This window comes from Ambystoma mexicanum, chromosome 8 (genome assembly GCF_040938575.1).
Source record: "Ambystoma mexicanum isolate Mex_15411 chromosome 8, UKY_AmexF1_1, whole genome shotgun sequence".
Classification (NCBI taxonomy): Eukaryota; Metazoa; Chordata; class Amphibia; order Caudata; family Ambystomatidae; genus Ambystoma; species Ambystoma mexicanum.
The window spans coordinates 28,464,223-28,536,311 of record NC_090929.1 but is presented as its reverse complement, the minus strand read 5'-3'; positions in this window follow the sequence as shown (position 1 = coordinate 28,536,311).

The window sequence follows — 72,089 nt, the reverse complement described above, 5'->3', positions numbered from 1 at the left end:
AGTGGCGCCTGCTCTTGTTCTGCCTACAGCTGGCCACTGAACCACCAGTGTCCCCTTCTGCATCTGAGAACAGTCTTGTCTACATAGGGTAGGACTACTAAAGCATAAGGCCCCTGTGATGCCACTGGACCACCAGTGTCCCCTTCTGCATCTGAGAACAGTCTTGTCTACATAGGGTAGGACTACTAAAGCATAAGGCCCCTGTGATGCCACTGGACCACCAGTGTCCCCTTCTGCATCTGAGAACAGTCTTGTCTACGTAGGGTAGGACTACTAAAGCATAAGGCCCCTGTGATGTCTAGATGGGTATTGTGAAATAATCAGTACAGTCCAACGGGTGTGAGACTACACAAGACCTATCTCTTGGTATGAGGTAACCCACCTTTTAATATAGGCCTGCACTACACAAGTTGGTAGTGTGATTGAGCAGCCAGGTTTATCGTAAGAGGGGTAATGTGAGCTGTAGAGGTGTACAATGAAATCAGTAAACGCAAGTATCCAAGTAAACACTTGCACACTTAGTTATAATAAATTATTTATTTATACACAGATATTTAAGCATTCTTTAAAAAGCAGTAATTAGCTGTAACATTAATCCCAAGGTAGGATTTAATTCAAGAAGTGAACAATAAAGCAGGTGAGTAATTCCAGCACCCGGAGGTGATGTCATTTGAGGTCAATATAGCATTTATATAGTATCACCTTTGGAATATTGAGTTTTCAAGGAAGGAAAAGTTGGGGTTAGATCAGAACTGACTGATGGGTTATAAGAACAATTAGATTATCCCAAAGGGATGCAGGCAGTTTATTATCCCAGCATTAAAGTGTTCAGCATTTAAGACATGTAAGGGAACAAGCGCTGCAAACGCCAGTAGGTTCAGAAGGAGGCCTTTTGGGAGCCAGGACAGCCAAAGTCAATGGGCAAAGTCAAAGTTTGGATGCTCTTCTTAGAAATATGTTCTTAAATAGTCAGTGTTCAAAAGAGAAATCCCAGCAACTCAAGAGGATTTGCCTTTTAGAAAGCACACGCTGTAAGGCCAATGTAGGTAAGGTGAGGTCAACTTAGTCTAGGGTTTAATCGCTCTCCCAAAGATTGCAAGTAGCCAAATGGCAAAAGGATATGTACCTCAAGCCCCAGAGTACCTTTGAAATGTAAACGTTCCAGCTGAATGCATTAGCGATGCAATGCATTAAACCCTTGTTCCTGGTCCTTTGTTGTTGTGACGAAAGGGAGGACGTCTGGTGGGCTCCTGTGGCAGCACTCGAGAGGGGGACTTAACAGCAATGGATTTCCGTCGATTCAGCAGGTCTTTGTGGTTTTGGCGCCTTTTTTCTCAGAGCCAAAGAAGAACGAAAAACTCTGGTTAGGATTTCCTTGATCCCTCCGTCCTGGACTCGGGGGAGGGGACTCTGGGTGCAGTTTTCTTGCTTCTGTAGGATCCTCTGGATGCCCATGAAGATCTGTCCGGATTCGGAAGACGATGCACTCGCAATTGGTCGAGGTATCCCGGGTATTGGGCTTATGCAACCTTGGAAAGTGGCAGCAAGTTGGGTGTTGTGCCAAAACAGAGTTTTTTTTTTTTTTTTTTTAAATTTTTTATTAAAGCCAACAAAAACAGTACAAACAAAACAGAGCATTTGTTATCAAAAACCGTTGTACAATCCACATCAATGCACTGCTCCCCCCGCACCCCTGTCTGAGCTCAACCGGCTTCTCATTCCGTATCTGCATCCTGTGGTAGGTGATCCGTCCCCCTGGAGTCATTTGGGTCCGGAATCGACCCAAACAGTTCCGCTATTAGTGATTTCCAGGCCATCAGGGACTCTGTCCCCTCTAGATCCCCGACCCTGCTTGCATCCTGCCAAACCATTGTTTCTGCCTCTGCCCATTTCTGCAGGTCCTTCCACCACACCTCCACCCGTGGACTGTGACATGTCTTCCATGCCATGGCTATTCTTCTCTTTGCCAACACATATGCTAAATCTTTCAGCTTGTTCACATGTTTTAACTTCTTAGATCTCGGAAACACTCCCAACAGACAGGCCCATACCGTGTCTACAACAATCGTGACATCCTTCTGGGCTAGTTTACATTCCACCTCCCTCCAAAAGCGCGCAATGACCGGACATGACCAGAACATGTGTACCATGTCCGCATTCTCTTCGTCACATTTAGGGCATGCCTGTCGGCCCGCACCCGCAAACCTTGATATTTTCCGTGGCGTCATATAAGCTCTGTGCATGACATATAGTTGTATCTGCTGCAACCTGGCATTTCTAGACACTTTCTTATGGTACCCTTGCACCCGTTCCCACACCTCGTCTTCCATCAGGGTCCCCACTTCCGTCTCCCAATCCAATCTCAGTTGGACGACCTCTTGTGCCAAAACAGAGTTTGTCTCCAGGTTAGTTGGTCCTTCCAGCCTAAGGGAGCAAGTCGTCATTTAAGGGTCTTCCCTGTCTATTTGAAAATGGGGTCAGCACTGCTGCAGGGCTTTACTTGGCAATTTGCGGTCCAGGAGTGTGCTTGTTAGGGAGAATTCTCTGTTAAAGCTAATTTACCAAACCTAGTGAGTCCCCCCAGCAGCTTTGCTGGATTTTTGGGGTTTATTTTTTTCTCCTGCTAAGAGTGAGACTGTTTTTTTTCCCCACTCTTAGGCATGATTTGAGAATGTCCTTTGACTGTGAATGTGTTTTATGGGCTATGGGGTCTTTTACTCCATAGGGCTTCATGTGTTTTTGGTATGCGTGTTACACAGCACCCTCAGTGAAGTAACACAGGGGTGTCCTAGTGACCCCCATACATAGACTCCACACCCTGGGACTGGCTACTGTCTCCCAGGGCTTGTAAAGTCACCATTGGCTTTACTAGTCTCAAATTGTGAACAGAACCAGTACAAACCATCATATTGTGGAAGTACTGGTAGGGGTTATTCGATTGTCCCTGGGTCTGTTTTCCAAGGGGGCACTGTCCAGTCCCCCCTTGTCGAGTTTCTGGCTGGTGGCAGTGGATACCACGCGAAATATTCTACCGGAATATTTCTTATGGGATTTTCCCATTGATTTTAAATGCACCACTTTTTGGTGCAATGTTAAAGATACCGCTGGGTTATTTATTTAATATTAATTCCCCGGTTGTTTTTTTTTTTGCCAGGACTCGGTTTTGAAATGGCGTTTGTGTCCGCCTCTGAAACTCTAATCCAAGGCAAACCCTTTATTCCACTTTTTGGCAGGCTTCTCCACAGAAGCCCTCCAAATGGTGCCACTCTGTCTGGGCTCTACAGGATGTGTGGGAGGGGGATTAGGCACCCTGGACTGAGTTGCTTTGGCAACTCAAGTCGCACTCTTGTGTGATTGGCCCAGTGGTGAGCCGCCCAGCTCACCACTTAGCATGTTTGAGTGGCAGCTAGGCTGTTGAATGGGGGTTTTTCTGCATAAAAGCAGGGCTTTGGGGACTGGAACTTCAGAAGTCGCCACAGGACCTAAAGAATCCGAAGAGGGGAGAAGCTGAGCCGACCTGCAATGACGACACCACCGGTGGAGCCCTGCTGTAACAAACTCACCACTTCCCCAACGACAGAGGAGATCTTCTTCCAGGAGAGTCTTCTTCCCTTTGAGCTGGTGGGACCAACTATTTCGCCTTCCAGGACGTCTCGTGGTCGAATCGCCCGTGCAAAGCACCCCGGCGGCCGGATAGCCACGCTTCACCACTGACCGCGAATAAAAGGGACGCACCTTTTAATCGGGAACTCCGTGGCTGGTTTCATCCCTGGCAGTGCAACGACTTCCAGCTTTCTTCCTCGTCGAGATCACCTCTTCCTCTGGTTGAAGCCATGACTTGCACCCGCTGCCAGGAACAACTGCCACCGCTGGAGCTTCCTCACCATTTAAGGTACTGTCCTGCCTGGCCTCCCTTGCAACGGACTGTCCAAGGTGTCCCGTAAATCCTTGACTTTCCAGCTGGGTTGGCCTCTAACATTGCCTTTCTGAACTGGTCCAACCTCTTTATGCAGAAAATGTCAGACTTTGAGTGCATTTCCACTTCCACTGTGTGATCTTGGGCACATCCAGCCTTGCTCTCTCTAAGAGTGAGCCTGGCCTATGAACTTTGGCTCTACAGTAGACCCTGCCTTTCCTGACTTGTTGTGGTTTCTTAAGTGTTGGTACTGTGTTATTTCCATGCTCTGCCTTTTCTCTCCCTTTTTAACGAATTATTGGAGTGCCATCTAGGTTACATGCTCACCTCTGTTTTGCTAACAAGTGGTGTTTTAACCTAGACTTGTCGAATAATTAATTAGGGAGGTGTATATACTTCTAGTGACTGTGTTTGAACTTGCTTGATATATTAGTGCCAGTGTATTTTCATAAAGCGTGTTTTACATAAATAATTATATACTTCTAATACCAAAGCTCTGGTCAGTGTTTGCTTGTCCTACTGTATTGTTAGCCCTATTGTGTATGCTCTATATACTGCCCTACTCTTCTTGAGAGAGGTCTTAATGCTCAGTCACAGCTACCAGGTAAATCTGGGTAGTGCAGACTGCTACCAAGTGGGTTTACTGCTTACTCCTGTAGTCTTAATCTTTTTGCAGTGTTCCCTAAGGGAACTGCACAGGATTCTGCCTAACAGTGCTGCTGGTATCTTCTCTCGTCTTCTGCTTCGGATGTTGTCTTACAGTGTTCGACTCTGCTCTTAGTCCCAAAAACCTCACTTGTTATGCAAGTTCCCATACATTCACAGCCCTAGGCTGTCAATCGCACAGCAGGGTGGCTCTCTTTCCAGGACAGCCAGCCGGCCATTCAGAACTGGTTTCTCTCGGGCACACCTAGGGACCCTCCCTCACTTCTTGCCTTTGCGCACACACTGGAGCCAAAAGCAATTCACACACATGATTCAAACCTGGTGCAAACAGAGTAAAAGCCTAGAAGAAACAAACTAACAAGAAATGGTGAAAAAAGACCAGAGCCATTTTGTGAAAATGGTCACCCTTGGGTGCAGCACTGCAGCAGAGGTATCAGCCTGCAGGTACATGGCATATGGTAGTAAAAAAATAAACCACTGCCACCAGCCATTTAAGTAAGTTGGTGTAACAACATGTTACATGAGGAATGGGTTAAAGGAATTGCTAAGTAAACCCCCACCCTTCCCCCCCCAGTACTCCACATAGTATTCCACTTAGGGTGGTGTGGGCTGGACCCCTAAATTAAAGTTAAGTAAAGGTAAGTAAGGCAGGGGTCATCTTACTATTCTTAGGAACAGTAGTTCACCCAAAAAAATGTTTTTAAACATTAAGAGAAGTCCAAGGGACCTCTCAGTGGCACTGCACAGATGGTGCTGTGTGTCACTATGCAAAAAGCAGATGCCTATGGAGTGTGTCAGACTAAGGAACATAGAAAATCATAGTCGGAAAAACACAAGTGAGTGAGTGAGAAAAAAGTCCTACTCACTCGGGAGTAAAAATTTAAAAGCCAGGAGTCCAGCAAATGGGCTGGGGGGTCTCTAAGGTTAAAGGGAATTGGCACAGAAATTAACCTTCTCCCTAACACATGTCTAAATACATGTGTATAGGCGCGTTATAAATGCCATATCATATATTTTAGGTAGGGTAGGACTGCTGTAGCATAAGGCCTAATTGAAGAAAATAAAAGTGTTGCAAAGTACTTACTTGCTAATGTTGGTTTGTTGTAACTGCATTGTTCGTGAAACTGAAGGTTACAAAATGTACTTTACAGTGCTCATTACTTACCCTGAATTGCATATTCCATTCTATAAGTCTTTTACACTGTGGTTCACTTACAAAAAGTATTGTATTGGTTTCTGTGTGCATGACAACACAACAGCATTTACCAAAGACGCCAGGGGGAATACGGCGACACACTCGTGTTCCATGAATTTGTGTTTCACCATTCAGAAAAGTATCTAGGGTTGGTTTACCAAGTGATTTCTTAGCTGAGTGTCACTGTATGACTGACAGGGTCTACTAACATTGAATTACTGTAAGTAATCTAGAAGGAAGTGGTTTTACTTCTATTCTAAATGTGTATGATTAGATCTGAATTGCCTAGAAATACTGTTGGTGGTTCTGAACAAGGTCTATGCTTTGGTCAGTGTAGCTTAAGCCTTGTGTTGTGTTTTTATATTGTGTTTATGCCTCTATGACAAAGTACTTACCCACCAAGATTACCTTGGCCTATTTGTATTTATAATAAAGTTACAGGTTCTTTGTACCTTCCTACAGCTCGCTCTCCCTCTTAAGATACACCTTGCTGCTCTGTCTACTGTAAGGAAGGCATGGTATCAAAGTAAGACGGACACAAGTGATCACAGTTCAGGGGTGTTAAACTCCCAATCTAAGCCTAAATCTAAGACGAGAGCAAGGTACAACCATCAAATCATAATACAGTCCTAGTGGAGTCTTGTCAAATCAAAGGGACTGTACTAAGAAAACCTATTGCCAATCCTCAGCGCTACGCTACAAACGAGTGTGGGATATTGTTCACAAGAAAAGAAAGAAGTGTCCACAAAATGATAAGTCTGGATGTTATGGCCGGGATCTCCCTTCCCCACATTTATTAGCACGGGGACAAGGCGGGACTCTTGAGCACAGCACACTCCTGGGCTTCTCTGGCACAAGCTCACAGTTCATTTTCTCTACATCAAAGCCTTCTGTGCCCAAGTCTCTTCTTTGGAGGGCCTGATATGCCAAAACAAAAGTTCCTTCTGGTAACTTTAACGTTGGGTGATTGCTCTTCACCCTAGGAGCCCCCTCAGCCGGGCTCTGGTCCTTCTATCAGCGTTAGCCTCTCGAGCACTTGCCAATATCAGAGTTTGCACGGCGTTGCCCTCAGCCGGGCGCAAACGCTAGCTTCACAACTCCCTCAGTCGGGTTCACACTTTCCACAGTTAACAATTGCAAAATCTCATTAGAAAGCTTTCTCTTGGCATCCCTCTGTCGGGTTCACATTTGCCACTGTTCATATCTCAACAAAAGTCATTCTAGACCCCTTAGTTTCTTCCCTTTTCCTAAGTCAGGCTCTCTAAAGCCCCCAGTCAGGCTTCGCACAGTTGGTTCACACAATGTATGTGCAGGCGTCCCTCCGTCAGGTTGCAGTCTGCCTCCACAACGTGTCAAACGTCTAAAACGTTTCAAGGACTTTCGATTGTACAAGGGGTTTAGCCAGACCCTTGTATGATCACCTTGACACCTCACGCCAGCCTTTCCTGTGGCCTCTTGGTATTTGTAGTTTCTCCTGGTTCGGGAGAGGAGGCACCAGCCAGAGACCTTCAAATGAGCGCCCACATGGCGCTGGACCACACTTATCTCTGGTGCCAGTCTCAAAGTTCACAAGGGCCTCCCTCTGCCGGGCTCAGAAAGGCTTTCCTCTTCCGGGTTCCGACCCCGTTCCCCAAAAGATCTCTTAAAACGTCCACAAGGGGTCTCCCTCTGCCGGGCTCGGACCCCTCTGCCAAGGTTCACAAGATTCAAAAAGGTCCTCCCTCTTCCGGGCTCGGACCCTTCTCAAGACTTCAAAGTTTACAAAGAAGACTTCCCTCCGCCAGGCTCCAAGTCTACTCTCACACCTCAGTTTTCCAAAATAAATGTTTTGGGACTTCCAGTCCCAGAGTGCACTGCTAGGATTTTGCTCCCACTTCTCAGATCCCCAACATGGCATTTGGCATTGGGAGCTGCAGGGGCTAAAAAGGGATATTATTCTGAGGTCAGGGTCTCTTCTGTTGACACCCCGAGACCTACGTTCACCTGACTGGCCCAGGCTTGGAGTCTTGAGCTGTGGGTACTGCCAGGCAACCCCAGCTGCCCCTGGACTTGCCTTCTGGAGGTACAGTTCCCTCTGCACAGTGCAGTCACCTTTGGACTCACAGGGCCAGGTCTCCCACAGTCTCTACAGCTCTCCTGGTCTTCCTCTGGCTTCCTACATCCCCCAACTCACTGAAAGTGTGTCTTCCTGACCTGCCTTTTATACTTCCTGGGAGTGGTGATTTGGTTCAGGTGTGCCTGGTTGTAAGGGAATTCCTGACTTTGCCTGTCGTCGTTAGTGGGACAAAATGGTGGTTGTACATAGGATTCAATGGTCCAGGGATTCCTATGGGTAATCTTCATTCATCCTTGTTACTGCCTCTTCTTTGCAGTATTTGAAAGACAGTGTGAATGAAGGGGATTCTGGGAAATGTAGTGAGTTGCAGATTTTGGAAGAAAGTTGGCTGAATAATTATTCAAAGTTTGTCAACAAGAAAACATGGATTATGAGGTTTGTAGTGTTCCACTGAAGAGGAGGGAAGGTTATTGCAAGAAAGGGGGGAGTAGATGTGTCATAGTGTATGAAGGGGTTTTCTCCTGCCTTTTCTTAAAGGGAAGTACTGGGTAGGATGGAACTGTGGTGGCAATATCCCATAAAGACAGAGGGGTTCTCGGTAGGGGTGTATCACAGGAAAGGGGATACCGTGTCTCGCTCGAGGGTGTTCCTTCCGTGGTTCCCAAGGACACCATGCCCAGGTGATCCTCCCTCTCTTGTCCGCCCCCAGGGTCGCGATCTGAGATTGCCAGCCCTCCCCTGGCCACCTGAGCAAAGGATCCCCGAGGTCTACCAGTGAGAACATCCTCGGGTTTCTCACACTACGCTACCAAATACTCATGTGGTACAGCCCTATACTAAGAGGGAAGTGTTGTTTCTCATTTGTATGGTTTTGTGAATCTGTTGGTTGGATTTAAGAAAAACGGTCCTAACAGTACCCCATTTACAATAAAGCCTACTCTTAATCACTTCTGGCGTGGTTTTGATATGTCAACCTTAGTTTCCTAATGTGTTTGCTAATTGCGATATTTCTTACCTTTCCAACGCATTCTCTTTGCCTGTGTGTGTGTGTAAGAATAAACCTTTATTTGTATATATCCCAGAGTGTATAAGTGTTCTTTGGACCATATGTGTACTGTAAGTTCTCTCCACCTTCCCACAGCCCTCTCTCCCTCCATAAGCCTGGCTCCTCTGGTGCACTACCCTTACCTTGAGTGATACAGACCCCTCTCCACCTTCCCACAGCCCTCTCTCCCTCCATAAGCCTGGCTCCTCTGGTGCACTACCCTTACCTTGAGTGATACAGACCCCTCTCCACCTTCCCACAGCCCTCTCTCCCTCCATAAGCCTGGCTCCTCTGATGCACTACCCTTACCTTGAGTGATACAGGGCACTCTCCACCTTCCCACAGCCCACTCTTCCTCCTAAGATAAGCCTGACTGCTCTGATGCACTACCCTTACCTTGAGTGATACAGGCCTGTTCTAGAAGTTGGAGAGCTGGATTACCAAGTAGAGAGTCTTCTAAAGTCCTAAGTAGATGGACTTTAGAAAAACTGTCCTAACAGTATGCCAGAAACTAAGTGTGATGTCGGGGCTCTTTCCCAGCACCCCAATGTATCGTCTGATCTGCAAGTCCCTGCTGAACCTTCTTTAAGCAGTGTAAATGTCATGTGGCCGTGTGTCCTTTCCTCATGGGCTGTGCCTTTTTTGTATTTCAGGAGCTTGGAGGGGGAGTTTACAGGCATCTGGAAGAAAGGCGAGTCATGTGTGCAGATGGCTCGCATGCTGCAGTACCTGGAGTGTCCTCAGTAATTACTGTCTTTACACTACGTCTGCATGGCATGTGTGTGCGTGGGGGCCGCGTACATGTGATCACGTGGGCTGATGGGAAGTGTGTAGACGTTGAGACGGGCAATTGACATTCACATATGTAGGTCACTGGGGAATCCAGCAGGATGGGGCGGTGCTGGCCCCGGTGCCAGGGGGATGATTTAAGCACTTTGAGCAGTTCTATATTTTCACTTGCATCATGCCAGTTAAATTTTGCTTGCTTTATTTTACAGATACCTAAGAAAATATTTCTTTCCAATGCACAAGGATCTTTATTTCGCAGGTAATCCATTGCATCTTCTTTCAACCTGAGTATTTTCACCAGTGCTTGATCAGCATGCATGGGCTGTGCGTATTTTCATTCTGTTTTTCTGAACAATCAATTCTTCCTTCTTGTACTTGTTTGTGAACCTCCATTGCAGGGGATCATGTTCTTGGGGTGAGTTGGGTTAAATTGGCCTAATGACATCCTGCTACTCTGTGATTTTGTATGGCATGTGTGAGATGTAAGTGGATAAGGTGGTGCTGGGGGCTGGAGAGGGTTACTGCATCCTAACAGTGGGTTTCTTCTTCCAGGACTGCTTAATCCCCTTGACAGCCCGACTCACCTACGGATAGATGAGGAGTCAGAATACCGTGAGGGGGTGGTGATGGATCGGCCCTGCAAACTTGGCAGCGGCTCTTTTGTTAATTGTGGTATGCGCAAGGTAGGTGGTTGGTCTTGCGTCTCCTCATTGTCTACGTGGCTGTGTTCATCTGGTGTTTTCACATTGGGTGGTGGTGTACAACCCTACTTCTTGTCTTTCTTTGTTGTCTGGTTGGCAAATTCTTTCAGAGATCCATATAGAAGTGTAGAAGGAATCAAACTCCAGGCTTGAATCTTGGGTGAAGTTAGTTTGGCAAATCTTAAATAGCTAGACCTCAGGGAGCATACAGAAACTGACGGCACACAACTGCCAAACAATCCTGAAGCTGTGTTGACCCTGCCCCCAGTAGAGCAACGTATCTAGGTTTTCTAAGACATTGCTTCGAATGTAACCTCAAGAGACATGGATGCATTGGTCCTTCAAGGTCAGAGTTCCCACCTTCAAGAGATATCCACACAGATGTGCATTCATTATTCAGTTAAGACAAACCCTCTCTTAGCACTAGTCATTTGAAGTAGTTTCAGTTATTACGAAAACGTCCTCCTGGCAGGGTTACAGAAACGTGTGCAGGAGCTGTGGTTACCTAGCGTACGTGCAAAATATCACATTTGGTGTGCCGAGTATATAGGATTGAAGTGACTCTCTATACCGATGTGATGCTCCAAATAGAATTCCTAGTTCTCATAAATCAATGTTTTTCCCATCTTTCCTTTGAATAGTTGCATTTCAGACTGAGTTCCTTTGAGCCCTCATTGCATATACACAGGAGCTAGATCTAACCCGCAAGCGAGTGCGAATACATTCCTGAGAAATGGACAATGTACTGGCTGATGATGGGTGGAGGGCGGGGGCATGATGCGTGGGCAAACTAGACTGACCAGTGAACAGAGAGGAGTATATGAAGGGAGATGTCTGCCTATATCTAATGATGTTCGGGTGAAGATGGTCATGGGAGTTTAAAAGGGCCAGGGTGGTCTGGAGTTTTCTTCAGGGTGTTAATGGAGCTTGAAAGCTGACAAATTCATGAATGTTGGTGGTGTTTTTGATGTCTAGCGGTGGAGCGTTCCAGTGGTGGGGATGAGAAGGGCGAATGAGTAGAGCTGAGCAGTTGCACAGGTTTGGTGAGGAACAGCATGATTGAGAGGGGTGCTCGTAAGCAGGGAAAGAGGAGAGTAACCAGAAATGGACACCACCTGGTGGCAGAGGTGTCTAGTACATGAATCTATTCGAGGCAGGAATTTGTAGGGGTGACTATAGGAAAATTACCCTGATCTCTAGGGCGAAGAAACACAGAAGCACCCCTATGTTATAGGCTTTTTGCAATGTGCAACTTTCCTCCAACATCAGTGGAGTACATTAGCTTATCTACTTTTTGTCTGGATCCTTGTTTTCTGAGGGGAGGCCTGCTTTTCTCGTTCTGTTTGGGTGCACTGGTCTGTCCCTGTGGCTACGACTGCAAGGAATGTGACTGGCTACGACTGCAAGGAATGTGACTGGCTACGACTGCAAGGAATGTGACTGGCTCCCTTTTGTTGTCTTCATACTGTTCGGGAGATTGTTCATTTGTATGCCAAATCGCCTCCACTTGTGAGACCCCCAGCACTTTTTGTTGGACTCTTGGTCCCTTTTGACAGTTCTCCTGACTGAGGGCAGCCTTTTCCCCCTCATTCATTCTTTTTGCCCAGACTATGGAACCCTTGTTCATTCTGCTTTTATTTTATTTTATGAAGTCTTGCTTTCCCCCATATTTTCTATGTTTCAGCAGACCGCACCTTTTGAGCAGTGTTGGTGGGAGCCCCTTTGGCTCTCCTTTTTATATTCTATCATTTTCCTTGTGAGAACTACTGTTCCCAATGATGGGGGGGATAATTTATATCCCTCTTACCTTTTTCGTTTGTGAGATCAGCGCACCCCACCATATGTGGAGTGCTGAGGGGTTACATAGTAACCCCTTTCTCACTGCCCCTGTAACATTTCTGTTAGTGAATGGCTGGTGGCAGTGGACCTGTTCTGCCGACTTTTGTATGATTTTTCACAGCTGCAATTATACACAGAAGGGTCACCATTGACCAAATGCTGTCTGTATTCTTTTTTTTTCTTTCACCATTTCCTACGTGCTTGTCCTTTCTTGATCCTTCTTCTGCCATGCTGGGGGGTGGGTGCTGGTTTGACTTTTGTCTTCAGCGGGAATCCTTTGAGAATCCTGCCAAGGCTCCGGAGTGTCTGTCATTATGAGGAGGGCGGTAAGGGGTTAACGGTGCCCATAAAGGTTCCCAGAGCCATTAACCGCTCACCACCCTATTACGAGGTCTGCTCGCAGGACCCGCTAAGGACGCCTGGTAAAACCAGGCGTCCTTAGCGGGTCCTGCGAGCAGCCCAGCATGCTAACGGCCCACCATTAACGAGCCTGTTGTTGGCATGCTCCCCATTCAGCCCTATGGGGCCTCAAATGTGAATGGAGATGTACCGGTTACCTGAACGGGGAAATACCGGCCCTCCAAGGTTGGAATGGCCCGGTACTCCCCATTCAGGGAACCCGGAATGGAGGTAGCCATGCCGCAAATAGCGGCATGGTTACCTCCATTCTCGTAATGAGGCCCTTTGTCTTCTGGCATGCCTGCCCGGAACAAGCTCCAATCCCCCCCAAAGTTGAACTGAGGGACAGTGGAGACTCAGCCCTTCTTCTACTCTTGGGCCCATCGTCCGCCTTTGATTTGGTTGACCACCAGTTTCTATGCAGTCACCTGGACTCAGCGGCTCACTTCTCTGCTGAAGCCATAGCCTGGATACAATCTTTTCTTAGTGACCGCACCATGGGTCTTCTAACCTACGTCTGCAGCTGACCCTATTCACATCACGTGTGGCGTGTCTCACCTACTCTACAACATCTTCACAAAGCCCCTTTTCGAGGATTTGGATCATCTGGGTATCACCTACACTAACTATGCAGATGATGCACAGATCCTCCCCCCTACCTCTTTCAGGTGATTATGAAAAGGATTTGGCCTTGGTGAACAAGATTTATCTCATCATCCAGGCATGGATGGCCACCCACGGACTATGCCTGAATGATGACAAGACTGAGATCATCATCTTAGGCACCCCATCCTCCCTTAAAAAAACTTAGCCCCAAATACTCAGCTTTTAACATAGACCAAAACATCATCTCAGTCGCTAAGAAGTCAAAACCCTGGGGTTTTATCTGGATTCCACTCTCTCCCTCAACAAACAGGTAAACGCCATGGCCTCTGCCACAGCCTATACCTGCAAACTGATACGAGCAGGTAAAGCCTTCCTCTCTAATGACTGTTGCATTACCCTTGCCAGAGCACTTATTCTTTCAAAGCTAGACTATTGTAATGCCATGTACATAGGGGCAAACAAACAAAACCAAGAAAATCCAATTTCTGCAAAATAACGCCCTTAGAGCTGCACTAGGAATAGCTAGGATAGACACATCTCTGAGGTGAGAGAGCCAATAACTGGCTGACCACAGCCGACAAAATCAAACTAAAAGTTGCCTCGTTCACTCTTAAATGCATTAACAATGTAGCTCCTCTCTACCTTTCGGACAGAATTAGCATGAAAACCACAACACAAATTGCCTTCTGATTCCCAGATTCAAACTGTACAGAGTGGGAGGCAGCAGCTTCCAGGTCAAGGCAGCCCAACTCTGGAACGCCCTCCCCTCCACCCTTAGACTAGATCAGTCTTACCAAAAATTCCGACTTAACTTAATGAAGTGGCTTAAAGACGCTGACCACTTGAGTTCCTACTTTTCGCCAGCGCCCACACGCGCCTGCCACTACCCCAGCCCATCCTTTGTGAATATACTGTACATGGGTAATCCTACCATTTTCTCTGTGTAAACATACAGAATGTATTTTTTTTCCCTCTTATGTTGTAACTAAGCTTCGAGTTATCCTGTGTAGTGTTTATATTTTCCTTTGTATCTGTAACTAAGTTTTGAGTAACCTTTGCAATGCGCCGAATACCCTCGGGTTTGGTGCGCTATACAAATAATAAAACCAACAAATAACTGAAACATTGAGTGCAAGTGTTACACGGCTACTTGTATTTGCGGATTTCATTCCTACAGCTCACATGTAAGCTCTTGAGATAGGCGTGGCTGCTCAGTCATGCTACCAACCACTGATGTAACGGGGGGGCCCCCACAGTGTGGGGGGCCCCACTAGCACATGTCCTGGAGGGGGCCCCACTTTGTTAACTTTATTTATTATTTTTTTTTTATCAAACAAAAAACATCTTTTTGAATTCACTCTGCATTCATAAAGAAATTATTTCTGTAGCAGAAATCATTTCTTTATGAAGGCAGAGTGAATTAAAAAAGAAACTGTCTTTCAAGTCCGAAGGCTCCCTTGACACCATAACGTGACCACCCAAAGGCCTGGAGGCCTCCATGCCTTTGGGTGGGAGAGCCCTATGACTTCAAAAATAAATAGTTTATTTTTGTCACTGTGCCTTCATAAAGAAATGATTTCCGTTATAGTTCGGTCCTTAATGGAAGTTCTTTCTTTATGAAGTCAGGGTGACTTTAAAAAGAAACATTGGGCTTCATTTTAAGTATGGCGGTCAGGAAACAAAGTTGCCAACAACGGTGCAGGTAAACTTACAGGGCAACTGTTGTATCCAGACCGGCATACTACAGGTCTGCATGCCAGAGCCGCTGTGCCCGACAGGTCAGACCTTGCCGGGCACATCAGCCACGGTAGGCAGGCCGTCACAGAAGCACTGGCACTGTTAAAAAAGGTGCCAGTGCTTCTGTGTTTCCCAATCCCATAGATTCCTATGGAAGTCTATGGGAATGAGGAACTACAATTTACCAGTGTCTGACTTTTCAGGCCACCGGGGCACCAGGAAGTCGGGCGCTGGTAAATCATTCATTCCGAGTCCAGCGGCAACTCGCCGGTAGCACCGGCAGGGTTATCACTGGACTCGGATTGAGGCCCAATTTAATTTTTAAGTAATGGGGCTCCCCTCAACCTCATGACTTGTGCATGTGTCAGTGTATTTTGAAAGGGTGTACTCTTAAGTGTGTGTGTGTGTGTACGGTGAAAGGGTGCACACTTAAATGTATGTATGGGTGGGTGCCTGGGTGTGTGCGCGCCTCTATGGTGAAAGGGTGCACACTTAAATGTAAGGGTGGCTGCTTGGGAGTGCCTGTATGGTGAAAGAGTATAGACTTCAATGTATGGATGGCTGGGTGTGCATGTGTGTATATGGTGAATGGTGTGTGTGCTTGTGTTGAGGGGTGCAACAAAACCTACATTTCGGGGTGCTAATCCTTCAATTGTTGGGAGAGGCGCTGACTTCATGGGTGGTGGGGGAGGGGCAAACCGATTTGTTTGGGGACATCTAACTTCTTTATGCATTTTAATGAGACTTCTAGTGCAGCTTCAATTTTACAAGCAGTCAACTCTCTCCTTTAAGTCTGAAAGTACCCACTTATGGACTGCTGTGAGAATGAGCAGTCTCCTGTTCCACCTCTACCCGTCCTTTCACTTAAACCCACATCACAATTTAAATTGCCTAAAAAATGTGGCATTTGAATGCAGCTACTAACAGTGAAATGCTTTACGTTAGTAATTGCTGGGCCTTTGTTAACAGTGAAACCCAGGTGCTGTTTAACATCTGTGTCCTGCTCTGTCCTGCAACTGCTCTGAAGGTCAACCAGGTTGAGTTAACATAGCCCAAAATTCCTGGGGGAGTGCTGAAGCCCTGTCAACTCAATGGTGTTATGCCACTACTTGTGTTTAATGCCTTGATTACTTAATGGTAATCGTCATTACTCCTAGCCCTATTCCTCCTCGTCCCTGTACTTGTGTATGAGGCAGTACTTGTGTTTGAGGCACTCTGCCTCATGCACAAGTACTGGGATGAGATAGAGGTACATGGAGGTAATGCCTGACTTAGCTACCTGTACTCTTCATTACTCCTAGTCCCACTCTTCCTCATCCCAGTACTTACCTATGAGGCAAGGAGCCTCCTGGACCGTTGGTTTGCCTGGTGAAGCCCTGCTGCTGTGCTGAAGCTCCGAATTCCCCTCGACTAGAGAAGACCTGCAAAGGACGACTCCTCCCCTTGGGTTGGTGGGATCAATTGACCCCAAGATAAGCTCATCTGCACATCCTCTCGGAGCTGGCTAAACTTCCATTGCTGCTGCAAGAACCAAGTACCAGGGAGAGGAACACCGGAATCGAGTGAGTGTCTTTAAGTTGGACCCGGGCTCCAGGAAGATCCTCCAGACTCCCAGGAAGCCTCACTGACCAAGCCTGAGCTGCCTCAACAGTCCTGGACCCAAGATGCGAGAAAAGTCCAGAGTGGTATCCGAGAACCGCAGTGGGTGGTATTTGCGAGAGACGCAAGGAGCTGAAACCGCGAAGTGTCATTGATCTGAAGTTTGGCCATTGCTGCCGCTGACCTTCCATTCGTAGTGCAGGAGCCCCCCAGATGTCCTCCCACTTGTCCCCACGACTGAGGCCCAGGAACACCAGGATCTGCAGACCTACACAGGAACAGAAGCCAGCTGGAACCACTTTCTTCTAACTAAAGGTACTGTAAACTAAGGAGTTGCTTACCTCATTGTCATGTAGCCGTGTAGGTGTATTGGGAGGATAGCTCAGGGGCAACATGCTCGCCTTGAAAGCAAGATGACACAAAGCAACACAAGTTTGATCACCAGGTCCCGCTTAGAAACCTCTGGGTATTAAGCACGTTATAAATAACATATCATATCATACCTTTATGGTTCTGTAGGAGCAGGAGCAGGGGAGCACCTGTTTGGATGACACTTTCATAGATCAGACTTAACCTCGTCAGGTGTTGTCAGAGAGAAAGAGGAGAAAGGAGGAGAGGTAGAGATGGCCAAAAGGGGGGCCAAGAGAGTAAGAGGAGATGGAGGACAGGATGTCATGAGTTTTAGCGGAGAAGTGAGAGGCCAGAGCCATATAGAGGGCCTGAGAGGAAACCGGAGAGGTAGAGACTGCAACAGGATTGGCCAGTTCCTTGCAGATTTTAAAGAGTTTGGCTGTGCTCTTAGAGGCTGCAGAGAAGCAGGCTTGAATGTGTGCTCTCTCCTTGATGAGTGTTATTGCTTTGACTGGCATTTTGGTGCAACCAGTCTAGGCATGTCTAAGTGTGACCTGGCATGCTTTACTGTAATGTAATTACGTGTCTACACTGGTCTACATTGTGCAGCCAGTGGGACATGTTTTCAATATGGCATGGCATTTTTAATCGCAAAGCATTAATGTTCCTGTGCAGTGTTGGTGACTTGCATGTATTGGATTGGTGTTACCCTGCAAAACAATTGCAAACACTCTGGCTTTTTAGCCAATTATTCTCAGAGTGTGATGTATATTGCATTAAAACACTTATTTATATCTTTCTCTTAGTACAGTGCGCGGTTTACCCCTTCAGCAGCACGTTTGTGCGTATTGTGCAAGCGTTATAATTTAGGCCCGCCCAGAGTGTGGCACGACCGATGATTTGTTACGGAGATGGTGGGGGAGGGCCCTCAGCATGGCTCGCAAGGGGTCCCACCACATTTTGTGTTACGCTACTGCTATCAACTTGTGTAATACAGACCTATAACAAAAGGTGGATTACCTAATACCAAGCAGATAAGTGTTGTGTAGTCTCACACAGTGTTACTACATCAATTCTTACCTAAAAAAGACTTAAGGTTTTAACAGTTAAGGGCACCTTACTCATTATGGTATCACCTTTACATGTAGTCCTTTAGCCACTGCCCCACCTCCCGAACGCCTCAAATGTATTCTGCCAACGGCATACTCTCATTCCTAGCTAGTAAAGATCTAGTTGGAAGTTTCTAGATGGGCAAGGGTACCTTGGCCTTGGTGGGGCCTTTACTGCATTAGGCAACTTGTATTGCCAGCTGTTTACAGTCCCCTTAGAGTAAAACCTCTTGCGCCACTTGCATCTTTATTGCCCATCCCCTATATTCTCTTTAATTGCTTGACTCCGACGCTGCGGCTGTTCTTGGTGTCACAATGTACTGATATCTTTTGATATGCTGTGTGCATACTAACTGCATGTGCGACACACTAATGTCTTATGCTGTTTTCCCTGCAGGAGGTGCAGATTGACCGACAGTTACAGCCGGGACTACGAGTGACGGTGCAGCTGGACAAAAACCAGGTTCCAGGTACATAATGTCATCTTTCGTTGCTGAAAAGAGGGGGGCCAGAGAATGCATCCCGCTACCAATCAGCCGCACTTCTATTAGGGGAATCAAATGTAATGCATAGTAGGTATTGTTGTCATACATCCATTGCGCCTCCCAGCTCATTGAGCTTGATTGCTAGCAACAAAAAGTTTATTTTCAAATGTGCGTGAAAACGTCATTTCTTTTACACATTTGCCATGTATTTTATTTAGTTTGAAGGTCAAATGCATGATTCTTTTCATCCGAAGCCAATGGCCACCAGTGTCCTCCGGTCTCACACACACTATTAAACGAATTAACTCTCTCTGTATCTGCTTTTTTTTATTCGGTAGACCGAGCAACAGCAGTTCAGAAAGTTTCATTGAGACCTATCAATACTTAAAATCTGCATTAATGTCACAAATAGTACACTGTCAGGTTAGATTTTCATTTATTTGCCAAATCGCCTTCCCATGTGAGACGCCCAGCATGTTCTGCCCGACTTGGGGATTCTTTGCGATGTTCCTGAGTGAATGGGAAGGAACCTTCTTCCCCACTCGCCTTTTCTTTTACTCTTTTTATGGGTCTCCTTTTTCTGACTGTCCCATACTTTATTTTTGAATCTGTACTTTCCTATAACATTTTGGGCATCTACCTTTTACTATTACAGCCCACAGCACTTACCGTGCAGGGTTGCTGGGGTGCCCCTTGGGCTTCCCTTTTTATTTTCTCTTGGGTTCCTCGTGTGAATCACTGTTCCCAAAGGTAGAAGAATACTTTTTATCCTGTCTTATGTGCAGTGCTGTGGTGCTGCATAGTATCCCCTTTCTCGCAGGGTTGCTGGGGTGCCCTTGGGCTTCCCTTTTTATTTTCTCTTGGGTTCCTCGTGTGAATCACTGTTCCCAAAGGTAGAAGGATACTTTTTATCCTGTCTTATGTGCAGTGCTGTGGTGCTGCATAGTATCCCCTTTCTCGCAGGGTTGCAGTATCTTCTGTCACAGTTACTTACTTACCTTTGTGAAAGATTTCTCTTTAGAGAACCTTTCCCTCCATTTTTATGGACCCCCAAACGTTTTGCTTTTTATTTTTTAATCTGGCCTGCTCAGCTTCACTACTCTAGTTTTTGCTCTTCTGTCCGGGGGAAACTGACATGTCCTTCAGACTGTCAGTATTGGGAAACCTTGTTTCCCTTAGTCTTGGTACTTTATCACTGTTGGTAACATGTTATCACTTTTTGTTTTACCCTAGACTAAGACTCAAAGGATTTTTGGTTACTCTAGGTGTGCCTAAGGGACAAGCTGGTGGCAGCAGTTACTATTTTCAATTTTTTTAGTGCATTTTACTTTGGCCTTACTGCGTTTGGCTACCTACTGTGGCTAGTGTTCAAACATGGCAATGCCACAAGGTTTGTCGTTTGTCTCTTGGCCATCTTGTCACTAACCCCTCTAGCTGAACTGTGAGCACAGGAAAATCCTTACATGGACTTTCAGTGCCCGGGAAAGCAGAGGCTTTTCGCAGGCTACATGCCAGGACATGGGTTGGGACTGTCTGGTCCCAATCAACAAACTGGTTTCTGTGGCTCTGTATGTCTGTGTCCACCCAGATCATTGATTGGCTAGTGGGAGTTTCAGCTCTTACCTGGCTTTTGGATATGAAGAGACCCCCTGCACCCACTCTTCAGAGATCCTGGTAGAAACATGAAGGAGCCAAGTATCACGTCCAGCTGCAAGAGTTGTAGGAAGGCTTGGTGACAACTTCTGCCGATGTCCTAGAAGAGCCCTGTCATGTAGGTGATCTTCATCAGCCCTGCGAAGGAGCTGCGGCTCTTGGTGTGGAGGGAACATCCATTCTTTTTTTTTTTATAACTGTTTATTTAGGTTTCAACAACAAAACATCATAAACCTAGGCATTCATCAAGAAAATAATGGCAGTATTGGCAATGGCAGGTAGCAAAGTCATAAGGGTATCTTGAGTACACCCAAGAGTCAGAAAACGGTTGGCAGTTCTGGCCATGTGATATGTCCCTGGATGAGGAGGGGCAGAAGGGGAGGGAGGGAAGATGGGGGGGGGGGGGGCAGGGGATTTTGGTGGGAATGGGAGGGTGGAGGGGATATCTTTCAATACGCGTCAAGCCATTTCCCTGATATCTTTTCAACTTTTCGGGGGCGGCCCTCGCATTGTAGATGCAGCGTTCCATAGATGCGTACCTGTTTAGTTCATTGATCCAGCGGTTCAAGCATATTGAGTCTGCCGAGCCCCAAGTTACCGCGATCAGCCGTTTCCCTGCTCCCAATGCCACCGCTAGGAAAGACTTCATGTTTAGTGAGGTCGACCTCCCCCCAGATTCCCAAGTGTCATTTTGGGGTCTTTCGGAATTGGTGCTCCTACTATGTTGGAAACCGTATTAATGCATTCATCCCAGAAGGTTTGTAGCACCTCGCAGTCCCATATGTGAAAAAAAGTACCCGTCTCCCGTTTGCATCGGAGACATGGCTCATCTCCGGTCCCTCTCCATCTGGTGAGAGCTGTGCGAGGGTAGTAGGAGCGGTGAAGTATTCTGAGGTCTATCAGTCGTAAGTTTGGGTTCGATACCTATCTCATCAGTGCGTCTGCCCAGTCTTCCGGTTCCAGGTCGCCCAAATCCCTTTCCCATCTCTCTTTCAGCTTAGTGAGTTCTTTAGTTCCGAAAGAGTTAAGGGCTTGCTAGAGCGTGGAGGTGGCTTTGGAGGAAATACGTTGCGGAAGAATGTTGGTCTCTAAGGAGAAGTAGGGGGGTGTGGTGGATATGTCTGGGAACTGGGTATGTATGGCATGAGCCAGATGTGCATATCGGAACCGGTCCATCGATGTCAGACCGAATTTGTCATAAAGAGTATCGAACTCTAGTATGCATCCCTCTTGCATCACGTGTGCCAGTGTGGTTATCCCAGTTCTCGAAACAACCCATTCTCTGTATTTCTGGGAGGTGTGTGTTGTACCATATGGGTTGGGCTAGTGTTGGTTTTGCTCCCAGCCAATATGTGTATGCGCTTCCCTCCAGGCTTGGCGGATGTGGAGTGACATTCTTGGTATTTTCAAAGTTTGATTGCTGGTGGCGTATAGGGCCTGAAGGGGTGGTATGGGGTGCATGGCCTCAGTTTCAATGCGGATATGTGGTAATGTGGCTTCGGCATGTAGCCATTCATTTACCACCCCTGTCTGTGTTGCTAGATAGTACATGTGCATACATGGTAATCCAATGCCTCCCTCCCATACAGAACGTTGGAGTGTAGTAAGAGCGATTCTGGGTTGTTTCCCTCCCCAAAGCAGTGTGCGTAGGTTCCTTTGTATGCATGCAAAGGTTTCGTGGGGGATGGGGAGTGGAGCATTTTGTAGAACATATAGAAGTCTTGGGAGTGTCATCATTTTAAACAGAGCTGCCCAGCCCATTAATGATAGGGGGAGCGATTGCCAGTGGAAGACGTCCTTGCTAAATCTGTCTAGTACAGATTGTAGGTTAAGCTGGAGGTATCTGTCTAGGGTTGGGCCAATGCGTATGCCCAGGTATGTGAATTCTCGAATGCAGACTTGGTAAGGGCAAGTCTCGGGAATCACGGCGTCGCCTCCCTAGATCGGGAAGTAGATGGTTTTTTGCTTGTTCACCTTCAGACCGGTGAAGTTTTGGTATTCCTTGAGGGTGTGGGACACAATCGGACATGAGGTGAGAGGGTTGCTAAGGTATATAAGGAGGTCCTCTGCGTACAGCGAGAGCCGATCTTCTCCTCCCCCTGGCCATGCAAATCCGGACCAGTTTTATCCAATCGGAGTTTAATTGCGAGTGGCTCAATAGCTAGCAAGAATAGGAAGGGAGAGAAGGGGCAGCCCTGTCTGGTCCTGCGGCCCACTGGAAACAGTCTAGAGGTCTTGCCATTCACCCTTCCGGTTGCCTCTGGGAATACGTACAGGAGTCTCACCCAGGAGATGAAGTCTCGCACAAAATTCACGCGGGTCATGATTTTCCAGAGGGCCTCCCACCCAACTGAGTCAAATGCTTTCTCGAAATCGACCGCCAGGAGAGCCAGTGGACACGGTATCTCCGGAGCCCTGTCAAGGGCAAGTTGGACTCTACGTAGGTTCATGCGGGGGGACTTGTTGGGCATGAAGCTGCATTGATCCGGGTGGACGAGAGACTCGATCACCTTGAGCAGTCTATTAGCCAGTACTTTGGCGAGGACTTTGGCCTCTCCATTGATCAGCGAGATGAGGCGGTAGGAAGCACATTCTTCTGGAGGCTTCCCGGCTTTCGGTGTGACCACTATGCACGCTCTTCTGAGGTCCAGGGGGAGAGCGCCTTGTTCTTTACTTTGGAGAAACATTCGGTGCCTGTGTCCAGTTAGTGTAGTGCCGAGGCATTTCCAGGTCACTCTTTCTCAACTCTCATGCTGGACTTCCTTTGCATCTTGTACTCATGGTGGCCCTGAATCATGCTGTTCCCATCTTCATCTTGTATCCTGGCTTGCAACATTATGCGTTACTACTGACTTCTGCAATTGTATTCGCTCTCCACTCTTGCTTCTCCACTCTTTTTGACTGCTTACTCTTTTCTCTCCTCCTTCTCCCTTTTCCTATATCCTCCCCTTACTTTCTTCTATGCACTTACTCTTATCAGAATTGTCCCTGGACCTAATATGATAGGAACCTCGTCTGTTTCCTCCACCCTCCTATTACTGTTTTTTCCTCCCCACCATCCCTCCAGCACTATCTGAAATGTCGTCAGGCCTAGTATGATAGTCGCTTGTTTTGTTCCTCCCCTCCATTTCTGCACCCCTCTCCCTCACCTTTTTGTTTTTCTCCGGCACTACCAGAAATGTCGTCAGGCCTAGTACGGTAGTCGCCTGTCTGTTTCCATTTCCTTCCCACTCTCCCCCTCCCTTCCTTATCTATGTCTTAGCTCTTGCACTATCTGAAATGTCGTCAGGCCGAGTACGATAGTTAATTTCACATCCTTACTGTTCATGGCCTGTGAGAATGTGGTTGTATTTTCCCTTGTTCCCTCCCTTGCCTTGAAGCGCTTTGAAACACATTGTGTATAGGCGCTATATAAATAAACAAACATATCAAACGATCATATCATACTAGGAAATCATTGGGGCCCAGGGTCTTTCTGGCTTGAAGCTGTGCAAGCGCCTCTTGCACTTCATTATCAGTAATATCAGTATCTAGGAGGGCTGCTTGTTGTGTTGAGAGTCTCGGGACCTCGATCCGGTCGAGAAATTTAGAAGGGGCGGGTGTGGGGTTCCTTATAGGTGGGGCGTAGAGTTTTTCGTAAAAAATGGCGAATGCCTCTATGTCGGAGTCTGCAGTTAGTAGTTCCCCTTCAGGCGATCGGATAGTCCGCACGTATCCTTTTTGTTTGTTGGCGTCCCTCCAGCCAGTCTAGGGTTTTATTTGCTTTGGCCGTAGATTTGGCTTTGAACTAGTCGATGAGCTGTCTGTGCATTATCCAGGGCTATGTTGCTAAGGGCTTCTTGAGCCGTTATCAAGGCCTCTTTTTGTGATTTAGGTTCCTTGCGCGAGGAATTGTTCTTCGCATTGAGACACTCGTTTTTCGGCGTCCACGATCTTTTGGGTGTCGTTTGCGGTGGGCTGACACAGTAGAGATGGCTTCTCCATGGAGGACTGTTTTTATACGCCTCCCATATCGAGATTGGGCATCCCACTGAGCCTTCATTTATTTTGAAGTTTTCCGTGGTCTTTTTCTCTAGTTATTCGGCAGTTTCGGGAAGCCTCAGGTGATAAGTGTTCAGGCGCCAGGTGGTGTCTGTGCGGTGGCGACCATTTTTCATAGTTAAAAGGAGCCGGAGTGGTCCGAAATGCCTCTTGCCAGAAACTCAGCGGATACGAGCCTGTGGGACATGTTGCAGGGGATGAAGGTATAGTCCATTCTCGAATGTTTTGTGTGCACTGGAGTAGAACGAGAATCTGACATCAGTGTCATGTATTGATCGGCAGGTGTCAGACATTCCCAGTGCCTCGGCAAAAGTGTACTGAGCGGTCGGGGCGTTCGGGTTCCGGCTCTTCTGTGGGATCTATCAGCGGTGACTTCTATCACTTCGTTGAAGTCCCCCCCGTCTCCCCCGAGGGCCCACAGGTCCGCCTCGTCCTCTAACAGTACATTTTGTAGTTCGCCGAGGAGTTCCTTAGTGAGTGTGGGGGGAGCGTAAGCCCCGATAAGGCCCCATCGTTCTCCGCAGATGTCAGCGATTAGCACTACAAATAAGCCACGGGGGTCGGTCCGCACTTTCCTGACCTGTAGGAATACCCATTTGTGGAGGAGTATCATCATGCCCCTGGCACTTTTTGTGAACCCCACTTGGTATGTAGGCGAGTAATTGGACCTTTTGAAGAAGCCGTTGCCGGTTCCGATCAAGTGGGTTTCCGTGAGGAGGGCTATATCTGGCGAGTATCCATTGAGGTATTGGAGCACCAGTCTACGTTTCACGCAGGAGCCTAGGCCATTGACATTCCAGGTCAATAGGGACAGTTTATCAGTGTTTGTCCTGGATGCATGGGTCTCATTTTGAGGCATCTAAGAGGATCCCTTGTCTTGGTAGCCTCTTGGTCCCTGAGTTGTGATTTCTCAATCTTTGTTTGGTGTCTCCCGCACCTGGGTCCATCGCTGCCAGTGGGTATGCAGTATAAGCCTGACATAGCTGAGTGTATCTCTTGCAAGGGGATGTCTGAAGGCTGCCCTGTAACTGTGTGACTTGAAACTGGGTATTGTGGGCGTCTCAGACCCAGCGGTGGAATGCTTGTATTTCCTGCATCGGAAGGTATGAATTTCTTGCCATCTTATTCTGTGGTTCTGGTTACCAACACCCGTAGAACTGCCCCCCCTCCCCACCCTGTACACACCCCCCCCACTCCCCCAAAAGGAAGCACCTGTCGCCCAAACATTGAACTGAAACTATAAAACTTCTTCGGGGTAAGCCGGACTGGGGTGGTAGATGCACCACCTGGAGAGCGGCGGACGCAGAGTTAGATTTCCTGTGGAGTTATATTGCAGTCCGGTCCTTGCGGTGTAGAGGCCTCATCTGTTCTCAGTGGTGCTTTCGTCGTGGTGCTGTGGCATTTCGGCTTCCGGTCCCATAGGAGTTAAGGAACGTGAGAGCTGTTTGGGTCTGGGTTTCTGTCCCAGTGGTCTAGGAGGCGAGCGTCGGGTATCAGAGCCATTGAGGATTCGTGTTTCGAGCCATTCCCATGCGTCTTTAGGGTTGTAGAATAGGTGAGTGACACCCTCGTGTTGGACTTTGAGTAATGCGGGGAAGAAGAGAGCGTATTTGATCGACAAGGATTGGAGTTTCTTCTTCACGGAGTCGAAAGATTAGAGGGCCTTTTGGACTTCCTTGGTGTAGTCTGGATAGAACCCTACCCGGTATCCATTGTATGTGATTGGGCCCGAGGCTCGGGCCATCTGGAGAATAGCGTATCGGTCTCGAAAATTTAAAAGGCGTGCAATAATCGTTCTTGGCGGGGCTCCAGGGGTGGGTCGCCCAGTGGGCACTCTATGTGCTTGTTCAATGGAGAAGAATTTAGATCGTTTTTTGGGGGCGAAGATGTGAGCCTGCCAATTTTCTAAGATGATTTCGGTGCTGGGGCCCTCCTCCTTTTCTGGGATCCCGGGAATCCTAAGGTTGTTACGTCGCACCGTTCCCTCCCTGTCCTTGGTGCGGTATTAGAGTTGGTCAACTTTCTTGGAGATGTCTGCCAGATGTTGCTCTAGTTGGCGAACTGTCTTCCGTGTCTGATATTCTTTGTTCAGATTCCCCGACCCTGGACGACCGGTTGCGTAGATCTTGACAGAGGAGGGATACTTCTGCAGATAGCCCTCCAATTGTGAATTCCAGCAGTGTTCTCGAGTTGCCAATCGTTCTCATTAGGTCCGTTAGTGAGATAGGAGGGTCTTGAGTATCTTCCCTGGGTTCTTCCCCCTCTGGGGTTTGTGTCCCAGGTCGGGGAGGGGCCCCTACTATGAAGAGGTCATTTTGCTTTGTAAGCTTTGTCTCTTGACCTTATCCTTGCCCATGGCGCCGGTAGGCAATCTCAGCGAGGTGCGGAGTCTAGCTAGGTCATTTCAGTGTCTTAGTGAGGCTTGACGTAGAGCGTTTTGCGTGTGTCCAGCCTCTATGATGTCGGCCTCTATTGTGGGTGAAGGGGTGTCAATGAGGTTTCACCTGGTTGCACAGGTGGGTCCCTTTCCCTTAGTTCACCAACTTTGCATAGTTCAAAAGGGGCTGGGCGGGTGTCCAGGGGACCCGCCGTGCCAGCGTGTTGTCGAAGGGGGCCCGAGGGGAGGGCAGGTGTTGATGGTTGCCCAGGGTGGTGCTTGCAGCGTACAAGTCGCTTCGTCTCTGGTCTGTGGGGCTTGGACCCTCTAACCCACACTGTGGTGTGTTGGCCTGGGGATCCTCCTGGTGGGGGCTCATCAGGGGCTGTGAAGTGTCTCAGGCTGTAGGGTGGGGGCTCACCTGCCACTGCTTTGGTCCGGTGGGGGGAAGGAGTTGCAGTCGGTATCCGTGATACAGTGTTAGGGCAGCCTTACTTCCACAATCGGGCTGAGCCCATGATGCACATTCCCAGCGCTGCCTGGCAGGTTGGCATCCAGCACTGCACCACGTCACAGCTCTCGGGCACCAGTGTCAGTCTGAGTTACTTGGGATGTTTGGAGTGCAGACTTCTCGTGCCTGGGTTCACTGGGTCCTCTTCCCTCTGGCACTTATTAAGGTGCAGAGTTGTTGCAGCAGGAGGCCTCAGTTGAGTCCGGGGGATCTGTTTTGTGTGTGCGGGGAGGGTACGCCAGCCCGGCAGCCCCGCTGGAACCCGGAGGAGAGCCCTCCGGTCTGGAGCAGCCGGCACACCATCCTCTGGGTCCGCGCCTTCCCGGCCGCAGGTTGTTGCATGTCTCGTGGGCGCCGGAGTTCACTTTTAGCCAGGTGGGGGGGAGGGGAGCAGATTACCTGCAGCCGGTGTAGTTTGTGGAGCGCTTTTAGCTCTGGTCCGTCCCCCAGGCACAGCTGGCACCGGAGCAGTGTGTAGGCTGGTTGCCTATCGTCGGGTCCAGGACAAAGATGGCGGCCGTCGTCCCGCTGGGGACAGTTTGTCCGTTTCTCACTTTGCCGGCCCCGATTTTTGTCAGGATTTGATAAGGCATTGATATGATATGGCATTTGTAACGCGCCTATACACAAGTGTTTCAAGGCGCGACGAGGCGGGGGGGGTGACAAGGGGAGACAGACAACGATCCTACTAGGCCAGGTGTTATTCAGATCGCGCAAGTGCAAGGGTAGAGGGGACTGGGAAAAGTGCAAGGGGAAGGGGAGAGGGGGAAAAGTGCTGTACATGGTTAGTAGAATACAAGATAAATAATAGGGCCAGCTGGTGGCAAGTGCAAGGAAGGTGCAGTACATGTTTAGTAGAATACAAGATAAATAATAGGGCCAGCTGGTGGCAAGTGCAAGGTAAGTGCCGGGAGAAGGGGCTGTAGGATACAGAGACAGTCCCGTAGTGCAGGTGGGCAGTGCAGGGAAGAGTGGCTGGGCCAAGGACCAAGATCGGTGAGTGGCCCAGTAGCAGATTCAGTGCAGGTTCAGTGATTTTAGCAGGAGAGAGAGGGAGAAAAAGCAGAGGCAAAGAGGAAGGTTTTGAGGTGCTTCCGGAACCGGAGATGGTTCTCCTCAAGTCTCAGGGAGGCAGGAAGGCTGTTCCAGAGGGAGGCTCTGCTGCGGAGAGAGATCTACCCCCAGCTCATTGCTTGGAGAAGCGGCTGACCCTGAGGTAGTTGGAGGTGGATGAGCGAAGAGCTCGAGAAGGAAGATATTTCGGAAGAGAGAGTTGAAGGTATAGGCCTTGTGGACAATGCAGAGGGTTTTGAACTTAATCCTCGCAGCCACTGGGAGCCAGTGTAGTGATTTCAGTCCTGGAGAGATACGGTCCCTGGGCTTGAGGCCAAGGACAAGTTTCGCAGTCCTGTTCTGGATGAGTTGCAAAGGGCAGAGAGTAGAGGCAGGAAGAGTTAGATAGAGGCTGTTACAGTAGTCCAGCTTCGAGAGAACCAGGGCTCTGGAGACAGTGAGCTTCTGGGGGAAGGAGAGGAAAGGAAGGATACCTCTGAGGAAGTGTAGCTGGTAGTGTGACGACTTAGAGACGTCAGATATGTGAGGAGAGAAAGAGAGTGTGGAGTCGAAGATGACCCCAAGGTTTTTAGCCTTGCAGGTAGGCGCAGGAAGAGGGCCAAGGGAGGCCGGCCAGAGAGCTGCAGGGAAGGAGAGAGTGGGTGTGCCGATAAGTAGAATCTGTCTTACTGGCATTAAGGCAGAGGTCGTTGGCGGCACACCATTCCTGGATAGCAGAGAGACGGTCAGAGATGAGGGAAGGGGAAGAGGAGGCCGAGGGTAGCCTGAAAATGAGCTGGGTATCATCCGCGTAGCACTGAAAGTCGGGACAGAGAGCGGCGATGCGGTGAGCAAGAAAAGCCAGATACTGATTGAACAGCCAGGGGGAGAGGTTAGATCCCTGGGGGACACCACAGGTAGAGAAAAAGATGTCAGAGAGGAAGGAAACCAGTTGGACCTGGGAGGGTCGATTAGAGAGGAAGGTCAGCCACGCCAGAGCCTGACCAGTGATACCCAGGTTATCACGGAGACGGTTGAGCAGGATGGTGTGGTTGACAGTGTCAAAGGCAGAAGAGAGGTCGAGCAAAATGAGAACACAAGGGGTGTTAGTCAAGGTTAGAGAACAGGTCCTCATGGATGTTCAGGAGAGCAGTTTCCGTGCTTCTGGCAGCTCTGAGGCCAGACTGATGGTCATGAAGACTACCAACAGATTCAGCATGGAGATTAAGCTGGGAGATGGCCAGTTTCTCCAGGAGCTTGCCCGGGAAGGGAGTGATGGAGATTGGGCGATAGTTAGCTGGGCAGGAGGGGTCGGAAGAGGGTTTCTTAAGAAGGGGGTGCACAAGGGAGTGCTTGAGGGGCGATGGGAAGACTCCAGAGGCGAAGGAGTGATTGCAGAAGTCAGCCAGGGCAGGGGCCAGGGAGTCGATGTGGTCCTTGATAGTTTTGGAGGAACAGGGGTGGACCTGTTTTGACGAGACTTTCATAGATTGGACTTGTCTCGAAACCTTGTCAGCAGAAAAAAGGGGAAAGGCAGGGAAGGAGGGAGGAGGGGTGGCTGCAGAAGGGCCAGAGGGAGAGCAGGGAATAGAGGGGGGAAGGTGATGGGAGGAGAGTGAGGACAGGATGTCCTGAGTTTTTGAAATGAAGTGAGAGGCCAGTGCCGTGCAGAGGGCCTGGGAGGGGACAGGAGAGGTGGAGACTGCAGCAGGGTTGGCCAGCTCCTTGCAGATTTTAAGAGTTCGGCCGAATTGTTAGATGCCGCAGAGATGCAGGCTTGGATAAGGGCTCTCTTCTTAGTGAGAATGGAGAGCCGGTACTGCCTTTGGAGCAGGCGGCAGGCCAGTTTGTCAGAGGATGAACATGAAGCACGCCATTTCCTCTCTGCCACCCTGCACTTGCGTTTAAGGGTGACGTGATCTGAGTCATACCAGGAGTTACATTTGGCTTGGGCTTCAGGCGGATCCTCATGACAGGGGCAAGGATATCAAGGGTATCAGATATAGCAGAGTGGAGAGGGCTGTGTCAGGGTGGGAGTCAGCCGAAGGAGGAGGAGGGGGCGAGAAGGTGATGGCGAAAGCCTCAACTGACACGCGCTTCATGGGTCAGATGACCGCGAAGGTGGGTGGCAGTGATGAGGGTGGCTTTGCCTGTGGGGTGGGGTAGGGAAGGTGAGGTGGGAGGATTGGAGAAAGTGATCACTCCAGGAGAGGGGAGTGGAGAGAGGGACAGAGAGGGGAAGGTCAGAAGAGATCAGAGCATCAAGAGTGTGCCCTGCAGAATGGGTCGGCCCAGACAGGAGAATAGAGAGTGAGTGAGAGAGAGTCGCAAAGGTCGCGAACGAGTCCAGAGGGAGATCAGGCGGCATCAAGGTGGATATTGAAGTCTCCAAGAAAGAGGAGTTGAGAGGTTGAGGACAGGAGTGAGGAGGAGAGGTCAGCCCACTCAGAGAGGAAGGCGGAAATTTGACCAGGTGGCCGATAGATAGTAGCCACGGTAAGGGAATGGCTAGGAGAGAGAGAGAGTCGGCAGACAAGGCATTCAAAGGAGGAGTAGGTCTGCGTAGGAGTTTCAGCCAGTAATGCCTGTGAGGTTCCGCTGCACGAACGTCTTGTCACCTGCAGGGGCCGGTCCAGAGGGTGGTTCTGTTTGCAGGATGTTGGCCGCAGGAACTGGGTTCTTGAGTCCCTCATGCACGTCTCGCGCATGCGCAGTCTCGGAACATCCATTCTTGAGCGCTAGGAAGTGCACCTCGATCACCCAGTGGCTTCCCAGCTCAGAGTTTGGGCTACCTTGCTGCAGGCATCGCCTTTCCGCGGTGAGGCCCAGAACTTTGGGGATCGACAGCTTGTGCTAAAGGACACCTCTGCCAAATGTTTTGGTTCTACCATCAAGGGGATCCGAGATACGAGGCAAAGTCTGACTGCAACAAGTGTGTTCCCCTGCGTCACTGCATCAGTGGCTGTCATTCGAAACAGCTTTCGTGCATCCAGTCAGGGGCTCTGCATAGGTGTTTTGCATTCTCCAACCTGCAGAATGGAGAAGTGCATAAACTTGCAACCCCTGCACATCGGGGACCTGAGCTGAACGCGACATTGGACCGTCTTCTGAAGACCTGCTAAGTCGTAAGAAGAATCGGTGTACGTTGGATGAGTTGTACTAGTACTTAGAAACTTTTGTAATAGTTTGGCCTTGCCATTGCTTATTCGCGCAAGCATTCCGAAAGTTGGGGACACTTTTATTAGCTAGAATAACCTGTCCTCTACCCTTTGGAACTCTTTATTCGACCCCAGAAGCTCCCCACTAACTTTTTCCAGTCTCACAAAACTGTGTGGAACTTTGCTGTACTTTTGGGCACAAGGCCCCATACATCTTAGGAATGGACTTCTAAAGTTTAGTGTTGTATCTCTGTGGACCTGTAGTGCTGCATAATAATACTTGACTTCCATTGCAGGGGTTTATGTATTTTGCCCTACTCCAGTTATTGTACATATGTATCTGTTATTTAGTATTGTGTGGTAATGTTGCATGCTAGTAGTAATTTTTCATAGTGTTATACGGCTATGGCACACCCTGTCAACGTACCTTTTCGAGTTTTGAAAAAAACTGTAAGCAGCTTCCACTAGATGTCAGCCTATACACAGCAATTGAATCTAAGCAGTTACACGTATCAGAAATATAATTGCAGTGAGTAATTTATCCCATATATATATATATATATATATAAAACGCATAGGTATGTTTCCGTACACAGCTGATGCAATTTATCAGTTTTAGATTGCCCTCTGCTGTCCAAATGGCAAAGTGCACCCACTTCAACAACAGTTACCATTTCAACAAACATAAGGCTCATGGTTCTACGCAGTCACCTTCACCTTCCGCTATCACAAACATTCCGAAGTTATTCTTTCCACCCCCACTTCTCTTCACACAGGGCATGGTGGTTCCAGTGTCAATGAACAGTTTATTACTGGCACAACGTTTCAGTCTAAAGAGCCAAAAGCTTTTGGACAAATGCCTCCTCATGAGCTAAAATTGTAAGTAGGTGCTGTACTTATGCTACTACGCAATCTTATGCCATCGCGGGGACTCTGTAGACGTGCAACTGTCAACCATGTTCCATTGCAAAGACCCATCATGGAGGCCTGTGTGATCGATGGAACTTAGGTGGTGTTCGTATACTGCGCATACTTCTCACTCATTCCATCTAATACTTTTGGCCTTTTCAATGACAGTTAATCTCACAGGGACCTACACCGCCTTCTTGGAAGCGATCTGTGGTCATTCTGATATTTAAGAAGGGGGACAGCAGTGACCCTTTGAATTGCCGATGATATTGGCCTTTAAGGTATGCTAGATCGGCATATGTTACACCGGAAACAGCTAGTAAATACATTTGTATAACTGATTTTCTCAAAGAGAGTCTTGATTTTTAAAAAGAATTTTATTTTTGTTTTAAATTTATTTTGTGGACTCATTGAGGACCCCTTACTAGTCTCGCTGTTCCTGAGACTTAGCATTGACCACTCGCCTTGCTACCTTGAACTGGTTTGCCTACAGCTCCCAGGGCTGTCCCTGCACTAACCTAGGTTGGCCTTCTATACATCTGTCCACCAGGCCAGAGTATAGACAATAAGTCCTAACGCTTACCTTGCAGAACACAGGCTCTCGAGGATATAAAGAGATATTTGTATCTGCTCTATTGTATATTGGGAGTTCAACACACCCCACCTTATGTGGAGTGCTGCACTGCTCCTGTACCATTTCTGTTACAGTGACAAGCTTACAATTGTGGCTGGTGGCAGTGGACATATTTTACTGACTTTTGTGTGTTTTTTTCACTCGCAGGCTCTCATTGTAGCCGCTGTAATGCACAGGAAAGTCATTACGCTAGAATGGTGGCTTCCTTTTTTCACCATTTCTTGTGTGCTTGTACTTTCTCGGTCCTTCTACCGTCCTGGGTGGGGGAGGTTCTGGTTTGATTATTGTCCTCGGCAGGAATCTTTTGAGAAGCCTGCCGAGGCTCCAGAGTGTCTGTGAAGACAGGAAATGAGGTAGGAGTCTGAAACACTGCTGTCCTTTGTCTTGTGTGCCTGAAAGAATCCAGTTCCCACTGGGGGTGCAGGCTGTCCCGACTGGACAGCCACCCGCCCCTTTCTGTAAACTGCTGGGATATTTTCCAGAGGATGAGTGTGGATTCCTGTATACATGACCTGGATCTGGAAGCTGAAGACAAGTCACCCACTTTAGCTGAATCTGAAGAAGAAAAGGAGATGACTGCTGTAGCTACCCCCAGCGACCGGTGATGCCTGCTGTGTAACTGGTGTCTGTGCTGAACCCTTCTTCCTTGCGACAGACACGTGAAGACAGCTCCAAGCCATAGACTGGTGTGACCAATCCGTCTTAAGACCTGCATTTCGAGCCATCCCACGACAATCTGTGACCTTCCTGGACTGCAAACCGCCAATACCCTAGGACCTCGGGCCTGAGAGCAGTGTAACATTTTCCGAAGAGCGAATCTCGCTGAAACTTTGGATTCCTGTTAGACCTCCAGAAACACAATTCTACTCCTTGTCCCCTCACCAGAGTGCTGGACCGAGATAGCAAGGCAAGTTTGTTCTGCAACTACCGTCCTTCATCTGGTACCTTGAAAAGGGCTCCAAACCACAGAGCCATGAGAAACACAGAAGAATCCTTGGTTGGGAGCCTTTCCTGTTGACTGCTGCTTCAAGGTCCCATCCACTAGCCGTTCTTTCATCACCACGACCAAGAATCCAGAGACCGGGTCCTGTACAGCTGCATCGTGAAGGCGCCTGTCTACAAGTTATTCTTCACTGCTGAGGTACTGTGGCTTAGGTTCATACTTAACTAAAGTCTTGTGTCGCTCCTGCATGGCTAGGGTAGTGATTTGTGAAGGCCTAACACTGGAACGCCTGTACGGAGCCTTCTCTGAAGTCCCTGAACACTTCCACTTATTCTACCTGGCGAGAAGTGCCCTGGAACTCGTGACTTTACTACAGGTCTGCCTTATCCTGAGCTGCCTACAGCTGGCTCCTGGACCACCAGTGTCCACCTTCTTCCTCTGAGAACACTCCTGCCCTAGAATAGAGAAGGACTTCCAAGTATAATGCCTCTGCAGAGAAATTAAAACAAATGTTGCAAAGTACTTATTTATTGGAATTCTTATAAACCGCGCCACACGTCCGCAGGCCTCAGGGCGCACTTGCTTGCTATGTGTTAGTGTTATAACTGTCCTGAAAGCAGAATAGGTTGCAAAGTGTTAGAAAGTTCTTACTTAACTATGAATTGCTTAGTGCCATTCTGCAAAGTATACAGTTATTTACTTGCCGTTAGAAGAGTGTCCCCTCTTCTAAAATGTAATGTTGGTGTGCCTACACATTCCTGAAATAGAATTAGTGTAAGGGTTTATTACCAATAGGGTTTTACTCACCTTAAGTAGCTTAGTGCCATTCTAAATGCAGAATACCAAGTTATTAGTTATCCTTGCAGTGCATACCGCCTTTCTGAAAAGTAATTCATCATTTCTTGCTTACCTTATAATTGTGTTCCACTAAGTTAGGGAGAATTCTCAAATGTTCTAATTCCCTCCACCTTGGAGACCCCCAGCAACTTTGCTGGATTTTGAGGACTTGATTTTTAAAACCTGGAGAGAGTGAGACACTTTTTCCCACTCATGTGTTTTAATGTGATTTTTTTTTTAGCACTGTTTCTCTTTTGGTTGTGGAGTCTGGCAAACTCCATAGGCATCATCTTTTACATTGTGTCACACAGCACTTTCAGTGCAGTGGCACAGGGATGTCCTTCAGATTTCCCAAAGGTTTAAATACCTTCTCTTGAATAAACTACTGTTTCCAAGAGCAGTAAAGTGAAATTGACTTTACTTACCTTTGTAAATAATTTACTGTATTACTGCTTTGGCCTGTATATTTTACTACCATTTTGTGTAACTGTAACTTTGTAACCTAAGCCTCGCATATCCTTCCTGCTGCGCCCTCTTACCCTTGGGTCTGGTGTACATTATAAATTAATAAAACAAACAAACTTTCTAGACCCAGCACACACTATCTTACAATAAGGTGGTGGAGGGGTTACCTCTTTGTCTAGCTTCTCATGTAATTTTTTTTGTTACCCTTTCCTCACTTAATGGCTGGTGGCAGTGGTTTACTTTTAACTACCGTGATGTGCATTTACCGCGGGCTGCGTTCGCAGCTGCAGTAAAGCACCAAAGGGTGCCATTTTTGTTAAAATGGCCCCAGTCTTCTGTTTTCCCCATTTCTTTGTGGAAAGGTCCTTCTTGAGATTTACTCTGCACGTCAAACAAGGTTCGGTCCCATTATTTGATTTGCCATTGGCGGGATTTAAGAGTGAAGCCCGCCTCTGGCTCCAGGGTGTCTGGGGATGGCAGGAAGTGAGGGAGGTGCCCGAAACTCCCTGTGCTTAGTCTCCTAGCAGCCCCAAATGCACTCTGTAATGATTGGCTGGCTGACTGTCTGGCAAAGACAGCCACCCTGCTGGGTGAGTGACAGCTAGGCTGGAATGAATAAAAGACGAGTCTTTTTGCTTGGAAGGCAGTCGACCACTGGACGAAGGAACCGAAGAAGAACTTGGAAGAGGACGCCTGCAGCAACTCCTGGATCGTTGGTTTGCCCGGTGAAGCCCTGCTGTAGTGCAGGAACGCCAAGTTGGCATCGACAGAGAAGCCCCTGCAAGGACAACTTCTCCCCTTGAGTTGGTGGGACCCATCAACTCCAAAGTAAGCCACCTGGACATCCATTTCAGAGCTGGCTGAATTTCCACATAGTTGCTGCTGGAAACCGTGAGGGAGAGGAACACCAGATTGTGTGCGTTGCTTTTAAGCTGGCCAAGAGCTCCAGGAAGCAGGACCGACTGAGCCTGAGCCCCCTCAACCGAATGCGTGACCCCAGAAGCAAGGAAAGTCCATCTCGACAGCCAGAAATCCCAGTGTTGTTCGGTGTTGCTATTTGCGGTAGTCACGAGGAGCTGAAACACCGAAGTGCCACTTGTTTGAAGATTGTGTTGCAAGCGGTGACAATCCTGTTGCAGCGCAGGAGTTCCCAGAATTCCTCTCTCTTGTCCCCACGACTGGGGCCCAGGAACAGTGAGATCTGCAGAGCTGCACAGGAACAGGAGTCATCTGCTGCTTTTTTTCATCAATCCAAAGGTACTGTAAAGTCTGAGAGAACTTACCTCTCATTGTAGAGTTGCTTCCATCTTCTACTACTCACAAGCCTAAACAGCTTGTTGCCCTACATTGATTCTTCTTTTTTTCAAAGACTTCTAAAACCTTGTGCAAAGACTTTTCTTTCTTAACTACCAGAAGTGCTTCAGCCCATATAAGACTTTTGCCCATTGCCTTTGCCTTAACCTGTTACACCGAATGACTCTGCTTAGGGGATCCAAAAGTATTTGCCTGCTTAAGAATATTTTAGGTCTCTTGTTTGTTCTAATAACCTTTCCCTTTGACCAAGTTCTAAGAGTATTCTAAATGCAACAGTAAGATATTAATGTCCCCAGCACCCTAATTATCACCTGAGGGTGCAGGTTGTGACTGTGGGCCAGCAAGGAAAGTCCATCTCGACAGCCAGGAACTGCGGTGTTGCTATTTGCGGTAGAAACGAGGAGCTGAAACACTGAACAGCCACTGAAAGTGAAGTTTGCCAGTTGCACATTTTGACCGTCCCAGTGCAGTGCAGGAGTCTCTTGTCCCCACGACTGAGGCCCAGGAACAGTGAGATCTGCAGAGCTGCACAGGAACAGAAGTCATCAGCTGCATCTTTTCTTAATTTTAAAGGTACTGTAAACCTCTTGCTGTAAAATTGCTTGCATCTTCTACTACTCACAAGTCCAACAGCTTAAAGCTCTACATTGATTCTTCTTTTCTTCAAGGACTTCTAAAACATTGTGCAAAGACTTTCTACTTACCTAAAAAGAAGTGCTTCAGCTTACATAGACTTTTGCCTATTGACTTTGGCTTGGCCTCTTCTACTGAATGACTCTTATTAGGAGATCTGAAAGTATTTGCCCGCTTAAGAATATTTGTGTTCTCTTGTTTGTTATAACTAATCTTTTCTTTTAACTTATTACCACATGATCCTAAATGCAACAGTGATATATTAATGTCCCCAGCACCCTAGCAATTGAAGTCACCTGAGGGTGTAGGTAGTGTCTGTGGGCTATCCCAAAAGGGTATCTACTAATTTAGAGATATTAAGAGTGTGTATTTCATGAAGTGTATTTGAGTGTTACTATTATACTGCTCCCTTCTGAAAAGGCTTATTCGAGGGGATTGGGTCCTCCGACGTATTCCATATCTATGACAGGCAATGTCCACAGCTGTGCTGCTTTGGAAAATCTTTGGCTCCTGCGTCGATGACGTTGATGCGCCGTCCCCGAGGACCTCCTCCGACGGCCGACGTCACCCGATGTGATAAGTAGGACGCACAACGCTCATAGCCTCAGTTCCGTTTTTTCCGCGAACGTGTTCGCTTCGTGAATCTCGGTACGCCTCGACTCGTTGGAGTTTGCTGTTTTCAATTCTCGGTTCGTTGAACCTGTTCGGTTTGTTGTGAAGACCTGTTCGTGGCGATGTCTTTCTCATCCTCAACCCCGCGTCGGGGCTTCAAGAACTCCAGGGACTGTGGGTCCAAGATGTCGGTCACAGACTTGCACGACGCCTGCCTCTGGTGCCTCGGGGAGGCCCACGATACGGACGACTGTGTCGACTGCTAGTCGCTCACAGCAAAGGCCTTGCGGGAACCCAAGAAGAAGCTGTCGGTAGGCCGGGTGTCTAAGCCCCGGAAGTCGAGGTCTTCGGGGCTTTCAACGGATGACTCGAGGGGCGACTCTCCGCGTCATCGTTGGAAGTCCAGTGGGTCTCCTTCCGGAAGTCGGTCTCGCCACTCCTCCGCCTCTTCGAGGCATTGCCGGAAGCGCTGGGATAGGTCGCCTTCCCCGTCCTCTTCCGAGGACTCCGCCCTTCGGCGGGTCGCTCATCCCTCCATTCAAGCGACACCGGAGGAATGGGCTTCCTTCGGGAAGCAGATGCTAGCGATTCTTGAATCGCAGGGCACCGGTCCGTCCGCGCCTCTGATGGGGTCGGTCGGCACCGGTCGAGAGACACCGCCCGTACATCTTCGGGCTCAGGTGGTCGGCACGGCTCGCGGGAGAGGTCCCACTCGGACAAGGGTAGCCGTTCTCGCCATGCCCTTTCCAGGTCCCGGTCCTCGATGCACTCGAGACCCCGTGATCCTGTGCTGTCTTCGAAGAAGACGTCGACGCCTGTGGCGCCGAGGTCGTCGACGATTTCTCTCGGGGCTCTGCCTCCGAGGGGGTCGTCGGCGCCTAGGTCGTCGAGAGACACGCTCGGAGCTCCGGCTTCGAAGCCTGTGTCGACGCCGCTGATGCTGGCGGCGCTGCAGCTGACATTGATTCGCTCGACGTCGACGCCTTTTCTGTCGATGCCGACTCGTTCCGCGCCCTCAACGCCTTTCGAGGCGGTGGTGTCGGAGGGGCCCCGTGGCACGGGGTTTGCCCCTAGAAAGGCGATGGCTAAGGTCAGGCACTGCTTTGGTCCACAGAGGTCTTCCTCTCCCCTCCTGAGTACACTTCAGAGCGTGATGAAGGCTCTGATGGGGGGCCTTGGTTCCAGTTACGGTTCCAGATGACCTTATCTCGAGCCATAGCCAGTTTGATGATTTGCGGCAGTCGCTGCATGATGCCAGTGGACTGGACACCTCTCCGGAGGTGGAGTTTTGTAGGGCGGAGCCTGGCTCTCATGCCGATTCTTCATATCGGCGCCTTATGTCTCGGGTCACCGAGTACTTGGGTTGTTCAGCTCCCCCAGGGGAGTTCGTTCAGGATGATCTCACGGACATCCTTGATCTCGGTCCCCGCACTGACCCGGTTTTGCCTTTTCATATGGCTCTGCAGAGAAGGGTGGCGGCGGCTTCTTGGACTGCTCCGGAGAGTCTCCCGGCAGTGGGCAAGTCTTTGTCGCGTAAATACCGTCCAGCCAGTAGCGACCCCTGCTACTTGTCTAGGCACCCCACTCCGGAGAGTTTGGTGGTGCAGGCGGCTATGGCCCCGGCAAAGCATGTGTCGTATCCTACCATCCCTCCGGATAGGGACGACAAACGTTTTGACGGCTGGGCGAAGAAAGTGTTTTCTTCTGGGGGTATGGCGCTTCAGGCGGCCAACTCCATATGTGCCTTGTCTCGTTTCACACACACTCACTCTGTGGAACTGTGTTGCATTAGCGGCTGAACATATTCCCGAAGGGATGGTTTCCTTGCTATGGTTCAGGATGGCAAGGATGCTATGTGTGAGGCCGTTCAGTCGGTTTTGGACTTGGCGGATTGTGTCAGCCGGTCCATGGCGGCGAGCACCGTAATGCGTAGGTTTGCGTGGTTGCGGAAGTCTGGGTTCGCTCATGATGTGCAGTCCCGGCTCCTCAACATGCCCTTTGACGGTGAACACCTTTTTGGCAGCAAGGCTGACGAGAGCCTTGAGAGGTTGGAGACCTCCAAAGCTGCAGCGAAGTCGTTGGGCGCTGCAGTTCGCCAACCTCCGCCTTTTCGTCCTAGGAGAAAGCAATGGAGGGGAGGTTCCTTTCGCTATTACTCGTCCTTCAGTAAAGCGAGGGGAGCTAGCAGTCAAAGAGGCCATCGTAAGAGTGCCAGAGGTGGAAATAAAGGTACTCGAGGTGCCAAGGCCGCTCGGGCAGTTGCCTCTTTACCCTCAGGCAACGCCGCAGCCGCTACCGCTCAGTCATGAGGCCAAGTCTCATGGTTCGCCGGTTGGGGGAAGGCTGGCGCAGCATCTTGTAGAGTGGCAAGCCATTACTTCGGATGTGTGGGTTCTGGAGATCATAACCCACGGCTACTGTGTTCCTTTTCGGCAGAGGCCTCAAGACAATCCACCAGGGAACGTCTCGTTGAAGTGTCCGGATCCGCTCCTTGCGCAGGAAATTCAAGCCCTGCTGGAGAAAGGCGCCATAGAACTGGTGCCTGTAGCGGATAGGAACAAGGGATGGTATTCCCCTTATTTTTTGATTTCAAAGAAAAACGGGGGATTGAGACCCATCAAGGACTTGCGCGGTTTGAACAAACTCCTCAGGAAGGACAAGTTCGAGATGGTAACACTTTCTCAAGTCCTCCAGGCCCTTCAGGACTGGTTGGTGTCTCTCGACCTCAAGGATGCTTACTTCCATGTGCCGATCCATCCCAAGCACAAGAAGTACCTGAGGTTCGCGGTTGGCGACTCGCACTTTCAGTTTCGGGTCCTGCCGTTCGGATTGACCTCCGCCCCAAGGGTTTTCACCAAGCTCATGGTGGTGGTGGCAGCGCATCTCAGGAAAGGGGGGGGATTCACGTCTACCCCTACCTGGACGATTGGTTGATCAGGGGGAGCTCTCCCGAGCAAGTCCTGGATCATCTGTCCGTCACCTGCCACTCCCTTCACAAGCTGGGCTTCTCCCTCAATTTAAAGGAGTCCCATTTCACACCAACGCAGCGGCTCCAGTACATCGGAGCAGTGCTCGACACGTCCCTGGGGCAGTGTTTTCCTCCTCAGGTGAGGGCTCTTCACATTCAGCAGATGGTGCACAAGTTTCAGCTTGCCCAGAATCTCCCAGCGTCCAAATTCTTGAGACTGCTCGGCCTCATGGCATCCTGCATTCTTCTGGTGCCAGAGGCTCGTCTGCGGATGAGATCTTTGCAGTGGGCACTCAAGCTCCAGTGGTCTCAGTCCTCCGGCAGGCTGTCGGACCCTGTTCAAGTGCCGCCCTCGGTAGCCCGGGACCTTCTGTGGTGGGCCGTCGAGGGCAATCTGATGAAGGGGGGGGCCCTTTTTGGCTGCCCTGGCCCGAGGTGACGATCGTGACGGACGCATCACTCACGGGATGGGGCGCTCATGCCAACGAGTTGACAGTCAGCGGTCGGTCTCTGTCGGAGTCCAGACTCCATATCATTCTGTTGGAGCTGAGGGCCGTCAGGCTAACCCTGAAGGCTTTTCTCCCGACAGTGCGCGGAAAGAGTGTCCTGATTCTAACGGACAACACGGTGGCCATGCACTACCTCAACAAAAAGGGGGGAGGGGGCAGGGTCACTTCCACTGTGCAGGGAGGCGATGCAGCGCGAATTCTGGGCCATCCAGCAGGAAGTTTCGATCTCGGCTGTTCATCTGGCCGGAGACGACAGACACTCTGAGCAGGCAGAGCTCGATCTCTCACGAGTGGGAGCTGGCTCAGGAGATTCTCCTGGAGATCTTCGCCCTTTGGGGAACCCCTAAAGTGGATCTCTTCGCCTCCAGTGTCAACCGGAAGTGCGAAAGGTTTTGCTCGCGGGAATTTCCTCCAAAAGGAGCCTTAGGAGACGCGTTCGTGGTGGAGTGGTCATTCCCACTGCTGTATGCGTTTTCTCCAGTCCCCGTCATCCCGCAAGTGCTGCGGAGGTTACAGAGGTTCGGTTCCCGGACGATCCTCATTGCTCCGGCGTGGGCCCGGAGGACGTGGTACCCTGACCTTCTAGACTTGTCCATCTGCCCTCCACATCGTCTTCCCTACCGAGACGATCTGCTCTCACGGGAGGGGGGTCAGGTTCTCCATCCAGAGGTCAGATCCGTCAATCTTCACACTTGGCTTCTGAAAGGTTGAGGTATAAGGATTGGGACCTCCCTGAAGACGTGATGGAGGTGTTGCTCTCGGCCAGGCGGCCGGCAACAAAGTCTCTGTACCGTTGCTGTTGGAGAAAGTTCTGCGACTGGTGCAGAGTTGAGAATGTGGATCCTTTTGAATGTGACAGTCCCATGGTTCTGTCTTTTTTGCTTTCTTTGGCCCGCAGGGGCTTGCAAGTGGGACCATTAAAGGTTACCTGGCGGCGCTGTCCATCTTTAAGCGCTCGTCTGAAGAGTGTTCCTATTTTAAGATTCCTTTGATTTCGCAGTTTTTGAAAGGGCTCACTGTGTTCCCTCCGTCACCTTTTCTGGTGCCCGGTTGGGATCTGAACCTTGTTCTTAAGTTTCTTATGGGTGCTCCGTTTGAGCCTTTACATACTTGCCCTTTGAGGCTGTTGACTCTGAAAACTGTGTTTTTGGTTGCGGTTACTTCCGCTCGCAGAGTGAGTTACAGGCACTTTCAGTTAAGCCACCCTTCACTGTGTTTCAGAAGGACAGGGTTGTCCTTAGAGTTCGTCCTTCTTTTCTTCCGAAGGTGGTTTTGGAATTTCATTATAGCCAGAAGGTTGTTCTTCCGGCGTTCTATCCTCCTGCACATCCTGGTAAGGAAGAGGAGAGGCTCCATAGGCTTGATCCTAGGAGAGCATTGAGCTTTTATATTTCGCACATGTCCCGGGTCAGAGTAGACGATCAACTTTTCATTGGTTACGCTGGAAAGCGTTTGGGACAAGCTGTGACGAAACAGACTTTGTCTCGTTGGATTATTTTAGCCATCTCTGAGTGTTACCGCTTGGCCGGTAAGGACCCTCCGGCTGGCTTGCGGGCCCATTCTACCAGGGGAGTGGCTGCATCTACTGCCCCGCAGAGGGGAGTTCCTATTCGTCACATCTGTGATGCAGCCACCTGGGCTTCAGTACTTACTTTTGTACGTCACTACTCCCTCGATTCCATCAGAGGGCAAGATCTGGCCTTTGGCAAGGCAGTTCTCTATTCCGCAATTTGATTGGGCATGCTAAATTTGTATTCTAAATTCTTTCCCACCTCCTTGCTTGGTACTGCTTTGAAAGTCTGTCATAGATATGGAATACGTCGGAGGACCCAATCCCCTCGAAGAACAAGTTACTTTCTTACCTTGTAACGTTCTTTCGATGGGATGGTCTGACGACGTATTCCATATCGCTCCCTCCCTGCCGAATTTCTTTTGCGATTGTAGCTTGCGTTCCGCAAGGCCTTGTGTGTCTGACTGGCAGAAAACTGGTGGCACACGTTCTGGGAAAAAACTATAACTGAGGCTATGGGCGTCGTGCGTCCTACTTATCACATCGGGTGACGTCGGCCGTCGGAGGAGGTCCTCGGGGACGGCGCATCGACGTAATCGACGCAGGACGCAGACGCCAAAGATTTTCCGAAGCAGCACAGCTGTGGACATTACCTGTCATAGATATGGAATACGTCGTCGGACCATCCCATCGAAAGAACGTTACCAGGTAAGAAAGTAACTTGTTCTTCTAGCTGACTGATAAATTAATAATTGTTTATTCAAGAAAGCTTTGAGTGTAAGTTTATTTGAATACTTGTAACTGTAAATCTCTGTGTAACTCCACTGCAGCTCACATTGACCCCTCTTGAGATAAGTCTGGCTGCTCAACACGCTACCAAAACTGTGTATTACAAGCTGGGTTTCCTATACCTGTAGTCAGAGTTGTTTGTAGTGTTCCCACAGGGTAGTGTATTCAAACTTTGCCTAACACACTATTCTGAAAAGTAATATTGGTATAACTATATTACTCCTAAAACTAAATGGGTAACCTAGTTTACTACCAATAGGGTCTGCTTATCTGGAATTGCATACTGTCCTTCTAAAACTCTTCTATTGTGGTTTGATTCCCCTTGAATAGCGTACTGCCATTCTAAATGTGCGTTACTGGGTTTTACTCGTCTTCTCCAGCATGGGGTCTGGCATGGATTCACATGCTCATGAATATTCCCTGTTGTCAGGCCGGGAATCCTGGGTTTTACTCATCTTGAATAGCGTACTGCCATTCTAAATGTGTCGCTGGGTTTTACTCCTCTTCTCCAGCATGGGGTCTGGCATGGATTCACATGCTCATGAATATTCTCCATTGTCAGGCCGGGAATCCTGGGTTTTACTCAACTTGAATAGCGTACTGCCATTCTAAATGTGTATCACTGGGTGTTACTCATCTTGATTAGCGTTCTAAATGTGCGTTACTGGGTTTTACTCACTTTGAAAAGTGTACTGCCATTCTAAATGTGTGTCGCTGGGTTTTACTCCCCTTGAATAGCGTACTGCCATTCTAAATGTGTGTTACTGGGTTTTACTAGTCTTCTCCAGCATGGGGTCTGGCATAATATTACATGTGGTCAGGCCTGGAACACATTTTTACTTTCACTTACAAAATTTCTTTCTCCCATTAACCAATCGCTGAGCTCTTGGTCCTACTGCCCCCAGCCAATGACTGCCCTCTCCCTAAGCCCCTCCTCTGGCAGCCATCTTCAGATTTTTACAGCACCTTAAAGTGTTCGGAGTCCTTGTGTTTTGCTTCCCCTCCTCCTGAAGCACTCTCATGTGCACCCTCTTCTCAAGAAAAACCTCACCCGATCCCTCCTGCCTGGTTAACTATCTCTTGATCTCCATCACTTCTTTCCTGGGCAAACTCCTGTAAAAGCTGGCCATCTCCCAGCTTAATCTTCACACTGAATCTGTTGGTTGTCTCCATGACCATCAGTCTGGCTTCAGAGCAGCCAGAAGCTCAGAAATTGCTCTCCTGAACATCGTGAAGACCTGCTCTCACCTTGATTCTAATCTCCCCTCTCTCCTCATCTTACTTGATCTTACTTCTACCTTTGAGACGGTCAACCATGCCATCCTGCTCACTCGTCTCTGTGATAACCTGGGTGTCACCGATGAGGCCCTGACCTAATTCCTCTCTGATCGACCAACTTGAGTCCCTCCTTTCCTCTATCTCACCACTGGCGTAACGGGGGCCCCCGCAGCCCACACGGTGCGGGGGGGCCCCGTGACCACATGTCCTAGGAAGGGGCCCCACTTCAAGTGTAAAAAATTATATATATTTTCAAATTTATTAAAAAAATGTTTCTTTTTGAATTCACTCTGCTTTTATAAAACAATATTTCTTTATGAAGGCAGAGTGAATACAAATAGAAAGTTTCTTTGTGAAGTCCGGGGGCTTCCCCCCACCCCATGACATGAAGACCCTAGGGAGGAGGCCTCCATGTGATGTGATGGGATGGGGGAAGCCCTATTGACTTAAAAAATAAATAGTTTATTTTTTAAGTCCCACTGCCTTCATAAAGAAATTATTTCTGTTATGGTTCAGTCCGTAACGGAAATAATTTATTTATGAAGTAAGAGTGACTTCAAAAAGAAGCAATTTATTTTTAAGTATTATGGCTCCCCTCAGCCGCATGACATGTGCGTGTGAAAGGGTGCACACTTAAATGTATGGGTGGCAGCCTGGGTGTGCCTGTATGGTGAAAGAGTGCACACTTAAATGTATGGATGACTTGGTGTGTGTGTGTGTGTGCATATATGGTGAATGGTGTGTGTGCTTGTGTTCAGGGGCGCAACAAAACCTACATTTCAGGGGGGCTAACCCTTCAAATGTTGGGAGAGGCGCTAACTTCACGTGTGGTGGGGAGGAGCAAACTTATTTGTGTGGGGGCATCTAACTTCTTTACGCATTTTAATTAGACTATTCTTGTGCAGCTTCAATGTTACAAGCAGTGAACTCTCTTTTAAGTCTGAAAGCACCCACTTATGGACTGCTGTGAGAATTACTGGTCTCCTGTTCCCGCTCTACCCTTCAAATCACTCCCCTGGCATGCAAGTACTAAACCCACATCACAATTTCAATTGCCTAAAAATGTTGGCATTTGAATGCAGGTACTAACAGTGAAATGCTGTACATTAGTTATTGCTGGGCCGGGCCCTTGTTAACAGCGAAACCCAGGTGCCGTTTAACATCTATGTCATTTTCTGTCCGGTAACTGCTCTGTAGGTCAGCCAGGTCAAGACAACATAGCCCACAATTTCAGGGGGGTGGGGGGAGGGGAGTGCTGAAGCCCAGTCAGCTCAATGGTGTTGCAGCACTACTTGTGTTAAATGCCTTGATTACTTATTGGTAATCATCATTGCTCCTAGCCCTATGCTTCCTCATCCCAGTACTTGTGTATGAGGCAGTACTTGTGTATGAGGCACTATGCCTCATACACTGGGATGAGGTGGAGATACATGAAGGTAATGCCTGATTTATCTACCTGTAATCTTCATTACTCTTGGTCCCATTCTTCCTCATCCCAGTACTTGTGTATGAGGCAGTACTTGTGTATGAGGCACTATGCCTCATACACTGGGATGAGGTGGAGATACATGAAGGTAATGCCTGATTTATCTACCTGTAATCTTCATTACTCTTGGTCCCATTCTTCCTCATCCCAGTACTTACCTATGAGGCAAGGAGCCTCATACGTAAGCACTGGGACAAGGAAGAGGGACATGAAGGTAATTCTGGGCCAAGGAGCTGATTTTGGAGATTGGGGTGGGGGATGGGAGGGAGAGGGAATGTGTGGGGGGGTGGGGATTGGGCAATAAATCATAACGGTCGTCCATGTCCATGCTAAGCAGGCATGATATGTGGTAGTAGTGGCTAGAGAGGCATTTTGGTGCAGCCAGTCTAGTCATTCCTCAGTTTGGTATGACTTTTTTTTTAACTGGGCATTCCTGATAAAGCAGTCCTGCTAAGTGTAATGCCTGGTAAGACTGGCATTTGGGTTCTGCGAGTCAAGCCGTTTCTTACTGCGGCACTGTATATTTTTCTGGGCATCTGTGATAAAATTATATGATAAGTCATAAATAACGCGCCTGTACACAAGTGTTTATAGGGAAGGAAAACAGAGGGAGGACAAGACAAATGATCTTACTAAGCCTTGTGTCATTCTGATCATGCAAGTGCGAGAATGAGAAGTGCCAGGGGAAAGGGAGGGGTGGGTGCAAGGGAGAGTGGAGGGGAAAACAGGGCAACAATGCTCTGGGTAAGTGCAGCCAGGGCAGGGCAGCTCTGGGTAGTGCAAGGAGAACAAGGGACTGTAGGGTTACAGTTACAGCCCCTAACTGCGTGGTAGGTCTGGAGGCAGTGCAAGGTTGACTGATCAAGAAAGAGCCTGGACTCTGTGAGACAGAGGGTAGCCAAGCAACCATTTGGTACAGCAGACAGGTAGGTCAGAAGGGGAGGGAGGGAGGGAGAGAGAGAAAGCGGAGGAGAAGAGGAACATTTTGTGCTGCTTCTGGAACTTCAGGTAGTCCGGCTCAAGTTTGAGATGGTGAGGGAGGCCATTCCAGAGGGGAGGCACCTGCAGAGGAGAGAGATCAACTCCCTACTCTCTGCCTGGAGAAGCATCTAACCCTTAGGGCTCGAGAAGGAAGGTATTTTGGAAGAGCGTGTTGGATGTAGTGCGGATGATCCCAGCCCCAGAAAGCCTTGTACACAATGCAAAGGGTCTTGAACTTGATCCTTGCAGCCACCGGGAGCCAGTGGAGAGATTTCATGGATGGAGAGAAACAGTCCCTGGGCTTGAGGCCAAGGATAAGTCTTGCAGTCCTATTCTAGATTAGTTGCAGAGGGCAGAGAGTAGAGGCAGGCAGATTCAGATAGAGGCTGTTGCAATAGTCCAGCCTAGAGAGGACCAGGGCTCTGGAGACAGTGAGCTTCTGGGGAAAGGAAAGGAAAGGAAGAATACCTCTGGGGAGGTGCAGCTGGTAGTGTGACTACTTAGACGTCAGAGATGTGAGGAGAGAAGGAGAGCGTAGAGCTCGAAGAGGACTCCAAGGTTTTTTGCCTTGCAGGTGGTAGCAGGAAGAGGGCCAAGAGAGGCCGGCCAGAGAGCTACAGGGAAGGCGGGAGAGGGAGCACCGATGAGTAGAATCAGTCCTACTGGCATTAAGGCAAAGGTCATTGGCGGCGCACCACTCGTCGATGGCAGACAGTCAGAAATGAGGGAAGGAGAGGAGGAGGCTGAGGGTAGCCTGAAAATGAGCTGGGTATCATCCGCATAGCACTGAAAGTTGAGGCAAAGAGCGGCCATGCGGTGGGCAAGGAGTGCCAGGTATTGGTTGAACAACCGGGGAGAGAGATTTAGACCCCTGGGGGACACCACAGGTAGAGAAAAAGATATCAGAGAGGAAGGACCCAAGTTGGACCTGGGAAGGTCAGTCGGGGAGGAAAGAAGTCAGCCATGCCAGAGCCTGACCAGTGATACCCAGGTTGTTACGAAGACGGTGGAGCAGGATGGCATGGTTGACCGTGTCAAAGGCAGAAGAGAGATCAAGCAAGATGAGGACGCACGGGGTGTTGGAGTCAAGGTTGGAGAGCAGGTCTTCACAGATGTTCAGGAGAGCATTTTCCGTGCTTCTGGCAGCTCTGAAGCCAGATTGAGGGTCATGAAGACAACCAACCGATTCAGTGTGGAGATTAAGCTAGGAGATGGCTAGTTTCTCCAGGAGCTTGCCCAGGACGGAAGTGATGGTGATAGGGTGATAGTTAGCTGGGCAGGAGGGGTCGGCAGAAGGTGTATTAAGAAGAGGGTGCACAAGGGAGTGCTTCAGAGGGGGGGGGGGACTCCAGTGGCAAAGGAGTGATTGCAGAAATCAGCCAGGGCAGGAGCCACAAAGTCGATGTGGTCCTAGATAGTTTTGGAGGAACAGGGGTGAACTGTTTCGATGAGACTTTCATAGATCGGACTTGTCTAGAAACCTCATCTGCAGAGAAAAGGGGAAAGGCAGAGCAGGAGGGAGGGGGGCTGCAGAAGGGCCAGAAGAAGAGCAGAGAATAGAGGGAGGGAGGCGATAGGAGGAGAGTGAGGACAGGATGTCCCGAGTTTTAGAAATGAAGTGAGAAACCAGTGTCGTGCAGAGGGCCTGGGAAGGAACAGGAGAGGTAGACTGGGCAGGATTGGCCAGTTCCTTGCAGATTTTAAAGAGTTCAGCCGAGTTGTTATATGCCTCAGAAGTGGGCTTGGATAGGAGCTCTCTTCTTGGTGAGGATGGAGAGTCGGTAGTGCCTTTGCAGCAGGCGGCAGGCCAGTTTGTCAGAGGATGAACATGAAGCACGCCGGTTCCTCTCGCCCACCTGCACTTGCGTTTTAGGGTGACGAGGTCCGAGTCATACCAGGAGTTACACTTGGCTTTGGGCTTCAGGCGGATTCACATGACAGGGGCAAGGATATCAAGCGTAGCAGATATAGAAGAGTGGAACGTGGAGAGGGGAGAATAGTGAGTGAGAGAGAGTCGCAGAGGTCGCGAAAGAGTCCAGAGGGAGGACAGGAGGCATCCAGGTGGATGTTGAAGTCTCCAAGAAGGAGTTGTTGAGTGGTAGAAGCCAGGAGTGAGGAGGAGAGGTCCATCCACAGAGAGGAAGGAAGAAATCTGACCAGGTGGCCGATAAATAGTAGCCACAGTAAGGGAGTGGCTAGGGGAGAGGGCGAGCCTGCAGACAAGGCATTCAAACGAGGAGTAGGTCTGCGTAGGAGTGACAGAGGTAGGAATGGTAGGAATCCACTCGGGGAAGATCAGGGCTACACCACCTCCAGAGCGGTTGGACCTGGGCACGGAAAGTATCTTGTAGCCGTCAGGTAGGCTAGTGTCAAAGCTTGTTACAGAGCTGGCCGTGAACCATGTCTCGGTGAGACCGAGGACATCAAGGTCAAGTTCTTCCAGAAGGCGGCAGATATCAGAGGCATGTTTGACAGCAGAGCGAGAGTTTAGAGTGGCAATATGGAGAAGGTTGCCATCCTTGAAGGATGAATTTATCACGTTCTTTCAGGATAGTCGTCCCTAGTCCCACAGGGGGGGTTGGGGTCTTCCCCATGAGATTCACCCGCTGAGTTCCAACCTCAAGGGGACTGTCGGGTAGCGGCCTGCCCTCCTGGGAAGGGGTTCCCACTAGAGAAGCAGGGACGATATCCTAGGATTCATCACACGTCCATCGTAACCAAAACTACACCCTGTCCGTAGTGGGCCTGCTAGTGCTTCTTCTCTCCCATTGACCGCGTAGCGCCTTTACTGGTCCTTGAACTATGTAGATGTGACACTAACACTACCTGCTATTTTAACGTCTGCATTTTCCCTTTGTGCCATACTTGTGTGTCATACTTGTTTGTAACTCATCACTATGTTCTACAACTCTAAGGGGATTTGAGGTCCTCCTTGGTACATAAATTGTTATAGGCCATCTCTGCCCCATGGAAACTCAGCTCACCCTGCACAGGGATGTCTACCACATTGGGATCTGAGAGCAACCCGTCTGATCACACTCTGAATAAACCCACTTTTTTTTGGCTTTGTATAGGTTGCAAAGTGCTGCAAGGGAAAGTAGTGTCGCCACAGCAACCGCGAACCAAGGCAGGTCTGCACTGGGGATACAGAGTACGGCTGGCTTCATCCCTGAGTAAGTATTCCTCAACGCAGGGGAGACGAGCAAGTGAGCACGAGTGCCTCAAAGGGTAGATGGCCATGTACTAAGCTGTGTCTGCACTGGGTTATGCAGTGTGGCTAACCGCTTGCTGAGCGTTTTCATCAACGTGCCCCTCTCGTGGGAAAAGTGATACAAGCAAGGGAGCACAAGTGCATGAAAGGGTGGATGGCCACATACTAAGCTGTGGCTGCACTGCAGGTATGGCATGGGGCTTGCCTCTTCACAAAGTAAGAGTCTGTAGCAGGCTTTTTCTAAGTCCTATGTTTAGGGCAAAGAAAGGCCAACCCACAGCCAGACTGCAAGGCTTCTGTTAGGGAGAATTCCCCCTACCTTTGAGACCCCAGCAACGTTGCTGGATTTTGAGGACTTGATTTTTTAACCTGGAGAGTGGGACTTTTTTTAAATATTTTTTTTATTATTTTTTTTTTTATTTTTTTTCACTCATGTATTTTAATGTAACTTTGAACACTGTATTTCTTTTGGTTATGGAGTCTGACAAACTCCATAGGCATCATCTTTTACCTTCAGTGCAGTGACACAGGGAAGACTTACAGATTCACCAAAGGTTTAAATACCTTCTCTGGGATAAACTACTGTTTCCCAGAGCATTGGAGTGAAATTGACTTTACTTACATTTATACATTTCTAGACCCAGCAAACACTATTTTACAATAGGGTGCTGGAGTGGTTACTCAGTATCCCCTTTGTCTAGCTTCTCATCTAACATTTTTGTTACCCTTTCCTCGATGAATGGCTGGTGGCAGTGGTTTACTTTTAACTACCGTGGTATGCATCTTCCGCAGGCTGTATTCGCAGCTGCAGTAAAGCACCCAAGGGTGCCATTTTTGTCAAAATGGCCCGGTCTTCTTTTTTCAGCATATCTTTGTGGTAAGGTCCTTCTCGAGATTTACTCTGCGCACCAAACCAGGTTTGGACCCTTTGTTCACTTTGCCTTTGGCGGGATTCACGAGTGAAGCTTGCCTCTGGCTCCAGGGTGTCTGGGGTGGGCAGGAAGTGAGGGAGGTGTCCGAAACTCCCTGTGCTTAGTCTCCTAGTAGACCCAAATGCACTCTGTAGTGATTGGCCGGCTGACTGTCTGGCAAGGACAGCCACCCTGCTGTCTGACTGACGGCGAGGTTGGAATGAATGGGAGAGAACTGAATAAAAAGCGAGGCTTTTGGCTTGGAAGGTAGAGTCGAGCACTGGACGAAGGAACCGAAGAAGAACTTGGAGGACGCCTGCTGCAACTCCTGGACCATTGGTTTGCCTGGTGAAGACCTGCTGCTGTGCTGAAACTCCAAATTCGTATCGACATAGAAGCCCCTGCAAGGACGGCTTCTCCCCTTGAGTTGGTGGGACCAATCAACTCCACAGTCAGCTACCTGGACATTCTCTCGCAGCTGGTTGACTTTCCACAGAGTTGCTGCTGGAAACCAAAACACCAAGGAGAGGAACACCAGATTGTGTGCGTTGCTTTTAAGCTGGCCAAGAGCTCCAGGAAGATCCGGACTCCCAGGAAGCAGGACTGACCGAGCCTGAGCCCCCTCAACAGAGTGCAGGACCCCACAAGAAGTAAAGCCCATCTCGACAGCCAGGAACTGCAGTGTTGCAATTTGCGGTACACGCGAGGAGCTGAAACACCGAACGTCCACTTGTTTGAAGATTGCCAGTTGCGAGAGGAGACCATCCCATTGCAGTGCCGGAGTCCCCAGAAGTCGTCCCTCTTGTCCCCACTACTGAGGCCCAGGAACAGTGAGATCTGCAGAGCTGCTCAGGAACAGAAGTCATCTGCTGCACTTTTTCTTCAATACAAAGGTACTGTAAAAGTCTGAGAGAATTTACCTCTTGCTGTAGAGCTGCTTGCATCTACTACTACTCACAGGTCTAAACTGCTTGTGGCCCTACATTGATTCTTCTTTTTCTTCAAAGACTTCTAAAACATTGTGCAAAGGCTTTTCTTACTTACCTGCAAAGAAGTGCTTCAGCTCACATAGACGTTTGCCCATTGGCTTAGTCTGTTCTACTGAATGACTCTTATTAGGAGATCTGAAAGTATTTGCCTGCTTAAGAATATTTGTGGTCTCTTGTATGTTCTAATAACCTTTTCCTTTGACTTACTCCTAAATGATCCTAAATGCAACAGTGATATATTAATGTCCCCGACACCTTAACTAATGAAGTCACCTGAGGGTGTAGGTTGTGTCTGTGGGCCATCCCAAAAGGGTACTCACTGATTTAGAGATATTAAGAGTGTGTATTTTGTTAAGTATATTTGAGTGGTACTGTTCTATTGCTCTTTTCTGAAGAAGGCTTACCCTAACTGACTGATAAATACATTAATAATTACTTATTCAAGAAACATTGTGTTAGTGTTTATTTGAATACTTGTCACTGTGAATCCCTGTGTAACTCCCCTACAGCTCACATTGACCACTCTTGAGATGAGCCTGGCTACTCAACACGCTACCAACCTGTGTAGTACAAGCTTATACCAAATGTTGGGTTCCTATTGCCAGGAGGTCAGGGTTGTTGTAGTGCACCCAAAGGGTACTGCTTACAATCTTGCCGAACAGCTTCTTCTTAGATGCGAGCTGTGTTAGAAACCAGAAGGTGTCTGACCCACTAGTCCCTGGGGGATCTGTCCTACAGGTAGCCAGGATTAGGCCATTGCCATTGCTTTTGGATCCAGTTCCTGTGGTTGGTCCAATGCAGGAGGATCACCTGGGTGTGGGGTGTTGGGCAAGATTGTATGTAGTAACCCTGTGGGAGACTACACCAGCCTTGTCCTCTTGGCAATGGGTAACCCAACCTTTGGTATAGGCCTGTACTACACAAGTTGGTAGAGGGCCTCAGTGAGCTGTAGAAGTGCAACATAGAGATTCACAGTGACTAGTATTGAAATAACACTTGTTTCTTATGAAAATAATTGTTAATTTAACAGTCAGTTTTAAAATGAGCATTCTTTAGAAGGTGACAATATGCAACACTTCAATATACACTGCTTCTGTTCAATTAAGTAAGTAGATGGGATCACAGAGAGGGAGACGCACAGAGAGGGAGACGCACAGAGAGGGAGACGCACAGAGAGGGAGACGCACAGAGAGGGAGACGCACACAGAGGGAGACGCACACACGCAGAGACACGCACACACGCACGCGCACGCACACACGCAGAGACACACACACACACACACACGCAGAGACACACACACACACACACACGCAGAGACACACACACACACACACACACGCAGAGGCACACACACGCAGAGGCACACACACGCAGAGGCGCACAGGCACACACACGCAGAGACACGCACACACGCAGAGACACACAGACACACACACACGCAGAGACGCACACGCAGACACACACACAGACACTTGAGCAACGTCTAGGGGAGCAGAGGCACGTCTTGAAGATAGCACAAAAGTCTTGCACAATGTTAGAGTTTTGTAGTAAAAGAATCACTGTTGTAGTAAAAGAATCACTGTTGGGCCACAAGCTGGAAGGCTTGTGAAAAAGCAAAGATACAAGCACCTCTGCAAAGGGCAGCCCATGCAAGTCTCCAGTGAGAGCAAGCAAGCTACACACAAGAGGCAAGAACCCTAGTTACACAGTACCTTGAGTCTGAAGAAAAGGTTCCAGCTGGCTTATGTTTCTGTTGTAGTCCAGCAGATCCTGTTGTTCCTGGGCCTCAGTCGTGGGGACAAGAGGGAGGACATCTGGGGACTCCTGCACTACGGCTTGAAGGTCGGCGGCAGCAATGGTCACACTCCAGATCAGCAGCACTTTGCGGTTTCAGCTACTCGCAAATAGCACCACCGCGGTTCTTGGACACCTTATGAACTTTCCTTGCTTCTGGGATCCAGCACTCTGTTGAGGAGGCTCAGGCTTTTAGTCCTGCTTCGAGCGAGTCTGGAAGGATCTTCCTGGAGCTCGGGTACGGCTTAAAGGCAATACACTCGTCCTGGTGTTCCTGTCCCCTGACACTTGGTTCCTGCAACAGCAAAGACGTACAGCCAGCAGAGAGCGGGGTTCTAGGCAAGTTCGTCTTGGAGCCGATTGGTCCCACCAACCCAAGGGGAGAAGGTGTCCTTTCTGGGCTTCTCTAGTCGATTCGAAATTCTGGAGCTTCAGCACTGCAGCAGGGCTTCACCGGGAAAACAAACGATCCAGGAGGGTGCAGCAAGTTTCTATTCCAGTTTCTTCTTCGGTTCCTTTGTCCAGTGGTCGACTCTGCCTTCCTTGCAAAAGACCTTGACTTTTATGCAAGTTTCTCCCATTAATTTGCAGTCTAGCTGTCACTCACACAGCAGGGTGACTGTCCTCCAAGGACAGCCAGCCAGCCAATCACCTTTGGGTGCATTCCTGTAACCAGTCTAAGCACTGGGAGTTTCGGGAACCTCCCTCACTTCCTGCCCTGCCAGACACGCTGGAGCCGGAGGCAGGCTTCACCAGTGAATCCCGCCAAAGACAAAATGAACAAAGGGACCAAACATGCTTTGGCGTACAGAGTAAATCTCAAGAAGGACCTTTTCAACAAGTATTGATGAAAAGAGAAGACCGGGGCCAGTTTGACAAAAATGGCACCCATGGGTGCAATACTGCAGCTGAGGATTCAGCCTGCTTTAAAAAGGCACGATGGTAGGAAAATTAAACCACTGCCACCAGCCATTAATTGTAGAAAGGGTATTGGCATTGAGTTCTCCTCTTGTACATCTTCAATTTCTAGATATTTGAGTGTCATCTGCGTAGTTGTAGCAAGTGAAGCTGTGTCTTTTGATGAGGTTGATTAGTGGAGTCATGTCGATGTTGAAGAGGAGTGGGGATAACGAGGATTGGTGTGGGACTCCACAGGTGGAGAGCCACAGTTCGGATTTGAATGGTTTTATCCAAATGGTTTCTGTTCTTTCAAAAGAGAAGGATTTAATCCAGAGCAGCGCTGTGTCAGTGATCACCATTTCTTCCAGTCTCTTGGTGAAGATGATGTGGATGACTGTGTGGAACGCTGCAGAGAGGTCTAGTGGTATCCGTGCCCGTTAGGCAAGATTGTATGCAGTAACCCTGTGGGAGACTACACCAGTCTTGTATGCTTCTTGGTATTGGGTAACCCACGTTTTGGTATAGGTCTGTACTTCACAAGTTGGTAGTGTGAGCAGCCAGACTTATCTCAAGGGGGGTAAATGAGAGCTATAGAGCTGTAGCATCGAAATTCACACATACAAGTATCCAAATAACACCTGCACTCAAGGTTTTCTAGTTTAGTTTATTCATTTGTAAAGCGCACCAAACCCGAAGGTATCTAGGCACATAGGTTACAGAGGTGAATACATAGTTAAATAGCGAGCAGTCATGGTACAGAGGTGAATACATAGTTAAAACGCGAACAGTCATGGCACTTAGGTATAGAACAGTGGAGGTATATGCAGAGCAAATACATGTGAAAACAGTGAAGATGATTGATATTTTATTTCTATCGCTCTCATACACAAGATGTGTACAGTAAGTATAATACAATGGTACAGTTAGAAGTAATTACATAGTACTTATGTCTATTCTTGCGAGAGGAGACACATTTTTCTTTTCTTTCTGAAGCAAAAGGAGGGTACATTCCTAAGATGTGTAGGTAGTGAATTCCAGAGTTTAGGGGCTTGTACAGGGAAGCTACTGCCTCCTAATTTTTGAAGGTTGAATCTTGGGATTCGTAGACCGTTCTGGAGGTTTGCTCTAGTGGGAGTTTGGGGGGGCGGCAGTGTTCTTTAGAATTTTGCAGGTCATGTACTTGGGGGCTAGGTGAGCATGACATTTGTGGGAGTCCTAGTACCTTGCTAGAGATTCTGCTCTTGATGGACAGCCATTGGAGGTTGCGCCTGGTAGCTGATATATGATGCGATTTAGGAATGTTGAGGGCTGCTTGGATGGTATTATTTTGGAGTGTTTGTAGTTTAGTTTGTTTTTTTAGAGGTTCCTGTATAGAGGGCATTGCAATAATCAAGTTTGACCAGGATGAGAGCTCTCGCCAGAGTCAGGCAGTTGGTGGAGGTCAGGAACGGTCTACATGGGTTTATTAATTTACATGTGTAGGCCGTGGCTGATGCAGTTGCGTTGAGCTGTCTATTCAATGTTGGGGAAGAGACTAGATAGAAGCCCAAGGTTTTAACATCTTTGGAGACCTTTATGATATTACTGTTGATGTTGAATGCTTTGAAGTTGTTGTCCAGTTTCTTCAGTTTAGTTTGGGAACCAATGAGGAGTAGTTCAGTTTTGTCATCGTTCAGGCAGAGGCCGTGTGTGGTCATCCAAGCATGGATGACAAGATAGATTTTGTTTAGTAGTTTGGAATCTAGGTCGTAGTTCCCAGAGATGGGGATGAGTATTTGGGTATCATCTGCATAATTGGTGTAGGTGACACCAAAATAGTCAAGATTGTCAAATAGTGGCTTAGTAAATATGTTATAAAGCGTAGGTGATACACAGGAGCCTTTGGGGACTCCGCAAGTCACTTACACTCGGTCAGCAAACGCAGTGGGTGAGAAGACCCTTCTTGTTCTCTGGGTCAAGAATGATTGAATCCATGTAATGACCCTGTGTGAAAATGGGCAGCGGTAAACAAGTGCGAGCACGGCACCTTTTTGGTTGACTAAACCAAAGGCGGCCGATAGGTCAAGTAATAACTAGATGGACATATTGCCTTTATCAATTTGTTCATCCATGTGTGTCTTAAGGTCTATTAGGGCTGTCTCAGTACCGTGTCTAGGACTGAACCCGGATTGTCTGAGGCCGAGTAGGTTATGGGTTTCTAGGTGTGCCTGGATTTGGATGTATGCCGCTCGGTCGATAATTTTCAACAGGAAGGGTACAGTTGTGATGGGGCGGTAGTTGGTAGGAATGTTTTGGTCGAGGTTGGGTTTATGGTAGTACCCAAACATCCTTGAGATTAGTTGGGACAGCACCGGTCCTGAAGGAGTAGTTTATGAAGCTGGTTATAAACGGGGCTAGGTCTTTAGCTGCTTCTTGAATAATATTAGGTGGGCATATGTATCCTTTATATCTGGAGGGCTTGAGGCTGATTTAGTTTTTCAACCTCAGGGATTGAGAGTGGGGTGAATTGGAATTGGTTGTCGGATGCCAATACTGCAGGCTGACCTATATTCTTCAGAGGAGATACTCAGTTTTTTTGTTTTAATTTTATTTTGGAGTTGTGAGATTTTGTTGATGAGGGCATTTTGGATTTCCGTACATCCTGATTTGTCTTTGGAGCAGGTTTCAATAGGTGGATCTGGAGATTCAAGCTCTTTCAGGATGGTGAAACATTCCTTGGAGCTAGATTTTGCATTGTGAATTCTGTTGTTGAATGTCTCCCTTTTAGCTTGGAGAATAGCTGTTTTGTATTCACTGGACATTTTTTGGAAGGCGTCTGTTAGTAATAGTGGGCTGGTTTTTCCAAGTGGTTTCAGCTCGTCTTTTGCAATCACGCAGTACTTTTAGGTTCGGGGTGAACCAAGAGTTGAGGTGTGCCCGGGGTTTAGCTTTGCACATCTTCAAAGGTGCTATTGTATCAATAGCCTGTTTGAGAGTAGAGTTGTATAGTTCAACTAGGAGGATGGGTCAGGGGTGATGTTAGTGAAATGGAGTAGGGGTTTTATATGGGGTAGTACGTTCTCAAGAGTGATGTTTCTGACGTTTCTAGATGGAATGGGTGGTGCCAACGTTTTAGTGGTGCTGGGAGGTGAGTACTCGGGAGGATAAAGGAGACAATATCATGGTCTGATCAGGCACAGGGAGTGTTGGAGAGTATCGAAGTCTGACAATTTAGGTCAGCAATCCAGTCTAGGATTCTTCCTTTGTGGTGAGTAGGCATGGTGTTTCTGTGTGAGAAGCCAAGTTCAGAGATTGAGTTGGCTACTAGGGAGGCTGCAGTGTCAGAGGTGTCATGGAAGCCCAGATTGAAATCGCCCAGGAGCAATATTTGAGAATTGGGTTTGGTGTCAGTTGACAGGAGTAGAGTGCTGCGGATAGTGGGCCTGGAGGTCTATATATCAAGTGGATTTTTAACGTGCGTGTGGCCGAGAGTGTGAGTTTCGTGGAAAGAAGTTCTGCGGATGGGAATTGTTGATTAGGGATGACTGTGAGGTTACGGTGATTTGTTTAAAGATAACTGCCACGCCTCCTCCTTGGGTATGTTCTCTGTCTAGTCTAGTAATTGAGTAATTGTCAGGGATTGCCCTGTGACAGCGAGCTAACCAAGTCTCAGGAATAGCTAGGACGTCTAGGTCATTAGATGAGATGAGGTTGGCGATGTCCAGGGTGTGGGGCACTAGAGCGCTCCCTTGATAGGGGGTTGGTTAGTAGATTTACTGGATGTTGTAGGTGTTGTGTATTGCCTGCTGCCGATTGATGGATGAGTGTGTCTGCCCAGGGTGCGGGTATGTGCTGCATGTATGTGGTATTGTAAGGGGAGGAGATGTGTTATGTAGTGCTTGGTCTGTATGCTGGAATGCAGTGATGTCATCTAGAGTGTGTGTGTGGGTGTGAATGATGGAATGTGTGGCTGAAGGTTCTCTGCCCAGGCAGTTGGAAGCCCCCTGACTGGGTGATGGGTGTGCCAGTGTTTCTTGTCCTGGAATTTAGTTGTAAGCTGTAACCTAAGGGACTGGCACTAAACCTAAGAAGTAACCACAGATCCCCAAGAGTCACTTCTTTTCATTTCTCCTCCCATTACAATACCACATACATGCAGCACATACCCACACCCTGGGCAGACACACTCATCCATCATTCGGCAGCAGGCAATACACAACACATCTCCCCCCCTTGCATTTGCACATTGCACACACAAAATGCTACACACTGCGCAACACACAACTCCATTCACCCCCACACAACCATTCACACCGACCCTTATCACCAGAGCTTGCACCGATCAAGTGACCAACACTTTACCACTCACAACACACCCGATGAACTGACCAGGCACACCGAGACCAACAACCAATGTCACAAACACTCGATGGGATGGCTCATAAATGAGCACACAGTACAACCAAACAGCTGCCTCTGTGCGAGAAAATAAAATTAACATGGTACAAGACCACAAAATCAAAGTATATGCATGACCCTGCATGACCATTACCACATACATGGCCAACCAAAACGGGGGGCGCTACCACCCGACACGCATATCTCCATTATACCATGCATGACTTCACACCGCAATCATGCCCACACCATACATTGCTGGCGCTACCCCCAGACGCCACACTTTGCAGCGCTACTTCACCAATTCACTGTGGCACACTGTACATAGGATCAAAGGCGCTACCCCCAGCAACCCCATTTCGTGAAGCGCTAACTCACCAATACCCTTGTTGAATACGCATCCACACCCATACAGAAAAAGAAACTGAGGTGCTACCCCAGTCAACCAAACATTGGAGGCGCTACCCCCTGTAACCACACTTGAGAGACGTTATCTCCCCAAATACCAAAACTGGGGCCGCTACCACCCAGACACTAATGGCTGCCTTACCTAAAACACTAACCAAACAGGGGGCACTACCACCAAGATATAGTTCACTCACCACACCAACTGATCATACTGTAACAACGGCATAACCTCTACACCATACGCACTGGTCTGGCATGCCTCCCATACCACATCTGCAGTCATGGCATGTTACATGTACGAGTCATCATAACCATACTTCTGCTGACCCATACTGGAAACTTTCCTGATCATCATACAAATCTTAGCACACTAACTCTAGAGAATACATAACCATTGCAGACAATATTGAATTTTAGCATCAATTCGATGTCACGCACCCATCTTCTATTAAGTAACGGAACATTCATCATATACAGTTACTCTAAAAGTCCTTAACCTGTTAAGGTTCTATCTTGTGCTACCTGCAGAGTTCAATGACCTAAAAGTCCATGTTGCATTAAGCAACCTAGCGGCTGCAAATCCTCAACAGTTCTACCTAGTCCTGACTACATGACTGATCCATCCCCCACACATCCATACAGACTCATTCTTGCAGCTTATCAACAAATGGCTAAAACCCTAAATGTCCATAGCCAGTCCGTGGCCAACCTGAAATTCCTCAACGGGTTATCTAAAGGTAATGCACAGGCTGCCTCATGCACATACCAATGGTCATTCCACTGCACTTTTGCCATTTGCTGCTCACCCATAACGCAAATCTTTTTTATTCTTCGTTCGTTAACAACATCCTCAGCATTGTCTGTCATTGCAGCAGTTACTTATAAAATATGCATTCTTTTTGTAACATCCCTAAAATCATGAAGGTTACATATGGCGCAATTCTTCTTCTGTTCCTTCACACTTACTAAAGAGTCTAACAGTACCAAGGCTCGCCACCATTCGTCGTCCTGCAGAGTTCATTTATTAATTTCATCTGCGCCCCGCTCCATTGGATCCACCATACAGCACAAATATTTGCCGCTGCCAGGCGGGGCTAACCGCTGCTCCATGGTTTTCTGCCCTGTTCCTATTGGGCGTACAGTCACGGTCCTGCCAAATACCAACTCTTGATATGCTGCTCCCTAGGTCCACGGCCCCGAGGGCCGACCTCAGCACCTTAATGCAGCAATAGTAATTTCCATAAATCCCTCCTTGATTTGCCTTTAGCATACCAAAGGCGCTCCTCACCGGTATGGAAATTACATACCACACGCATGTTGGCGCAGCTTGATTTTCACCTCACAGGCACAAGGAAACTGCTTCCTGCTTCCGGAGATGACGGCGTCAGGTTCTTTACTCGAATGGCCATTTCCATTCATAATACTCAAAGTTTGATGTGCGCGAACCATTCCTAGCAACCGTTGCACACCCAGGCTTTCTCGCCGTTGGCCAACTCCCTTCGCTATTATGATGACCTCACCACTCCTGTCAAATCAGCTGGACTGCGTAGAGCTCTGCATCCAAACCGTCAGGAGCTTGGCAGGTACGCATTTCTGCAACACACTCCAACCACTCCAAACATTGTTCTGTATCCCGATGGCATCTGGGTCCCCATCACTGGGACGCTGTATGACTCTGCATGAAGTCGTGCAGCCGCCATACCATCACAGTTAACGTGGGCGCTCAATTCCACAATGAAAGCCGCATAAACCACATAGATATACTGATCCAGGCTCAACCCTGGCACTGAATGCTGGACAATTTTCACAGCCACTAGGGCTAGACCACGCTCTCCATTTCCTTCAGGATTTATATATTATAAATCCTTCTCCTGCCCCTTCCTCCTTGCCTCTTCCTCCCCTCTTATGCCGTGGTTGATGGGCTTCTTACTTTTTCTGAGGGCATTGTTTTCCTCTTGGTTGCCCTTCTGCACCCCCGCAGCAGATTTCCAGTTCCGTTTCCTTTCCTCACACATAGGTTCCTCCTCTTTTAGGACCAGCTCGTCGCCAATGAGAAGAGGTGACTCTCTTGGGTATCTGTGGTTCTCCAGCATGGGGTCTGGCATGGATTCACATGCTCATGAATATTCCCCGTCGTCAGGCTGGGAATCCTCGGTAAAGAAAAAATCAGTATCAGTTTCGTTTCTGATCTGTCTTTCGTAGTAGTAACCAATCACTGATCTCTGCGTCATACTGACCACAGCCAATGACTGCCCTCTACCTAAGCCCCGCCTCTGGCAGCCATCTTCAGATTTTTACCGCACGTTCAAGTGTTGGGATCCTCGTGCTATTGCTCTCGAGCGTTAGTGCTATTTTTTCACGTTTTTTTCTCAAAAACTTCTATTTTTCGGTCAAAAGAGCCTAAAGCGCCACCGTTTCTTCATCCGATCAACGGGGACCCGTGTCGGATTCGTCTACGCCCCTCAAGGGTGAAGATTTCGTCGAGCCACGCTTTTGGAGGACTCCAGAAGTTTCTCAGGCCCATCTCGGACATGGCCCAGGAGAAGGGAAGCTCGACGCCCGGAAAGCTGTTCAGGGTCTGCCCTGGATGCCAGCTTCAGAATGTCTTTAAGGAGGACGAACACTCCTTTTGTCTTTACTGCCTACATGAGGACAAGACGCACGTGGAGAAGGACTGTGCATTTTGCGGCAATATGTCGGAGCGGACCAAGAAGGACCGCCATCAATGTCTCACCAACTGGCTGGAAGGGAAGAGCCCGTCAGGCGAGAAGAAGAAGTCCGAGCGGTCTTCTAAGACCTTTGAGGACGCCCCGGCGACGGGGGTCCAACACAATGCCAAGCACCGCAAGTCCGCTGGCACCGGGAGCGCCGAACGGTCGGGCTCTACGGGCGCCAGGCAGGGCGCATCTCCCCGGCACCAACGCTCTGGTTCAGGTAAGAGGAAGGCCGAGCACCCGGCAAAGCTCCTGGAGAGGCTCCGGTCGAGCTCGAAGGCCCCATCGGAGGGAGAGCGAGGCAGTGACCCTCCCCCCAAGGAGAAGGCGGTGAGCGCACCTAAGGTGGTGAAAGCCTTAATCCATCCGGCCAAGGCCTCTATCGAGACAGTCGCGGCGGCCCTGGCTCAGCCTGTGGAGGCTACACCAGTGGTGGCGACCTCGGGGCTCAGTCTCCCTGCCACCGCGGAGGGAGTCCTCTTTTATGCCCATCGACAGGACCCCCGTGAAACCTCCGACGGAGAAGAAAAGGGGGGGGCAGGAGGTCGTCGTGGATTCGGCCTCAACCTCTGAGGAAGAGCTGATCGAAGTCTTAAGCCACGGCGTTGGCGTGGAAGAAGACCAGCCCGTCGGGAGGGACCCCGACGTAGGAGACGACGATAACGTCGAGGGTGCCGACGGGGCTCCTGACCGCCCGTCGGACTCCCCTCAACCAGTGCCGCAAGACAACTCGGCGGCCATTTTGTTGGCTATACAGTCCTTATGCTCGGAGATAAGGACGAGACTGCCGTTACCACTAGCGGAGGAACCGCTCCCGATGGGGGACCCGGAGCCAGGCCCTTCTGGGAGCCCTCCCCCTAGGAGAAGGATTCATCCTCCACCTCCTTTTCAGCCATCGGGCCCTGTTCAGCCCTCCTCCCCGTCCACGACACGTGGGGATGATACGGGGACTGACACGGTCGCGACGGGTACAGACGACGAGGTTTACGACGAGGATCTGCCGTCGTCACCTCCCACCCGGGCTTCCCTGCCCAACGAGATTGGATCGTTTCACTCCATGATCGCCAGGGCATCCGAGCTTTTCCAGCTCTGCCCGGAAGAGAAAAAGAAGGAAGGTTTCCTTTATCAACGGCGCAAGGCCAAGAGGAAGACGGTCCTCTCTGTACCTCTACTGGACGATATTTGGGATGAGGGCCTCGCCCTCCTCAAGAACCCATCCACGACGCCGGCTAGAAGGGATCGGTACGAGAAGAAGTACCGGGTCCCGGACGTGGCCCCCTTGTGCCTTCGGGCACAGCCGACCCCAGACTCGGTCGTCTCCGCGGCGGCCAGGAAGAAAGCGGGGGGGCGCGGCCTCTACGTCGACCTCCCCGCCGGACGGCGAGGGAAAGAAATTAGATACGATGGGACGCAGAGTCATCTCGTCTGCAGCGACGACGATTAAGGCGGCCAATGCCTTGGCTATCGTAGCCCGCTACGACAGGGAGTTGTGGTACAAACTGGCCCCCCTGCTGGACTTCCTACCGGACGACAAGAGGGCGGAAGCCCTAGAGATCTTGTAGGAAGGAGAGGTGGCGTCGGACCATGCCATTACGATTGCGACGGACATCGCTGACACTGGATTTTGCCAGTTGGGCAACGGCGTGTGCCTTAGGCGGCGTGGATGGCTCAAGGCTACTGACTTCCGTCAGGACGTGCAGACCAGAGTCTTGGACATGCCGTTCGACGGAAACAACCTGTTTGGGAAAACAGTGGACGATTCCCTTCAAGCCATCAAGGCAGACACGGAGACGGCCCGGGCTCTTGGGGTTCTCCAGCAACGGCGGCCGCCCTTTCGGAGCGGCGGAGGCAAACCGGGTGCCTCCAAAGGTTCCGGCGGCGGATTTTCCACCTACCGTCAAGCGGCCCGTTCGTCGTCGCAGGAAGCTTACAGGGGACGAGGCAAGTCAGGCGGACCCCGCCGTCGTCGCCAAGGAGGACAAAAGGTGGCAAAGCCTCGTCGAAGCAGGACTGAACCGGCCGTGGGGTCAGGCCCCCACCGAAGCACCCCGGTGGGAGGCCGGCTGGCGAGCTTTGTCAGCGTGTGGGAGTCCATCTCCACCGACCGTTGGGTGCTGGACGCCCTATCCCAGGGTCACGCGCTCGAGTTTCTAAAGAGGTGCGCACGCGTCCCCCCTGTGGCCAGGAAAGAACATCACGTCCCTCAACTTCTCTTGGAGGTAAAGGCGATGCTCAAGAAGGGCGCCATCGAGCTCGTCCCAAAGAGGCTTCGGGGCTCCGGAGTTTACTCAAGATACTTCCTCGTGAAGAAGAAGACGGGAGGATGGCGTCCCATCCTGGACCTACGACGACTGAACAAATTCATCAAGGCACAGAAGTTCCGGATGGTCACCCTCCAACACGTCCTGGGTCAGCTGGAGGAGGGCGGTTTTCCTGTCGTCGTTGGATTTGGAGGATGCCTACTTCCATATTCCCATCCTAAAGGTTCGTGGTCCAGGGGCGTCGCTCTCAGTTCAGAGCCCTTCCCTTCGGACTGAGGTCGGCACCCAGGGTGTTCACCAAGTGCCTCGACCGGTGGCGGCGCAGCTGCGCCGAGAGGGGATCCACGTCTACCCCTACCTGGACGACTGGCTCATCCGAGCGAAGACAAAGGAGCTCGCCGTGGAGCTTCTCACGGACCTGGGATTCTCCATAAACTACGCCAAGTCCCACCTGGTGCCCGCGCAAGACGCACTGTTTCTGGGAGCGAAGCTCGACACAGTGTCGCTTCTGGCCTCTCCCTCGGAGGAAAGGACGAGGGCCATCTTGGGCAAGGTGCAGCGGATGCTGGTTGCGGACGCGGCCAGAGTGAGGTCCATCAAGTCCCTCCTCGGAATGATGTCTTCTTGCATTTACCTCATCCGCCTGTGCAGGCTCCGGATGCGCCCGTTGCAGGAGTTCCTGGACGCGTGCTGGATCCAGACGACGGGCAGCTTCGAGGAGAGGATCACACTCGACGAGAGTTTCCGACGAGCGATCCGGTGGTGGGGCACCCGCGCGCATCTGATGGCGGGCATGGACTTCCAGACCCCCAGCCACCAGGAGACAGTGACCACGGATGCCTCCCTGGAAGGGTGGGGAGCGCACACCGAAAATCTACATGTGAGAGGCCTTTGGCTCCCGACGGAGAAGTCCCTCCATATCAACGTCCTGGAGCTCCGTGCAGTGTTTTGGGCCCTCAGGTCCTTTCTTCCGTCCCTCAAGGGCAAGGTGGTGAGGATCTTCACCGACAACACCACCACCATGTTCTACATCAGGAAACAGGGCGGAACCTTGTCAGCGTCCCCGTCAATCAAGCTGCCATTGGACGCGGATCTTCTCTCCAGGGAAGGAGGCGCCATCCTCCATCACGACCCGAAGTCGTTGAACTTGCAGGCCTGGCTCCTGCGGCGTTAGAGTTTGGAGGATACGACATACCGGCGGACTGCAGAGAGGTTCTTGCAAAGGCCAGGGCGTCCTCAACTCTTAAATGCTACGGACATAAATGGAAGAGGTTCTCTGTCTGGTGCCACGCACAGAAGATTAACCCTCTACGGATTACGGCTCCCCAAGTACTGCCATACCTACTGACGCTGGCCAAAGCTGGACTGGCGCACGCGTCCATCAAGATTCATCTTGCTGCGATCTCCCGATACACCAGAACCACGGGGCGGACGTCTTTGTGGTCTCGTCGTCTGGTGAAAGAGTTCATGAAGGGACTGTTCAGATCGTTCCCGCCGGTGAAGGCTCTGGCCCCGGCGTGGGAGCTCAACGTGGTGCTGACCAAGCTCATGGGACCTCCGTTTGAGCCTCTGCACTCGGCTCCGTTGAAGTTCTTGTCGTGGAAAACAGCGTTTCTTGTGGCCATCACCTCCGCACGACGGGTGGGAGAGATCCAGGCCCTTTCCTGCAAGGTCCCGTACTTGACTTTTCACGACACGAGGGTAGTGCTCAGGACGCACCCCTCCTTCATGCCCAAGGTGCCGTCGGACTTCCACCTCAACAAACCCTTGGTGTTGCCGGTTTTCTTCCCGTCGCCTTCGTCGCCGGCTGAAAGGACTTTGCACTCACTGGATGTGGCTAGAGCGCTGAAGTTCTACGTGGACCGCACAAAGTGTTTTCGGAAGACGTCACAACTCTTTGTGAACTTTGGACCTGTCAATCAGGGGAAGGCTCCCTCGAAGGCTTCCATTTCCAGATGGCTCTCCGGCTGTATCATGTACTGTCATCGGTTGGCAAACCGACCGCTGCCTGGCCGTCCGAGAGCCCATTCCACCAGAGCAATCGCAGCTACCACGGCGTTCCTATCTGGTGTGCCCTTGCTGGACATCTGCAGGGCTGCTACGTGGAGGTCGACGCACACCTTAACGAAATTCTACTGCGTCGATCGGGATTCCAGGGAGGAGTCCAGGGTCGGCCAAGCAGTGCTGCGCCACCTCTTCGCCTAAGGTGAGCCTGGTGAGGAGGTAAGAATTGCTTAATGTTGAGTTTGATGTAATGCTTAATGTTGAGCCTTTGCCACCTCCCGTGGTTGTGCATGTGTGTACTGCTATGTATTCTTTATTCATGAGCATGTGAATCCATGCCAGACCCCATGCTGGAGAAGGAACAAGTTACTTACCTGTAACTGTTGTTCTCCAGCATGGGTCTGGCATGGATTCACATGCGAACCCTCCCGCCTACCCCTCTGCGGCTCTTCACTGGGTCATACTGGGTCATACTGCCGCTTCACGTGCTACCAAATCTGAAGATGGCTGCCAGAGGCAGGGCTTAGGTAGAGGGCAGTCATTGGCTGTGGTCAGTATGACGCAGAGATCAGTGATTGGTTACTACTACGAAAGACAGATCAGAAACGAAACTGATACTGATTTTTTCTTTACCGAGGATTCCCAGCCTGACGACGGGGAATATTCATGAGCATGTGAATCCATGCCAGACCCATGCTGGAGAACAACAGTTACAGGTAAGTAACTTGTTCCTTACTTCTTAGGTTTATTGCCAGTTCCTTAGGTTACAGCTTACAAGTAAATTACAGGACAAGAAACACTGGCACACCCATCACCCAGTCAGGGGGCTTCCAACTGCCTGGGCAGAGAACCTTCACCCACACATTCCATCATTCACACCCACACACTCCAGATGACATCACTGCATTCCACCATACAGACCAAGCACTACATAACAGTAGGGTTGGTGTGTGAGTTTGTATAGGAAGTGGATAAGGTGGAAGGAGATTTGGATACTTTGATCTTTAGGGCGGTAGGTTTGGCGTTGGTGGAGGAACTGGGTGATGAAGGTGGTGATTGGATTTGCAGGAATCTAGAACTTAGTCTGTAATTTCTAGTTGGAATATTGCAGGGATTATGAGGTGACAGTGGTGTGTCGAGAGTTTGACTCCAAGGGCTGGGTGTAGTATTAGGGCTGATTGAGCAGGGTTCGCAAGTGTTGGTGGTGGGGCAAAGGTCGGCCAGCCAGGATGGCAAGGAAATAGTAGGTGCAATGGTATTGTGGTGTGGTAGTGATGTGGACATCCTAAGGGATAAGGTACCAAAGTAAGTTGGTTGTAAGGTGATGCACTTATTCAGTTTGCATAAGGTGCTAGCGTTAAGGGAAGGCAACATGATATATAGTGAAACAGTGCTGGTCAGTATGTGTAGTAAAATGGGTAATGTGTGTGTGTGTGTGTGTGGGCTTTAGTCTGACAGACTGAAGCAATGTGTACAAGTATTTGGGCAGATGGCTATAAAGAACAAGCAACAGTGCTAATGTGGTTATGGGCATAAGGCAGTTTATAGTGAAAATACTAACAATGCATAGAAAGGCAGTTCATGGGTCAGGTGCATTGGGTGCAAGTACTATGCAGATGGCTCAATGGGAGCATGTAACAGTGCCAAAGTAGTTATATGCATAGGGTTAGTTGTTAATACAGTACATAAAAGCAACAAGATAAACAAGCAGGAAAAGTCTATACAGATGTAGACGCGGGGGGATTCTAGCAAGCCATCAGTGCAGGCAGTGATGTGTAGGCAGTAATAGTTATGCAAGTAAACAGTAAGAGGACAAAGGAGGCATTACAGGTGTGGTCACCGGTGCTGATAACCATATGTCGCGGCTATGATGTAGTAGGCCGCCTGCGCCGGTGGCGGTGTGTTACAGTAAGGTATACGGCTGCGGCTGTGGATAGTAAAATAGTCGTTCCACTCCGATGCGGAGATCCGATGTGGGCATGCCCGGCAAGATGGAGCTAACTGCGATGTAGGCAAAACCAGTGATTAAGTGGGTTGTGGCAAATATGGCCGAGCGAGGCTAGGAGGAGGGGATTAACGGCAACAAGCAGTATGTCAGATATCCCTGCAGAGTGGTAGGAGTGAAGTTGGGACGAGTAGATTTGAATAGATATGCCATGGCAGACTAATAAGTGAGGTCCTAAGTATCCAGACCTTACGTGTGACGGTTCAAGTCCTGCCATGGAGGGTTACGGAGCAAGCAATATGTAGGTGCAGATAGTCAAGTTATCGGTCGGTTGCTCACTCACATTTGAACAGTGGACGAACAGGCAGCGTGGCTGGCTCCTGGCTCCGTGTGTCCGGACAGGTCCAGACAGAATCTAGACTTTAGTGGGGTCTTATGGTGGAGGGCTGTCTTCCGCCTGCCGGTGCGCCGGATTGTAGTAGAAGCAGCAGCTGGCAACCAATCGGGGCTTACTGGCGAGGTGTGAGGCTGTTGCCTAGTAACAAAGGGGGCTCGAGGTGATGGCCATTTTGCAGTGGTCCGGGATGTATTGGTTACGGCCACAAATGCACATAAACTACAAGTAATGCAACGCGGCTGTGGAGATAAAGCTGGTGCACACGCAGCATATGAAATTAGAAATAATTATGCAGGCTTCTTGAATCGGACATCGAAGATGCAGGATTTCTTCTTACCCTGGAGTGTGCGCTTCCTTTTTCTTTTCTAGTAAAAATTATTTATGTATTTAACCGTCCGTTTTAAATAAGCCTTCTTTAAAAAGGGCAATGTGCAACAATAAAAATACACTTCATAACACTTTCTCAGAATCATGATAAGCAAGTAGATGCTGGTTAGAGATGCTTCGTACACACTTATACACCCTGAGGATACTTCAATTACTAGGGTACGACGTTCTTTCATTGCGGGATGTTTTTTTGCTGGTTTTTTTGCCGTGAATTTCTTTTTCTCGCCAAAAAAAAATCACATTTTTTAGGGGGGGTTAGTACATTTTATATATATGTGTGTATATATATTTCTGATGTTTGTTAATCTGCTTAGAATCACATGCTGTGCATAGGTCCGACATCCAGTGGTCACTGCGGAGTATTGCATCTTGTTTTTCGTAGTCGAAAAGGGGACGTCGACCAGGCGTGTCTGAAACACTATCCCTATAGTGACGTGCGTTGTACCCACAATCCCTCACGCGTCGAGGTCCCTCAGATTGTTTTTTTCCGCCCAGCTTCTGGTCGCCTTCACGCGGAGCTCCTCGAGAGACATTGCAACCCTCGACCTTTGGTCGTTTCTTCTACGAAGATTAATACAGCACTCCCTCGACGCAGTGTAGCTGTTCTCCGCCGAGCAAAATCGTCGACGGAGGGTCGAGCGGAGGAAATCTTCGGCGCTGCCGAACACGTGGCCTGGCCTCGCTGGCCACATACAGTAGGGAGAGTGGGGTCGTGGGACATCTCTGGGTCTTTCTGAGAATGCCTTTCCCTTTCCCCTTCCTTTCCCTGGGGGTGTTTATCGCGATTTATTGCCTCTGCTATGGAGAGGACACCATTTAGGTTTTGCCCACTTTGTAAAGGCAAATTCACTTGGAAGGACAAGCACTCACGGTGTAACCGCTGCTTGCCCCTCGATCACAAAGAGGAAGGGTGCGCGGCTTGTCGGCTTCTGAAGCCTAAAACTCTAAAAGACCGTAGGGTTAAAAGGTGGGCGGCCTACGCGATGTCGAAGGCCGAAGGTTCACCCGCCGCTGCTACCACCGACAGTGACGAGGAACGCGATGACACGACCTCCGCCACGGAAGTCGTAACCCCCTCTAAGGAGCGCTTACGCGCTTCGTCGTCTGTCCCCGGCCCCGACGGGCTCGGCTCACGCCCTGCTTATGGGGATGAACACCCCGGCGACACTGACGCACACAAAGATTCACATAAAGATAAGCACACAACCCATGGCTCTTCTTCGTCTAAGTCGAAGAGAGCTTCGGCGCCCAAGGAGACGCAGGTTCCACCGGCGGCCTCCTCGGACCGTTCGGGTTCGAAGCCCCTCTCGCAACCGCAGCCGCGACCTGCGACTGGGCTTTCGGCAAACAAGGGCGCCACCACCAAACCATCGGCCGGTGCGCATCAACAGAAGGCGCAGACCGCCGTACAGCGCTCGATACCCATAGCGTCGAAAACTCAAGCTTCCGCCGACAAGAATGTCGCCGATAGCTTAGCCAGGATCGTTGTAGCCGACGCCCAAAAGCGTACGCCGAAGATTTCGTCGAGCGTTACGCATAGAGCAAAGGATACGCCGAAAACACCCGAAAGAAAGCAGGGACTACCCCCTTCAGTCAGGGAGTCTCCCGACACACCTGAGGGTTTTGAGGAGGGCGACGGGACACTTTCCTCGACGCTTTGGGAGAGGTCGAGCCATTTCGAGGTAGACAACTCGAGTTTTCCCCCGCTAGACCGCTCTGGGGTACCCCATGAAACTATGGAGAGACTCCACCTCTGTATGGAGAGGATGGAAAAGTTTATGAGTACCCAAGCCCCTCTAACTCTCAGAAGAACTAGAGAAGGGCCTCAAGACGACCCCAGAGCCAAAAAACCGAGGCTGGTCGATCCCCTGCTGGACACAGCCTCAGACTTCCAAGATGTATATGACCTCACTGGGGAGGAACAATACTTCGAGGAAGAAGATGATTTCATGGACAACGAAGGACAGAACCAGGAGGAATGTCTAGAAGACAGAACAGACATTATAGAAGAAGGCTTCGGGATTAGCCCAGGAGAAGGACCTTCGCACCCCTGGCAATCACCATCAGTGTGTTCCGACACTGATGCCCTAAATCTAACTCCTCCGGATAATTCTCCAGTTAGGAACACGTCTCCAATTGACGATCAGCCTACTTTCAATGCACTGTTGCGCAGAGCAGCAGCGCATTTCGAACTGGACACGGGAGAACTCTCTCCAGAATTAGACTTTGTAGAAAGAGTCATTAAAGAAAAACCCCCGGTCAGCCAGACCATTCCACTCCTCGCCTCAGTTAAAAGGAGGATCACCCCGTCGCTGTCCACTCCCGCATTGATCAGAGGGGTCAATCCACGGATTGAGAAACTTTTCGCTCCTTCACCCTCAGACCCGCTCTACATTAGGGGACATTCCATACCGGACTCCCTAGTTGTATCTAATACTAGAAAGAGGGCAGGGGTTCCACTTTCCACCAGTGAGGCACCCCCTGACAAGGAGGGCAAGAGGCTATATGCCCTTGCAAAAAGAGTTACTTCCTCGGCTGCCTTCTCAGCAAGAATTGCCAACAACAATTCCTTGCTTGCGAGCTACGCAGACGCGCAGTGGGCCAAACTGCGCAAAGACGCAGAGGAAGCACCAGAG